Source organism: Brienomyrus brachyistius, chromosome 1 (genome assembly GCF_023856365.1).
Source record: "Brienomyrus brachyistius isolate T26 chromosome 1, BBRACH_0.4, whole genome shotgun sequence".
Lineage (NCBI taxonomy): Eukaryota > Metazoa > Chordata > Actinopteri > Osteoglossiformes > Mormyridae > Brienomyrus > Brienomyrus brachyistius.
The window spans coordinates 45,445,710-45,515,928 of NC_064533.1; the positions used below are offsets into that span (position 1 = coordinate 45,445,710).

At 42.8% G+C, this 70,219-nt stretch overlaps 1 protein-coding gene and 1 long non-coding RNA gene across 3 annotated transcripts; both read right to left on the reverse strand.

The window, feature by feature from the left end:
* Positions 1 to 1,545: 1,545 nt before the first annotated feature.
* Positions 1,546 to 55,650, reverse strand: clybl (citrate lyase beta like). Of its 2 annotated transcripts, XM_049015124.1 has the most exons (9): positions 55,572 to 55,618; positions 40,117 to 40,194; positions 27,198 to 27,411; positions 16,118 to 16,306; positions 10,097 to 10,198; positions 8,982 to 9,075; positions 8,345 to 8,512; positions 3,373 to 3,497; positions 1,546 to 2,506 (listed from the first exon to the last, which is right to left on the reverse strand). In XM_049015124.1, exons 1-9 carry the CDS (start codon positions 55,604 to 55,606, stop codon positions 2,411 to 2,413), a joined length of 1,101 nt encoding a protein of 366 aa, XP_048871081.1. In that variant the 5' UTR covers positions 55,607 to 55,618; the 3' UTR covers positions 1,546 to 2,410. The 2 variants fall into 2 exon arrangements, with proteins under 2 accessions (XP_048871081.1, XP_048871090.1); XM_049015133.1 differs by lacking the exon at positions 40,117 to 40,194 and having other exon boundaries at positions 55,572 to 55,650.
* An 8,382-nt stretch (positions 55,651 to 64,032) lies between these two features.
* LOC125705081 (uncharacterized) lies at positions 64,033 to 70,035 on the reverse strand. The gene is made up of 3 exons (XR_007381344.1): positions 69,834 to 70,035; positions 67,276 to 67,338; positions 64,033 to 67,191 (listed from the first exon to the last, which is right to left on the reverse strand). It is a non-coding gene; the product is annotated as an uncharacterized LOC125705081 (long non-coding RNA).
* Between the last annotated feature and the right edge of the window lie 184 nt (positions 70,036 to 70,219).

Sequence of the window (70,219 nt, forward strand, 5' to 3'; positions counted from 1 at the left end):
CCCGATAATTTATTATAGCTATCTCGAGACACAACGACTAAGGGAATGGTGTCCGTCACGTAATTGAATCCCGTGAAGATTTTGTAAGGTTATAATCGTGTTAATTGTAATTTACCCTCTTTGGGACTGCACCTAAATTGTATTTAAACCAGTCTACTGTGCTATTTGAGAAGATTATGTCAAGTTTGTAACAACATTGAAATACATGTAACCGTGCGTACAATTAAATGTAATCAATCGCACTCAACCAATGAAGCTATTGAACTGTAACAGTTAAACAAACTAAATTCACTATTGTGTTGCTGTAAGGTTTAGTGATATTTTCGGCCACCGTCAATGTAACGGATGACACATTTACCTCCAAATGTAAGGATGGGAATCATGTACCTTCGGTGACACCTGCAAATCATTTATCTATGCATTACCGAGCTTGCCAACGTAAATATACTTGGACATTATTTTAAACTAAATAGTTCTGATCTTTAAATATTTGAAATAACATTTAACGACCAAACCGCTCAACCCAAAGCATGACAACCAGTAGAGTAAGGTCACGTACTTAGAGATACCATCTTCAGGTAAATTGTAGATGAGATTGACCTCCGTGTGGTGTACACTATTGAGATTGTGCCTCATCCACTGAATGAACACCTGTTCTACATTATTTACACTGCAAGGTGACAGGGAGCGGTGCGCGCTCTTCCTAGCACCTCGTGATAGACACGCTTGGATTATGTGCCGTCACAGGCTATGCGGCGCGCGCTCGGAGCCCCCGATTCGGCTTCTGCGCGTTAACATACTGCACGCTCGATCAGAAACGCACTTACATATTCAGAGGCGGCTCTGTGGCAACTTTGGAGGGCGTTTTCTCCCTCGTGTGAAAACGGTACCTGGCGCAAAGACCATTTTCCAGTTTGCCCATTGGAAGCCATGGCAGCAGATAGAGTGGGATTGGCCGACCCAGTAACAAATTAAAAATAAATGACAGCAAAAGGCAAAAACTGGGAGGAAAAACAATTTCTCTGGCTCAATGCCAAAAAGCCATCTTATTGTTAGGCTGCTGGGCGCAGCAGTTGGTGTGATCTTTCTGCCTGGCATTTGCCTGATGCAGACCAGCCTTCAGTGCATTTCACAGGCAAAAATTGATCATGAAATACCCACTCTGACTTATTTAGTGCTTCTCATTGCTGCCGCCAACTCTTTTATTAAAAATTCATTATCCACCTAGTCATCTTACGTCTCGACAGTCAGATTTATGAGGACAGAAGTAATGAATGATTCACTAATTAGCCGACAACAACAATACTAATATTCATAATAATAAAGATGAACATACTAAGCATATATATATAGACGTAAATTCAACTCTTTACTTGGAAGGGAAGGTCTGCTTTCAGCCAAATCATATGTTACCTAATATTAAAAATTGTTTCGTTTTACATTAGAGACCAATCAGAAGTCAATCTTCTAGCACAGACTTTCCTACAATCAGATGTCAGTTGTGGACAGGAAGATGAAGCAGGAAAAAGACAGAAAAGCAACAACAAATGTGGAAGTGGGCTTTATTGAGAGAGAGAGAGAGAGAGAGAGAGAGAGAGAGAGAGCGCGCACGCCAGCCGCTTATCCTGTGGTGTGTGTGTGTGTGTGTGTGTGTGCGCGAGAGTGCAGCAGCCTCGCTGCTGGGCAGGTCTGCCCGGGGTGAGTGCCCAGTTTAAAGGAATTCATTTCCCTCTTCATCAAGAACACTGGCTCACAGTCCGCACACAAAGGCCCATGATTTAGTGAGGGGGCCGAAACAAAATCTCAGATTGTTGGTTTTGGAAAATTCATTGAGGCTCTTTGGCAGGTGGAACTTTGACCTGTTGCCGCTCGGCGAAGCCCTGGGCCTTTTGGCGGCGGAGCACGGTTGAATGGCGGAACAAGTGCGGCCTGTTCTGTTTGTTTACCCTTTTGCCGAGCGACCCGAGCCCTGGCCATGGGAGACCGATCCCACACCCACACCAGCCCTCAAATTTTGGGGAGGGCAGGAGACAGAGGCTTCCACGGTGCTTGGTTTATCGACCCATACACCTCCAGCACTACCACGGTCCCCTTCCCAGCAACCCCCGCAATACCCCACACTGCTGAACCAGCCCCAGTGGCTGCATGAGAACGAGGAAGACAGGCTGATTGGTTTCTAAATACAGGGGGTGTCGTGTGTGTGTGTGTGTATGTGTGGGGGGGGGGGGGAAATGACGACGACTAAACCTCCAAATGTATTCTCCTCTCTTCTGTCGTTCATTGATACAACACAAACTAAGAGACTATTATTTTCATCAGGTGAAAATCTCTGCATTTTTTATGTACACAGAATTTTTTTTTTTTTTTTTGAGAAAAAACACACATCTTCAAGTATTCCATGCTGCCACGTTCACTTGTTTAGGACCGCAGTCGCCAACGTGACGATGTTTTGCGCCTGCTTCAGTAACGGCATGTCAATCATGCTGCCTCGGAAAGTAAAGGCACCCTGGGGGGGGGGGGGGGGGGGGGGGGGGGGGGGGAAATAGGTGACAGAGACTTTGCGTGAATTAGCAAAATTTGCAGCAATACAAATATTTCAGGAAACAAAGGTCTTTTCGTTGAGGTTAAACAGAAAACAGAAATGCCAAAATAGCATTCTGATTCGTGAGTGAAAAAAGGGAAGTTGATGATTTTAATGAGAAACTTTTCGTCAGCTGATGAATAAAATACTTCACTGAGCCAAATAATTTTGATCAATGAGCCAAGCCCGTAATGCTTTTCGAGCCCCCAGTGGAGCTTCCGTACCATCTGCGGTAAGAATCGGGGAAATTAGCTTGAGAAGTAAAACGAAATGCTTACGAGTCCTGATCCAGAACATCCCAGTGTCTATTTTTCATGGCATACAAATAACTTACTTGTAGTGTGGATGATACAAGCGTTAGAATTCGAATGATACACAACGGGGGAAGGAAACAAAACAAAACAAAGGAGGATGGCTTCACTTCAACCTTTCCGTTAATGAAACGACCGAGTGGCAGCTACTGTCTCTCCTTCAGGCTATTGTTAGTGTAAAAATTACTGGCAGCAAGGTATAAACAGATTGTGTATTACCAGCGTACTATCTAAATAGCAATAGCCCACAGAGCAGAAAACACAAGATGCAATGATGCACTAAATTAGGAACAATAATATTGGACACTTAATTTTCTTTTCCCATCTCACACAAAAAAAAAAAACCTCAAAGCTTTGGGCTGCTGATTATTTGCAAGAGAATATTACATTTTTGGTTATGCATGAGAACGTGGCGCTAAAAATGGTGCCGATGATCTCCTTGGATGAACAGCAAAGTGTGATGAAAAGGATCGGAGATACCTTTCCTAATTTCTGGTGCTCTTCAAAAGCAGCTATGAGGTCTTCGGCCCACTTGACTCGTTCAGCGCTTGGGGAAAATTCTTGTTGAACAATCTGGACCTGGTTGGGATGGATGACTTGTTTGCCTTAAGAAAAGAACAACATAAACATGTAAGATGTCAGATGTGTTGCTTCAATATCACCAAAATCACCATCTCTCCAATAAACAGAAAAGAATATGGTGATTAAACCACGGTATGGACTACATCTAATGAGTTTAACCTAACGTCTGCTTTTGCAGTACTTTGATTGTTGGTTATGCTGCACACAGCAATATAATTTACTTGTACAGACTGTACCTAAATGGTCGGTGTTCAAGCCAAAATTCCACTTTGAATGCTGCTGCCCCTCTGTTGCACGCAGGGTCATGTGTTATTCAGACATTTGTTAGACTGTCTTTTCACAGTGTTAAATATGACGGTGTGTCATGTACTGCCTGCCCCAGTGGCTGGTGACCTCTCCCCCAGTGCGTTTCAGAGGTACTCGCTCTCTGACAGTCTGGATGAATCAGCTGTGGTGACGGACACCATGAATCATGGATTTCATCCCAGATTTCATCCCGGGCCCCAATAAACTATGAAACTGCACTATACGCTCAGTTACACTTCAATCTGCAGTACTGTCTGCGTTGCCTCCAAAGTCTGCTTTTCATTATACTTGTCATGTGTGAAACCCCCACCCCCCCCCCCCCCCCCGGTCTGCCTCATTCCTGTAACTCAGACACCAATGTTACGGTAAAACACAGCAAATATTAAACAGCTGAACTGCATGTATTAATGAAGAGTCGAAAGTGAAGATTGACAAACTGTCATAATGTATGCCTGTGAAATCCTGGCCTGTTCAGGACACAACATGCAGCCAAGTCTACGCCCTGGTCCACTGGGAAATGTGAGGAGGCTCCAAATGCTTCTCTCTTAAGGGAGATGAAACATGAGCTTTAAATATGTCTTTCCTGCAACCAGATAGAATCCAGTGGTGGAAGGATTAAGTACATTTCACTGTACAGCTGATCACAAAACAAGTTAGTGTTTTTCATTAAAAAAAAAAACAGCCCAAAATCACAAATGCATTAAACGCAGAATAAACTGAGACATAAAAATGAGCAAAAAGGAATCATCCATGTCTATAGCAATCGAAAGCTATTTCTGAAACGTCTAAATTAAGCATAGAAGTTGTTACGCTAATACATATTAACTTTTATTTATATTTTTATGGCAATATACATTTTTACACAATGTGCTGGAAATGGTTACATTATTTGCTAAAAATGGATGATAATATTTTGACAAAACATTTAATATTAGGTGGCCTTATCATCCATACAAAATTCCACGTTTTAATTAATGAGTAATGTTGTTAGGTGATTTCCATAGCCAACAGAGCTAAAACATTTAATCAACAACATAATTCACAGCTGCTCTCTGCTTGTATAGACGAATCCATGATATCGCTGCTCAGTTTTAAGTTTATTTTCTCTGGAAATGCATAGTTATTCTTCATTTCTATTTGTACAAAGTCGCTAATTGTGTCTTTCCTTAATGTTTCAAATATGGTGTACAGTCCTGCTATGTTACTGTCCTGTGTAGCATGTCATTAACGATGCAACAATGCACAGCATTTGCCATTCGATTTTCTAATCATATCTTATGCCGATAACTGCAGACCATAGTTTCATTCTGCTTATTATTTACTTCACCGACTTGTCCCAAAAAATTCTGTCACATCTAGGTCGATTCTCGATGTAACTCTTGTGCTACTGGGAAAAGAAGCTTAAAGGAATATCAGAATTAATCAGATTACCAGAATTATGCTTAGTAGAATCTGAAGGTTACAAACTGTTCAGGAAGTACATGCTGGAGCTCTGAAGCTCTCAGGCTTATGGTTGTCTCAGAAAAACAACTCCGTGTAGATATAAGATCAGAACAAGGCATGTGAGACAAGCATGGGCTCCATTTACATCGAGTTAATCTCTAAAATTCCTCTGCCGATTTTATTTCTTCTTTTTCATCATTTCCTGGTTTGATTATAATTGATTAAATATACAAGTAAAAACACTTGTAGCTAAAAAGTTTTAATAAAACATACTTTGAAAGGTATGGACTACTGTAAACGTAACACTTAAAAAAATTGACGCTATAATAATATCACAAAACTGAGTTTGGAAAAATGATGAATTAGGTTAGAATTAAAAGGAGCAATATTTAATATATAATGCTGACGGAGGAATCTAAAGAGAATGGAATAAATGATTGTTTGAAAACAACAGCTTGAGGTGGTGCAATGTGGCATAAGTAAAGTTTATTGCCTCATAGAGCGGCTGGCCACAAGGCTGGCCACAGAACTGGAAAGAATAGATTCCCAAAAGCCCACTGTGAGATTTCCTATGTTCCCCCTCCGGATAAAGCCTATTGGGTCAACAGCCTAAAGAGGAGGCCCCCCGGCCCTGTCTGTCACAGCCATTCCACAACAGCCACAAAGGTGGGGGGGCCTGTTTCCTCCCAGCAAAATGTACCCTCTTCCCATTGCTACCACCTGTGCTGGAGCTGTCCAAGCTCGGCTCAGAGAGTGATGGAGCTGGCAGTCTTGGCTCTTCAGTCCTACCTACTGAGCCACCATTGGCTTTCCAGACTGCATCATTCAGTCTGCTTCCATTCTCCCAGCCAATCGTAGCCTGCCATCTGGTGTGGGGCGTCTCATTGGAGCTTCTTCTATTTAGTTAAGTGCGGACTGTCAAATTACATGTAGAGCTCTTAGAAGCAAAATACAAGAAGGCAGCGGCTCGTCCGTAATTATTACGGATGTTGATTTTCTGGTTTAAGTTTTCATAGTTAAGCATAACATTAAAAGGACACAGAATTAACAGAGGTAATGACTGCTTCAAAAATTCTTGCTGCAACAATAATTGCAGAAGTTCGCTACATGGAATAAAGGACCACATGGAGAAAATACATAATCTTTCAGATTGGACAGAGTTTTCAGATCCAATACTTTGTAACCATGAAGTAGCGAAGGGGAATGAGACAACAAAACCGGAGGGTATTACTGCTCTAGCAGATTCTGGACAATGAAAATCACTAAGCTAATACAACGAGGTGGTGGTATTAATCTCTTAATCCAAAGGCTTTTGCATATTTTGTGCGCTACTTAATTAGAATCGTAAATGACTACCGTGTCAGGTTAGATGCTATTTATGAGGTTAAAACTTTAACATTTAAGTAAATCAACAACAAAAAAAAAGATTAAATATCACAGACTTCAGTTTTCACTGCAATTGTGTGTTCAGTGCCAATTCACTTTTACTCAAACCGAGAGATACGTTTGGCATTAAGAATAACGTTTTCGGCACCCCATTCGTGAAAGCATTTTTTTAACCTTGCTGGTGTATGATCTGCTGATGCGTCCCCACATATTAAATGAAGTAGCAGTGCAGTAACTCTATTGTCATCACTGTGGGGTAAGACTTGTTCCTGGCAAAAAAAAAAAAGTTACCTTTAACTGCTGAAGGACAGAGCAAACATGTGACCAGTTTCCACTGCACAACTAGACTGACAGTGCTGTGATTCTTCCCCTGCACCCAGACGTAGACGCTTCGTATACTGCAACCCGACAACAGAACAATGCTCGTGGCCGGAACTTAAGTGTCACAGACGAGCATCCGTGGCAAAATAAATAAATAAACAGATAAAAAAGACAAAGCCTGCGGGCGAATCAGCTTCCGCCAAATTCGGAGCTGACACCGCAATGGTTAAGAATCATTTCCACCATTTATAGTATGGGGTGGGGGAAAAAAAAATGTAATTAAAATGAGCTCTGCCTGAACCAAATGGCCTACTGCTGAACAGAATCACACACGCTGAGCCCGATAAGCAAGTATCGACGTAGCTGATATAAAATATCTCGGTTTGCTCCCTAAAATCCAGCTTCATTTTCAAATTCAGTGAACATCAGAAGAACGTTTTATTGTATAATCCAATGAATAAACTAAAGGTTTCGAAAAAGGGCACAGAACACATAAAATAAACACAAAAGGTTTCAAAAGGGCACAACAGATGAAGCAAAAACAAATATCTTTCACGGATATTAAGTTCCTAGTAGAATACTGAACATTATAAAGGTATATTACGACACTTGGAATTAACAACAACTACTCATTGCACTTGTATTATGTGGAAGACTTGTAACGAACCATGGCGATTTCAAAAACAAGTAAGACTGAATTCAGAGAGTAATGTCAGAGCCTATGAGGAATGAACAGGGGTAATGTTATGTATTCTGTAAACAGCAATTAGGTATTCATTAACAGATCTCCACAGATCAGGATTTCTAGCCTCTCGTCACCCGTTCCCCACTCACTGGGGCTCCACTCGCGTTGCCTGGCTACAACCCTATACCAGCTATCAGAGAGACGATGCCTCTGTCTCTGTACGGCAGGCGCCGTCTCATTAAACCCATGTTTTAAATTAATTTCCTCTGCACTTGATGAGCTGTGTCAAAAACAGCCCAGTAATAATGTATTTCACTGGGCCTTCAAAAACTGGCAAATTAAAGATCAAATGAAAATATGGCGCATGCAAATTATAAATACATCGGTTATTAAGTTACAAAATGGATATATATCATTATTCATGCCGTGGGAATTTAAACAGTTTCTATAAATCGGAATTAACTGTTATGTCACAGCCAAGGAGAAGAGTGTAGCAGCGGCTAAACCGTAAAAAGGTGAGTTACTGGTTAATGTTAAAAAAAAAATATATAATAAAAATTCAGCAGCGTTTTAATAAGCAATCAGTGTAGTGAAACCACAGGTAGCAGCGTGAAGCTGTCACGGTGAGTTTGTAGGGTCTAAGGCGAGCATGCGTGATGGATAGCAGGGAGTGGATGAGGTGTAATAGGCAGATTGCAGGGCTGGGCTGGACGGGGCAGAAAGCCATACCGGTGAAACCCATGAGCGCGCCCTCTCTCGCCTGCGCTCGTAGGCCCTCCTCGTCCTGGTAGTCGATGTAAACAAGGTCAATCGCCTGCAAGCCAAAGGCTTTCGTCGTCACCACGACTTTCTGCCGTGCGTACAGGAGCTCTACAGCATTCTTCGATCGCGTAGCACCTACAATACGTAAGAATGTATACCAACAAAAACGATCAAAACGCATAAGCAAAATTAGCATCCGATGCGCAACGGCACCCCCGCTACAAAATCTATGACGTGATCCTTGGTGATGCAACACTCATTAATAACAGATTTACGAGTAAGAGTTAATATTTTTTTTAGGTGTAGCTATATTAACGGTAACCAGGTAGTAAAAGTAATGAAAAATAATTATTTTTTAAGCACAAACACAGTTGGAGAAGCATTATTTACATTTTAAATTGAATGAAAATTATACATATATAGCAATCTTATCATACATATAAGAAAAAAAAAGATGTAGCTATATCTAAAATATTGTATATATACCAATATTATATTATTTACATTATATGGGCTTACATGTGCATATATAAATTTATTTAAAAATAAATCATAAATATACCAAAACCCATAACAATACTTCAGGAACAGAGGAATCAAGAACCTATGCTGGCACAGAAGTCATCGGAACCGAAGACCACGCCGTCGTGGTGCAGGCCGACCTCGGGGCCAAGGCGGAGGAATTCCTCGCAAACAGCCTGTGAGAAAGAGTGGAGAAAAACAAAGGACTGGATGAGTGTGCAGCCAGAGGAAGGCTGTACGCTGGCATCCTGACAACTCTCCCGAATCAAGCGTCTCGTGTTACCGGCACTATTCCCACACTTGCAGCCCCCTCTCCGACACGCCGCGGCTCAACTCCCGAAGAATACAGTTTTAGGATCATATCGGACCAGCAGAAACGAAACTCCACTTTGTGGTAAAGAAAAACCGGCCAGCTGTCAACTAAAGCCAACTGATATCTCTGTCATATCCTTCGCTGCTGAATTTTTTTCCCCTTCCCTCCAGTTGAAATCAAGTGAACCTGCTGAAGTATGTCCATTACACTGACTACTGCAAAACAAGCCTCTTGGGGGGGGGGGGGGGGGGGTGTGTGTGTGTGAGGGAGGGGGGGCTGGAATCTGATACGCAATTGTGTCAGCGATGGAGCAGTTGGAATTTGTCTGATGCTTTTGTTGGGTTCCAAATTAATTTCACTTCTCGCTGTGACACAGCGATATTTCGCTGTCATGGCTCTGGGATTCAGCCGGGCTAAAGCACGAGCAGAAGTACCCAGAACAACCAAACAAAGCGCAGGAGAAAAAAATAAAAAAAAATCAAAAGAGAGAGGACTGCATGTTTCCTCACAAAGACCCCAAAGGTGCCCTTTCCCCTGCTTTTGTGAAGGTCACAGAGGGAAGAAAAAAACCTTCTGAATGATCAAGTTTCTTTACATATGGTAGAGTAAGACGGTGATTCCCATTCTTTTTAAGGCTGCCAATTATTTCATGTAAAACTGATTCAGTAAGTTATAGAAAGTTAGATAAAGGACCACGGTGGCCTGGTATGCCTTATTCATGTCTCGAAAACAGGAAATAAAGACAAAACAAAAAAACTCTTCAGAAGCTATCGTTACGTGAATATCTTTGAAGGGAATAACATGTTTCTCAGGAAGATATTTCCCCTCGTTCAGAGGTGAGATGTCTACAGAATGCTTGGGGTTAATGGATGCTGTTAACTGACCTTAAAATTGAGCAGGCCGACTGCACTCTCCACAAATGTCACCAGGCGAATGGGCTCGGTCAGAGTTCTCCCTTTCATATGGTGCTGAAATCTGTCCATGAACTGAAACCAAACACACACACACACACACACAAACACTGGTCATATCTCAATATCGTAAAAGAACGTTCATAGTAAAAAAGGAAGTCGAGACCCCAAGATTTATATCCACGTTGCATAATGCTGCAACAGATTTCAGGTAAAAATAAAAAAATAAATAAAAATCCAAAATAACAGGTCAGGGAAGACAGTTCTTAAGCCGCAGCTTGTAACATTCTTTTACAAACAAACAGGTAGGATAAGTTCTTTCAGGTTTTGGGCACATTTTCACAGAATGTTGTTAAATGGTTCAAAACATAATGCGTGTAGGAAAACTACCACACAGGCATGCGAGAGATGGACCTGCATCTCCAATTTTTTCCATCATTATCGTTTTCCACAGAAGCCCTTCAAGAAAATAATACATGCTCAAGTTTGTACTAAAAGATGAATGTGACACCTCCCCCGTCTGTCTTATTTTTATTTAACTAGTTCTCATCCAGCTCCGAATCCCCTAAACAGAGTGACTTAGGCGACAACCTGAGTTTGATATGACTCTTAATGATTCAGACCAATGTTTTAGTTTTCATTTAAAAAGGCATTAAAATGAAGTGGAGTTCTTTGAAGACCAAAGCATTCCAATTTTTTCCAACAGACCAGTTCACAGCGAGCTCTGGGCTACCAGTAGGGTAGCCCAAATTCCAAAATCTATCATCTGGAAAGACACAAAAGCTCCCTCAGTTAGACTGTTCCTTTCAAAGCAAGTTTAAAAAAAAAAAAGGAAGGAGAGAAATCCCTAAAGTGGAAATCTGTTATTCCTTTTGCTGTCTCTCTTCCATCCATTGCTACACGGATGGAAATGGGATGAAAATATCCTCAGGTAAGTGAAAATTTTTCCTTTTCACTTTGCAAAATAATGGCAAAAATACTGCGACCGCACATTTGTTTTTTAACTCGCATATCCCTTCATTGAATGATTTTTAAGGGGAATTTTAATCATCTCTCCATTCAATCTCAGTTGGATAAATCATATCTGAGAGATTTGCATAAATATAAACCATCAAAGACTTTCATCTTCAAAGGGGTTTTCAAGACCCAATGAGCTTTGTACTGTAATCAGAGGTCACAACCCCCGCAGGAGTAAGGCTGCTATGGCAACATAAAAACTAACTCTGAGGGCTTAGCATAATATTGTCCCTCGCAGAAAGAAAATTGTGTTCCCAAACAGGGACACTTGTTTGGCAGCAGCTAAATTTCCTGATATTTTTGGGAATTATTTTTAAGACCAAAAAAATAAATCAATAAAAGAACTCTTTTTCCCCATGCACTAACTGCCTGAATCGCTACTGCACAATGCGCCGCTCTCCAGCCGAAATAAAGGGCCACAAGGTGAAATTATACACAAGCCCTTAACAGCGCTACGATGGAGAGGGCTATTAGGGTCTTTGAGTGATAAAGTACAGGTACATCCTTACACGGAAAACTCTTCATGTAAATATTTATTTCCTCTGGTGCGACAGCAGAGCCAGTGAAGTGTTTAGGTTTGTTTTTTCGTGCGAAGACACCCTTGATGTTGTTCAAGGAGAATCACTTACCGGTCTCTATTGTGGCATTATTAGATGGTGCTCTGGTTCCAAGAGCCACAGTCATTTTAGCTGTCAATTAGCCAGTGTGCTCAGGTCCCTTCAGTACTTATCCAGCATTAAGTAGAACCCCCCCCCCCCCCCCCCCCACCTTGATTTAAGGCCAGATACACCATTTTCGGCGTTAAAGTGCAGACCCCGGGACAGAACATTTTTCGTTAAAGCCATCGAAAGATGCGAGCGAGCGGAGAACTGCAAAGGCGGAAAGCGGGCAAGTTTCAATTAATTTCCTTCATAAGGGGGCTGGGGGAGGGGGCAGTGGGCAAGGGAGGGGGGGTAAGATTAAATGTTTCCGGCTTGCTGAAGTGTTCATTTCACAGAAGGGATAAAGAAACCAAGGAGGGGATGAGGGGGACCAGGCCCAAGTGATTCTTTCAGTTTCAGTGCACACCAAACAGGGCACTGGCTAGAATGCGCACTGCTCAGAAACTGTGGAAGAATTGTCCTCGGACAAAGAAGGGAGTTACGCTTGTTATAGTCCAATAAGCCTTGTCAGTCAAACAAGCACAGAGCAAGAGGACAATAGCCAAGCAAGAGATTCTCACACAAAAGGAAACAAGTAAGCCCATCTTTTAGCAACAAATCAGTCTTGAGCTTCCCGTCCTAATATAAATAAAAAAGGCAAGAAAATAAACAGGAGAAGGATTTACAGCGCAGCGTACAAGGGAGGGAATAATGAGCAACGTATTCAGACCGCGCCTCACCGAGGACGGGCCCGCGAGTGTCTGAGGGGCTGCGGGAAACAAAGCGAGCGATTACCCAGCAGCACTTCATATCGCACACCCAAAAGGCAAGGCCAATACAGACACAATACACAATGGCACTGAAGTTAAGTGCTTTAAATATTAACTGCTGGAATGGGTAGAGAATTTCAATTGTGTTCAGAAAAAGCAGGTCTTATTAACTCCCCCGGGGCTTATTTTTGTACTGTTTACTTTTATCGGTAAAGTGGAAGAATCAGATAAGAGATGGTGAAGCAGGTAAGGCACCGGAGATCAGGGTTAAAGTCCCATAAAGCAGGTGCTACAGGTAAAGTTATTAAATAGTGAAAGAAAATGAGTAAAGTGCTGATGAGACGTCTGCAGGTGATTTGCCGGCAGAATTCTTGCAAAATACTTTAGTCACCATGACTATTGTTTCGCTACTATAACCTCTTGAAGAGAGCTGACTGACACGACTGGACGGATCGTCCCACAACATCCAAACGCGTATGGAAGCCATTAAGCATCTCTTGCTCCTAGGGCGACACCCGACCGAAAAATGAAGGTTAGCTCTTATAAATTAGTAGGGCCGAACAATATAAGAAATGTCATGAAAACAGATCCATGCATTTTGAATAGTTCATTCCATAAAAGAATCGCCCCCCCCCCCCCCAAAAAGAGAGAAAAACTATATGAAAACAAAAATAAATGAAAAAGTATAAATGAGAAGCTTGTGGATGGGGGCTGTCAAGGACAGCAGCTGGTGTGTTGAGCCAGTAGTTTCGCATCTCCTGGCCGCCCCCCCCCCCCCCCCCCCCCCCAAGCAGCTGCCTCTGTTAGGTCACTGTAGCATGACTTCCATGCTGTTCCCAGTCTTCTCTGCCTCGCCGATGGCTAGTGCTCCACCATGTGTGAAGCATGAAGAAAGCGTGTTATCCTCTCTCACACATGCACACGTGTTAACATGTCGATGGGAATCAGTGCGATACCAAAATGAAAGTATATCGACAACACGCAACGACAAGCAATAACATCGAAAACTTTCATAAAGACTAATTAAACCAAACTGAGGTATAATATAATTATTTTGAAAACATTCTTACAATGTGTTGCGTTTACATTGCACTAATTTAGTTATGCATTGTTTACATTGCACTACATGCTAGTGCACAATGTTTATATATTTATTGTTATAACTGCATTAGTATTTACTGTATACACTTTAATTGATCTGTGTTTTTCTGTTTACCGGAAGGACATACAGAGTAAGAGTGTCGCATAGTGGAAACTTGTTCTGTGCCTTATGACAAATAAACTCCCAAATCATGAATCTACAGGGAATCTATTACCCAAATGTGTTTTTTTCTTATTTATTGTTTTATTTAGTTTTCTAATTTATGATTTTTTTTTCGTTGGCCTACTAAGTAAAAAATACGCTTTTCACTTTACTTGTTTGTCACTCTGGACAAAAGCACCTGCTAAATAAATAAATGTAAATGTCCTGCACATTTAAGTGCAGCTGTATACCGATGCATCTGTACTTAACAAGGCGAAATGTGAGAATGCACAGACTTGCCGCTATAAGGCAGAAAGCTGCAGATTACGGTACAACCCGTTCTGAGATTGTCAACGTAGGTCTGAGGTGCAGACTGATTTACAGTGTGAGAATACACACGCTCATTCTGGCAAGCTTGACACTGCCTGCCTCATCGCGCTCATTCATAAACGCAGTAAATAAAAATCAGCCGGCTGAAATGCGAAAAATGCAAAGTGCATTCCAAACGCACACGACCTATTTTTCTATTCAGAGTACGTCAAGCAAGTAAACACAATTAAATGATCAGAGAGACAAACACTGACTCTGCTGGGCTCGTTTTCACGGATTAATTGATCTCTCAATTTGCTGCTTGTGCTAAAATGACTTTTCTAAACATGGAAAAAAAAACAAAAAAACAAAAACATTTACAAAACTGCTTGGGAATATTTTTAAACACCTGTCAGCAATTAAAAAAGGAAAAAAGAACAGTGGCCCGGAAATATGTTGGCACTAATTAAAAAGACTAGTTAAAAACTTCCTGCTCCTTGCCTGAAGTTACCGTAAGAGCCAGACTGACCCCCCCTCACGGCCCCCGTACCTAGTAAAGGGCCTGGGATTATTTTCAGGCCCTTTCATAATGACTATGGAGCTACAGGGAATGTCCACATTTTGTGCTGAATGTTGTAGCCTGTACAACGCACTGTGAATCAGGCAGGGTGAGGTGGGGGGGGGGGGGGGGGGGGGTGCGAGGCAGGGGGTGTGTGTGTCCGCAACGACAAATACACACAAGAGTGACCCATATGGAGGCGATCAGGAAGCAAGCTGTTTCATGATGTCACCGTCTCCTGACCTGTGAGTAACTGACATCCGCGCAGCAAACTTTTATAAGAAGCCGCGGGAATAATTTGCCTTGAAGTGAAGCCTGTCGCCGATGTCTCTGCCTGTCTTAGCGGAACAGACACTGTGGCATCCGGTCAACAGCCCGGCGAGGGCGTCATGTCAGCAGAGTTCCATTTCCGAGGTAAAATCACCAAAGCCCTCGGGCGCGGATTAAGACATAAGCCTTCCACAAGGCTGCGGCATGTATTTATGTCTTAAAACCTTCCCATTAAATATCACAATTACCCCCCCTCCCCCCCCCCAAGTGAAATAAAAATTCCATGCGCTTCAATAATGGGTTTTATGATGTCTATGTTTCCCGTTGTTTTCCAATCGCTGCCAAGCACATGTCAAGGTTTTTTTTTAAGGGTTGGCTTTCCTGGAGTACCACAGTGGGTAGAGTTTGGAATTGTTCTCATTTCTAGACATCTCCGACCTCCAAGTCAGATTTCAAAATGTCATCTGCTCCTTGAGCGCATGCCAAGAAAAACAGAGCTTACCCCCTCTGCCCAGCTACCAGGATCAATTCCCATTTTACAGAGAAAAGGAAAAGTTTGTTATTTTTCCTTTGAAGGGACCTGTGGTTTCCTCTTACTTCATGAGTTTATATACGAGAACCACTGTGTTCTTTATACCGCGTATGTGGTTGGGGGGCTTAAAATGTCATGGATATTTTTAGTGTTTCTCACTCTTCTTGTTTGGCCGAGTTTAGAACTTCCTACCTCACCCCAGAGCCCTCTGAGAAAACTTTCTGCATCACCAGCATTTGACTTCAATATATTTTGTGGGCTGTGGATATTTTAAAATCGATGCATCTGTAACACGAATCGTTGCACCAAAAGACTGCTTCGTATCCGCCAATACTTGCCATACTCATACATATGACAGATTAAAGAGGGCAGCACTCAACTGATTTTTAGTTCCTCTTTGGGCTTTGCTGCCTCTAGTGCCCGCCCTTGCCACCAAAGCCCCTCCATAGGGCCTGTTTTTGCATCGCTGTACCATTGCCGGCCGCCCATGTTACAGCACTAGTCGCACTCAAGGTCTGGGCATCTTCACAATCACAATCATTCCCCTTCCCCAAAAGGCCGGTTGTCTGGGCAATCGCGCGATCAAAATTCCGGAATTCTAGAGAACAAGAACACAGAAAACAGAGATGCTATATATCGAGGAGCCCACTCACCCACTGCACTTCCGCTGTGTCCTCCACCTTGGGCAGCATCAGAGCCGGAGGTAGGAGCTCTGATTGGAGGATAACTGACAGGTCGAGGTCGGCCAGGCCGCTGGACACGGAGTTGACCCGGACGCACTTTTCTGTGCGGCCCAAGTTCAGCTCTGGAAGCATCCTTCGGATGGTCTCCCGTGCTTCTTCCTGCAAGGGCAGAAATGAAGCATGTTGTTAACTACACAAATTGAAGGCCAACGTTTAGCTGTAAAAACGTTTAACTGTTTTTCCACCGGGTTTCTCTCATCCCAGTAGACAATTCTCTCAGGGTGTCCACATGGCACCAAACACAGCTCAGTCACTTTTCCAGCTGATAGAAGCAGCCTGATATTGAAAAGCATATCTGGCCATAAATGCGTCAACATCAGCACAAAAACACCCACGTGTAGACTACATTTTTGGACTGACAAAGAAGGGGTTAAGGGTTTTTGAAGGATGAAGAAACCATAAAATATTCTTAAAATGAACAATTCAGTGAACTCATAAAACATTTTCTGAAGCAAATTAATGTTTTATTTTTTTCTCAGCTTTCCAAACAATTTATGTACTGCATTGGTCCTGAAAAGAAATTATGCAATACACAAACCATTTGAACGTTCAATTGACAACAAGCGTGTAGGACAGCGAACACAAGAGAAAATGTTTCGAGAAAATTGCATTTTGGTATGTCCGTCATATGGAACAATTTTAAAGCAAAAGGGAGACACTATACATGAAATAGATAAATTCAGAAACAATTTTAGTGTTGACAAACACAGCTTGACACAAACGATTTTAAATAAAAGATTCTGTTATCTTAAGACATTAAAATTGCACAACAGGAAAAAAAAAAGTAATGCATCATGTCAGTAACTTCGGAGGGAATCAATTTGTTTAATTTAAGAGTTGCTGTGACGAGGCTGAAGCTGCTTTCTAGGAATAAGGTATAAATCAAGACATATAAAGGATGTTCTTTACTGGCATGTGCATGCGCCACGAAGGCAGGACTCTGCTCCATCACTGAGTCCCTCATCAGCTTATCTAGTTTACTTACTCGCAACACAGGGTGACTTACAAACGAAGGCATTGAAACAAGAGGACAGGAAGAGAAGCAAGGCAGGAGATGGGGATGGAAGGGCAAAGGAAAAAAAAAATCAAAGTCAGTCCTCACTCCTGCGCCTATCAGTGTCACAACAGCACACGCCTGGAGATTCAAAACAGATGTCTGTGTTTGGGAGGGGATTTTTTTTTTTTTTTGGGGGGGAGGGGGGTTACTTTGGCTGAAATGTGGCGGTTCTGTGGAAAAAAATGTGGTGCTAGTTAAGCGCGGTGAGGAAACGGTAGCTTAGGAGTTGTCGGGTCAGATCAGAGGCGAGGCCAGCCGGTGTGGGACGGGGGGCTGGAGGTAATTAGCAAGGCTCCTCGGACAGAAGGGGACAGAGAAGCAGGGAGGCTTGAAAGGGAACCGGAATAATGAAGCGCAAAGGCTAATGAAACCTGAATGAGAGGAGCTTTGGGTTCGGTCATCCTCGCACCATTCACAAATAAGCCTCCGCACAAAAAGCACCCCCAGACTGCTCTCCTCTGAGCCTTTCTCACACAGAATAGTGTGAGGAAAATGTGTGTGTGGATGGGGGGGGGGAGGGGGGGGGGGCGTATGAAGGACAGGACAGGGCTGTGCAGTCTTAGCAGTCACGCTTCTCGCTTTGGCGGTAATATGTTGTCTCCCGGTTAAAGAGCCGTGGTTTGGACAAGCGATAAAGTACTGAGGTGATCCTTCAGCACCTTGTCGCAAGGTGTAGCACTCAGCATCACATGTCCGTGTCGCACGGTCACAGAGAGGCGGGCGTGAACCCAGCACTTGACGGCATCCGAAGTGTGCAGCCGATAAGAACTCTGTAAGGCAAACGTCTGCTGCTCATAATCCCATATACGAGATCGGCCATTTTTTTTTGGCTGCCAGCACTAAGTGCGTACAAAACCAAGCTCCCACATCAGGTGTGCAATGTTATTAAGCCTGGATAAAAGGCATTCTATTCTTCAGAGTTCAATCCTCTGTACAGCCAACCGATACATTTTCTTCGAAATTTATGCTAAGTATCCCAAGTCTTTTGGCTCTCAGCGTAATGAATAAGAAACAGTATATCTCAATAGGCAATTCTTCAATACTTGTCGGAGTCGACAGATAAGGTTCTCTGTTAATTTGTGGTTTACGACTCGTAAGGAGTGCAGTTCCTGTGGACCGAGACCGAGTCGGAGCTCCAGTAAAATGTAAGGTTTTACATTAATGAGTCACCTTCTGACAAACAACTTCAAAGCTCCCTTCACAACAACCTGCATCCCACAGTCTCTCTGAAATACAAAGTTTTAGCCGTCTTTCATACCCTCCATCAATTCCGGCGCTATATCTTGACATATGAAAGAGCGACGCCATGCACGCGAGATGCTTAAGAAACGCGCGAGATGTTCTTTTAACTCTGGTAATCCAGAATGCCTCAAAGAGGTCCACTACAATAAAAAGTACCGGGAACCTCATATTTAAGCTTCCAGCAGAGTCCAAAGACCAGAAAAAGAAAAAAAAAAAGAAAAACTGAACATTATTCTTGCAGATTACACAGACAGAGTAACTATGCAAGACAGGGCGATATTCACACGGCAGATCGATGTAAACACCGGTTCGTGCATGCCGTTGTCATGTGTGCACGGGAGCGCCGTAGGTGGCGACAGCTCATGCAGGAGGAGAAATCCAGGGGACCTTTTCACTTCCCTCATCCAGAAAAAGAAAGGGAGCGTGACTGTGTGCTGAAAAAGTGGACCCTGTCACTCGGCGAACTGTCTCTGGAACGCCAGAGGAGCCAGCGTACACACACATAAATACACACGCGCACACGGGCGTGTGGCGAGCGGCTGCCACATTTCTGGGGCCTCTCCGCTGATAATTACATCTAAACCACAAAACAACGGATTATTAACAAAATAAGATGAATGCAAATCTGGCACTTCTAGTTTCATAAATCTGACGTTCCCTCAGCTGAATTCTGGACGTGAAAACACGTAGAGATGTACGCAATTCTTAACGTTGAAATCCGATGCATTTCAGCCCATGCTTGCTGTCACAGAGGGCTGCAGCTGTTTTTTTTTTTTTTTTTAAATGAAAAACTATGAGTCATCGTTGGGTTCTAGTCACCAATTTCTGTATATTGTGCTGTTCCATTAGGTACGAGGCATAGCACACAGGTAGGACGCGCCATCTTGTTGGCTAGGTGATCATTTGATCACTGGGAAAAGTGCTTTCCCAAAAAAAAAAAAAAAAAAATAAAAAATCACATACGGAATTAGCTATTCTACTATGACATACGGTGCTATTTCTTATTTCCTCAAAAGGAAAGAACATATCCTGTTGTGCTCTGCTTTTGAGACACGCAAAACTTGGGGGTCCCAGCACAGGGTCACCCATTATCATTCATTCAAAGTGACTTACAGTAGAGGGACTGGTTACAATTTAAGCACGCTCCCGGGGATTTGAACCCATGACCTTGGTGTTGTTAGTGCAAGGCTCTACTTGTTGAAGTACAGGAGCTGTGATGTATCTAATGCCCCCGGAGCATTTTTCAGGGGGCTAAGGGCTTTGCCGAAGAGCCCCACAGTGATGCAACTACTCTGCAAAGCATGGGATTCGAACCCGCGACCTTCCGATCACAGGCACAGAGAGCTAACCTGCTGAGCTGCTGAGCAACAAGGCATGCGGAGCATTTAAAAGTTCACCAAATAGAGACATTTTCAACTTCCAGCTGCTTTGTTATAGGTGAGGACTCCGACTCTCGCTTTTTTCCTTCTTCTTTTTCTTTCCTTACCCTGACGGCAGAGGTAAAAGTCTGTGAAATCTGATTTCCCACCGCCAAGGACAACATTATTCTCAGGCGGGCTTTGTGAGAGCCCTACGGAACGGCGTCTCTGGCCTGCAGTGGGCCACTCCCCGCTTTACTGTACGCTTTCATGCTACTCTTACCGCCACTGTCATTTTACGGCAGGACTTTGCCCCCATCTCCCCATGAAAACATTCCAGCACCATTATACGGTCTGAAACATCCCCCCCCTCAAGTGCCAAGGAAAATAAGGACTTGTAATTTGATAATGAGAGCTGCAGAAGGCTCGCTCTCTTCTCTATGCCTCAGCGTTTTGAGATACGCCGGCCCGTCGCGATCTTCCGATGCTTCGGAGAAGCCCCTGTGAACCGCTTGAGGGACTCGGGCCCATGCTGAGGGCGAGGCGGAGCCACCTCTAGTGAGCACCTGTGGGGCGGGTCAAGGGGTGGCAGAGGGGCAAGGGATACCCTGACAGATTCAGGGGGCCCAGCGCCTTGAAGTGGCCATGGAACACGAAAAGGATTGCTGCTCGGCAAATTATACCAGGGGGCACCAGTCTTTCTTCAGAGTGAAAGTGGCGACCTTAGAGGGGGGGGGGCAAGGTGACAATTTGTCAGGGGCTCAGAATTTGTAGCCATGCCTCTGGGTGCACAGGTGGATCATGGTAGCATTCTACACCAATAAGTTGTGTGCCCACAAAGATATGGCTGAGCCTCTGATAAATACTGCTGAACACCCCCCCCCCCTCCTTCTCCAAACCAAGACAATATCCACCCACACAATATTTATGTACTGAGTGGCTGCTTTTGTCCAAGGTGACATTACAACTGAAACCAGGGTCAGATGGTCCCTGGAGCAACTTAGGGTTAAGGACCTTGCTCAAGGGCCCAACGGCTACATTTGAACTGACAACCTTCTGATGACAGGCACAGCATCCAAACCCACTGAGCTGCACACCGCCCCTAGTGCTTGTGGACCTCTGAAAGCCTTCCACTTCCTCCCCTGTATGGACAGCCCTGTATATAGACACTTAGGAAAAAGGAATTTCCCCAGTGGGCCTGCAGCGTGAAGTGACTGGCCAAAATCACTCCCCAGTTCCCCCCTTCAGGGATGGAAGGCCTGAGGACTGGGCCAGCAGCGGGGTGAGATGAGTCACCGAAAATGGCTGGCCGCCATTCTCCGCGACGCGGCACAAACGCGGCCGCCGACCTCCACTGGTACCTGAAAGCCACCACCTGAACACGAGTAGCAGCCATTACTGCCGCCAGATCAGTCATTATTTGTAAAACACACGTGAGAACTGGTCTACCCTTTAAAAGGACATTAGTCTGGGGTGGGTGCAGACCCCCCTTCCCAGATCCCAGCTATTAAGGTTGCTGCACCTGCTCCCAGAGCCCGAAATCAAACAACACAAGCTGCTTTAATTGTTGAAAATGACTTGGAGGTTTTCACATTTCAATAAACGGACTTGAAAAGCTGGTAAAAATTGCCGGGTGGCCAGATACCATCCAGAGCTTGGCATTTCCCCAGGAATTAAATAGATGACACTCACGCGATGCTTGTGCGCTCATATCCCCTGGTTGCCTGTATCATCCCACCATGGGTGATGACGGCAAAGCCTTCTCCTAAACAGTATGGAGATGTGCTCCTGTTCACCTCCATGATGTTCTATCAGTTTGCTGGTTTTTGGGTGAAGTGTAAGCACTAAGCTACACAAATGATGACACTCAACATCACCTGCCACTACAAGAGACTAGCATCAAGATGGGAAACTTCTTCTTTTCCTTTTCAAGAATGCCAGCATGTTGCATTAAATTAAAATCACACTCCAGCAAAGCTGACTTATCCAGAAAGAATACGCCTTTTTGCTAGGTGATAAATGTCCAGGTTTACCGTGTAAGACATGTCGGAAAATCTGTCACGTTTGTGCACGTCTTGCGTAGTACAGTGTCTCAAGGGAGGCACGGGATTTTTGTCAAAGGCAACAAGAAAAACATGGGGACTAACGGGCAGGTCGCGATGTTTGAAGCGGCTAATGGATGGCTCTGATGTGGAGAACGCAGAGTCGCGGCCCGGGGAAAGACACGGAACACGGTAAACATCAGGCCAGCCGCTGTGCTAAACGATACCGGGGTGAAACTCACCCGAAAATGGCCATTCATTTTCTCAGACTTATTGAGCGAAACTTCACAGAGCTGAACCCTACGCACCATTTCCCTGAGGCACATCTTACTGACTCCTGCGTGGAGAAATTGCCATCCTCTAGCCAAAGATCCATAATCTCACCAAAAGAGGGGGCACCTCCCAGGTCAGTCCACAGCACTGTCAGGGTCTCCGTCACGTGGTCTCAGAAATTCGAATAAAATCCTCATCACTAAGCTGGATTTGTAGACTCCAGTCGCCATTATTCTAACACGCATTTTCACAAATCATCACGCAATTTGCAAAATCAAACAGTTGTTTTTTTTTTTTTTATCAGCGGGGAGAAAAAAAATGCACTTAAGAAATCGTGTTCATTCGTGGCCGCTATCGATTCTGACAGATGACAGAATATCGGCAGCCACAAAAGCCTCTGTCACTTCTTAGAAGTTTCCTCATCTCGAGCGAATGTGACACGTTAACTACGATGGGGAATGAGTAATGTAAAGTTAGAGGTCTACGCGGAAGGTCTCAACCCGGCTGCTATGGAGATGCTGCTGTGAAGTCCCACATCTTCCCTGTCAGCAGGAATACCAACGGTGACAACCGTCTGCTTGGGATTTGTGTAGGAAGGCAAACCTGCACGGATCAGCCCGAATCCACATGATATCCAGTTACCATGCGAGCCATTTACATACAGTAGACGGCTCATATTTGGAGGTGCAAAGGCATGCGCTTGAACTTAAATACCTGTTTTCTTAAAATTGGTGTTAGCGTAGCAACAAAAATGTTGCTAAGCCAAAACTACGCATATGTATATATATAATATATATATATATATATATATATATATATATATATATATATATATATATATATATATAATACCACGATCCTCCCAGCAAAGGCACAAAATGCGGAGCATATGAACATACTTATCGCTAGACTCTATAAGTAGCTTAACTAAGGTGGGTAAAACAAAGAAAATGGCTTAAAAAATTAAAAAGGCGTACACCCCAGGTTATTACCGTCGTCAACCAAAACAATCATCTAAAGGCAAAGCGAGGCAAACTATACGATATCAATGTAAGAGTGAGGCAGGGAAACGAGCCAGTAATACAGAGGAGCAAGGGAGAAAGCTGGAAAACGCAGAATGAGAGAGTTTCGCGTGGAACCATGTGTTATCTAGGCTGGGTAGCAGCTCCATTAGTAGTGTGTTACTACCAGGGTTCTACACCTGAGTTCTGCTATTGGCTTGGTGTATTAGTGCGACATTTGACAGGCCGCGTCGGGGGGAAAAAAAAACAACAAAAACACTGTAAATGATCTTGGTAAAGAAATTTTAAAGCAGTCGACATAAATGTGTGCACAATGGTATTTTGCTTGCACGCCTCAGCACCTGCGGTTATATAATGCTTTGCCACCTTAATACCGAACGCCGAGCCTTCTAGTCTCCATCCCGTACACATCCGGCATCGTCTGGGCAGAGGATCAGCCGAATGTTCCCCTGTAGCTCCCCATCCGCTCTTTTCTGGTTATTTCCACATGCCTGTTCAGCAACTCAAGTGTGCATGTACTTCTTGTTTATGACATATTGAGAGCAACACGGCTGCTGATCAAGCAAACATGCGCATATATATTTGACTTCCTCACACATACCTCATTGTTATGTAATGAGAATTTGTAAAATACTTCGTACCTATAATTGCACGGCACGGCTTGCCTTGTGAAATGGCACAGGCAGCTGGGCAGTGAGTCAAAAGATGTGTTTTCTTTCATTATTTGCACTATCTGCTTTTGTCCTTGGCTACATACATCTGCTGCCACCATCAGGGCAGAAGAGAACTGAGGAACTACACTACTCACCCAAAGCCCAGGTTCATGTCATATATAGATACACCACAATAAAAAAGGAAACTAGTCCACTTTTATTTGCTATTTTGAATAGTAAACAAAACGTCAGGGAAATAATGGTGATGGTTGGCACAAAACAGTGTGACTCAGACCTATGTAGTCATATTTTATTTAAAAAAAAAAACATTTATTTATTATATTTGTAACCTAAAATTAGCACTAACGTGTGAAGCAAGCCAACACACAAATACATAAATAGACTGATGAATAAACAAACAAATAAATGAATAAACAGCATGTATAAGCTTCCTGACACATGTGCAAACAAAATTGCATCTATGTTATGTTGCAAACCTCCTAGGAACTGTCACGGTTTTGTACAACATGGTTCATAAGGGGGTGCCAGGAATGCTGGGAAATTCAATTTCAGCTGCTTCCTCAGGATCATCACCGCGCCACCGGACCTGTTGCTAATAAACTTGTTATTGCGTCGCCGCCCATGGTCTATGGGCCAGGGAACTGGGTGCCAAGTCACACCTTCAGCTGTAATCAACTGTCACCCCTCCTCCCCCCAGCACAGTGCATCGGTGTACACAAATAAGCACTGTATACACTAAAGAGAGAAAAAGAAACGTAGAATAATAATAATAATATTAATCATCGTCGTCGTCATCCTGTCCAGGGTATACCCCAGCCTCGTGCCCTATGCTGCCTGACAGAAGATCCAGGCCTCGCTTTTGCAAAAATAACCAGGATAACCAGTAGATAATATTAATAATAATAAATAAATAATATAATAATAATAATAATAAAAGAAACTAAAAAAAAAAAAAAAAAAAAGGATTGTGCTTTTCACCCTGCCACCGTCGCAATTAGACTCAGTTAATGCTGATCATTCTAGCTGGTTTGGGAGCCTGAAATGATCAAATCTGCAAAGAAAACAACATCCGTCCACTTTCACACTCCAGTGGAAGAGGTGGTCCCTCACGGCAGGACTACCTAGTCCTGCCATCTGGAGAATAAATCGAGTGTGAAGTACAGTATAGTTTGGGACCAAGCTCCGTAGCGGCGGCTCAGCAGTTAGTTCATTAGTTCCAAACTTCCAGGGATTAGGAGCACATTCATTCTGTGGTTGGGGGGGGGGGGGGGGAGAGAGGAGGGCTTCGAGGGGGAACGGGACGACCAATCTGCTGAGCACAGGGCATGCTTATGCGCAATGTACATAAACAGACTCTTCCCCTAGAGAACAGGGTTAGGCAGGTGGAGAATGTATCAGTGTCGTTCCCCCTCCCTCGCTCCTCAAACCCTCCCCGCCCGATATCTCTGATCCCACTCGTGCGGGGCGAGGGCGTCAGCGTGGTCATCCCTGGCGTCCCCAGCCCGGCCGGGTGATGGCTAGCGGTTTCTGGAAGGCCCTCGTACCGTCTGTCACGCGGCACCCGGCGAGCAGGGCAGGGCAGGGTGGGAGCTGGCAAGGGCCAGCCGGGGGGGAAGGGGGGGGGGGGGGACTGAGTCACCGAGCGGCTGTCACCACAAACGCAATCGCAGACGAGGCCAAGACGCTGCAACCTGGGAAACACTGTGGAGACCTTGATCCGTTTCACGTTAGCAACATACACTACGCGGTGTTTTTAATACCTATACCATAAAACTGTGTTACACAGCCAGTACACACATATTTGTCATTTCCAACCATTCAAAGCACATACGTCTGAGAGCCTTGCAACTTGGGAATACAACACACTGCCAGTCTATTGCCTGCTTTTAATCAAAACTGACCGGAAGGTTCCGGTTAACTTATCGCATGTGCCATGTATGTAAAATCTCTGCCGCAGTTTCGCAACCAAAATGTAGAAAACCCATCCAACAAAAACAGCACACGAAATCAAACACTGGCGAACATTAATAGCCGACAAATTCCCTCCACAAGCTCACATTTAAAGGCACACTTCTAAAATGTTGTCCATATACTCGCTCATTTATGGTTCTTTGATTAACGCCGATGCTTTATAAAATGATCATCCTTTGGGGCTGATATTTTTTTTTTATGCAACGGAAAGCTAAAAAGATTATTTCTGAGCATGAAAAAAAAAAATAGCAGCGCTTATTGGATGACAATGTTATTTTCCAGGGATGGCAATTAGCATTTTTATCGCAAAGCTAATTCCATCAGCATGGACAGGAACACGGGCAATGCACAGAGAGGCTGCTCTGCCTATTGAGCAAATGAAGTCCCCTCTCTAATGCCATTTTCTCCTCCTTCAGATCACCAACGCTTAATATTCACCAGCAAGATAATCCTATATAGGCAGAACCTAGCTGCTGCAATGATTGATATAAAAAAGAAAACATTAAAATGGTATTACCAGCATATAAAATGGGATACATTAATACTACAGGGATCACAGGAAGGTTATCTGTTAACTATTTATTTAGTTGTTAACATTAAAATATATATTTTTAAATAATGGCAAAACAATTTTACTAAAAAAAAAATCGAAAGTTGATTTGGAGGATTTTTTTTTTTTAAGGATGTGATGTTTATAAATAATAGAGAAATGGAGGAGATGTTATTTTGTGTTCAATCACCTCTCCATACCTGAGGGCTTAAGTTGTCTTTCAAACCCCGCTTTTAATTCGCCAGGAATTGCCTGGAGCAACCTGGCCAATCCTTATTATCAAGCTTCCGTTAGATGACTTTCTAGCCAAGTCCTCCCCTGTAGCCCTCTCTCCAATCAGCATTTCACAGGGAGCCAGCCGGCCTCTATGGCAATGCGATGTGGGGGGGCCGGGAACACTTTTAACCTGCTGCATCTGCCCGCGTCCTGCTGTTTGCCCAGTGTGGCGTGGTCACCTTGTTTCAAGTCAATGCGGAAAAGGGGCTATTCTTTCCTTTCTTGCAGCATAATGGCGAGAAAAAATAAAGTTGTTTTAATTATCTCACTTAGGTAGTTTTCTATTGAGAGATTAAGGACTCACACCTGTTTATTCAGGAGAAGGAAGAAAAAAAAAGGAGTTAAAAGCAAACTTAGCCCTGAGTTCCGGGTGGAGTGCACTGAAAGGCAAAATTACATGGAGCTAAAATGATTTAATGGTAGGCTATGCAGGTTTAATTTTGTGGAGCTAACTGTAAGAAATGTGGAGACAGGTGGGTCATAATTCTGTCGGGCGTGTTGGGGGGGCACCTAAGGGGGCTGTACCTTTTTGCTGGCCGCGACCCCATCCTCGCAGTCCAGCACGGCGCAGTCGGCGTCCAGCGAGGCGAGTTTGCGTAGCTTCCTCTCGTCGTTCCCCGGGACGTAAAGCACGGCTCGGCGCGGCAAGTAGCGCAACGTGTGCTGCGAGCGCCGGTCGCCAAGGCCTGCCGGTGGCGGCGACAGTAGCGGTGTCCATGCCGACCGGCGGGGTAGGCCTCTGTCAGGGTAGGAAGAACAGCATCCCACATGTGACCCGCCACCAAGCACTCTTACTAATGGCAGGATTAAATAAAAATAATAAATCAATATATCAACATTGCAACGTTGGCTCACCACTGTTCAAGGGACCGGCAGAAAAAATTCGGATACCAAATGATGTCATTTCCTGCATCATTGCAAAATGATATTAACAACAAAAACTACATCTGTGCTAGAAAAGTAAATATTACTAACTTTTATTTTATTTTATTGTATGAGAAGCATGTTGTTTTCTCCCCCTTTTGTGGTGAGCATCTTAAAGCTAGTTAACAAATCTACTGATTTGGCAGAATACCCCCCAGAATGCATACAAAAACCAATATGGACAGGAGTCCATAGCCGCAGTACTAATGCTGAGCTTGAGTTTGGCTTTCAAATCTCCATCAGTATTCTGGGTCAGTACGCTGGCTTCAAAATCGACAGGACGCTAAAGCATTGTAGCTTTCCCCGGATCTTTAACTCGGTACAAAAAGTTTGTTTTTCTTTCGGATCCCCATTCAAGTGGGGAAGCGACGCTGACCTGAGCTTTGAAACACTTTATCACAGGCGACATCAGAGGCGATTGTTCTGCTCTCACCCTAACGCACAATGGCTTAGCAGATACAGCTGAATCAATCTATTAAGAGCCAGGCTAAAGTGGGAGACAAAGAGAGAGAGTGACTGATAGGACTGGGGGGGGGGAGATTAGAAGGCCCACAAAATAATTAAAGTTTGACTACACAACAAATTTGCATAATACTTGGTACTAATTACTGGTGGAAACAGGAGTGTAGTTGTTGTAAACAGTGCTAGTATCTGAGCAAACATTAGGGGCTGAGCACAGAGACCAGGGTCCCCATTCATTCAGGGTCCTGCCTGATGAAAGCACTCGCCCAAACACTTTTTATTGGTTCAGCTGCCTCGCACACATTTTATCACCCGTGCTAATAATCCCAGTTACGCTCCTAACATCTTAATTATTTGTTCTGTACGTTCGAGGTTGCTTGAATAATTAGTGCTAATGACCGGGCAAAATAACCGGGATCATATATATCTAATTACAGTCGGGCACAATTCTCGCCTGCCTGTGTTTTTTTTTCCCTATTCTGCTCCAAGGGATAATATTTGTTCATTGCATTTTTTTTGTGTCCTGCCTCAAGAAAAGCAGCAGAATGGGGACAGAAGGAAAGCAGGAAAGGGGGTGAGGTATCCTCCATTCTGTCTTTGTTTTCTAAAGAAGCTAAAGTCAGTTCAATAGGTACTTAATCCCGTCATCCACGCTTACAACTGCCTTCCAGTATCAATCAGACATAATCTGAAGCACGATGATGCTGCTATATTATGCAATTAAAAGCAATTCAGGTGGTTATTGCTTGGAGCCCAAGTACACAGTGTCTCGGCAGGGATCCCAAATGCTATAGTGTTTAAATTTGGTTAGTAACAATATCTCCCACGGGGAAAGGGGAGGAATATGCAGAATCCTCTCCTGGTGTGGACCATGAAACAGAGGAAAGGGGAGGAACTCGCTGTCACTTGAGGGACAAAAACCTACAGCACCCATATTGATGGTGGGGGGGGGGGGGGGAAAGCAAACAGCAAAATTAGAAAGAAAAACAGAGGGTTGGAGGAAGAAGTTGCGGGCTGGGGTGTGGGGGGGTGACCCAAATGAAGTCCTCTACATTCAGCCGCAGACCACTGTGGGGTGAATGTTAAAAAGCTATTTTAAGTGGCCACTTGAAAGGAGAATAATTTACAATACAAGAGAGGGATGCTCACAAGAGGACGGTAACAGTAATTAAAGAATGGATTCTGTTAAAAAGAAAAGCATCAGTGAAGCACTGCCCACCTTCAGTATAAGGCGTGCTGGCTGGGCCTAAAACATGCCAACCGGGCCTAAAACAAAATCAGGACCCTAATAAAGAGCACGTCCGCGATCCCACGGCCGTTTTCCCCCGGCTCCATTTTTTTATTTGCTTTTTCGACTCAGCGGGGTTTCGTTTTGCTGTACCACGGCCCCTCCGGGGAACAGGAGGTGGTTCCCCCCGTCACCGCCAGTTTCCTCCCGCCGCGGCCAGATCCCACGCTTGAGAACGATCCCGCGCGCAGCCACCCGACGCCCCCGGCGCGCTCGCATCGCAGACCCTTTTCAACTGTTCTGCGGTTGCCTGGATTTTTTTTTGTGAATTCACCTATTTGCTTCCCCGCACAGATCTTACAGGGAGGTAAAACGAGCTTTGATGCAAAAAAAGAGAGAAGCGAACACAAGAGAAAAATAATGATAAAGGCACGTGAAAGGGTGGGGGGCGGGGGGGGGGCAACGGTGGCACTTTCAGTTTGACAAAAAAGGTGATCGTTCTCAATTAAAAGAACCAATTGGCTGCAAAGTATAGCCCGAAATCTAAAGCACTCGTTCACGGAATGGGGGAAAAAAATTGTAACAGACAGCTTAGGGCCATTTCAAGCGTACTGTAGTACAGCGGAGTGTGTGTGGTAGGGGAAAGGAACAGCAGTTTGCGGAGGACGGCGTGTAAACGTGGCTCGGTTTCAGCCGCAGACGGCTCCTGTGGCAGCGGGCTCGCGCCGAGTTCTCATGTTCAGCCACAACAAATTGCTTGAAAGTATTTTCTTTTTTTTTGTTGTTTTTATCATTGTCAGCTGTGTCCATGGCTTTAATGGAGACGGGCAGTGACGGCGAGATCCGGCGTCGACTTTCGGTGAAAAAACACACAAAAATACAATACCTGAGAAGCAGTGTCTCTTGGCAAGAAATTGGGCAAAATGCTGAATTTCCGAAACACTAAGACAGACACAAAGAATACGGATCTCTTTTAAACACCCCTTTTCTCCAACATACAGTTCGAAAAAGGTAGAATGCAGTTACATATTAATGCCCAATAATTGTTTCAAATGCAATGTTTTGCTCATCCTTACAATGAAGTGCTTGTGTTTCATTTATTTTGACTTATTATTTTGATTTCTTTAGGGTGTCATTCCACATGAATAAACTGGCTATATCAAAATCACTAATTCAGTAAAAATGTCTTCCAGCAAGATGTTTTACGTGGCAGTTTTAAAAACGAAATAAAACGATAAATATAAATGAATTATCTACAGCTACCCAGAGCCATTTCCTGGCCCCTCGTCTCTCGATCCTCTTCCCCTCTGGGGTGTCCCCTCGACGTCTGACAGCAGATTCTCCTAAATGCTGCAGAAAACAGGTGTGATTTAGGACTTTCGCTGACAATATGCCGCCCGTTTGGGCCCAGCGAGAGAAAGCCACCGCACCTCATGTTCCTCCATTCAGCAACATCGCCGAACGTTTACACTGCTAGATATGCACTTCCAGGACATTTTATTCTATTTGGGCGACATCTATATCCAGAATGACAGACCCATTGTGATATGATAACAATGTAACACAAGAGCAGTTGTAGCTACATGTAACATCATACGACCGTGTTAAAGTGTTGCAAGTAGCATAAAGTGCTCTATGAATATATCATGAAGACTACATTCTTTGGAAAGAACAAAATCTTGGTATGTCTCGTGAGAAAAGTAGGAGGTTGCAATGGTAGGTCTTCAGCCTGCAGCAGAACAGAGACAGCAGTTCACTTCCGCCACTTAGATAGTCGTAAAGCTTACTGGTAGAAAACAGTAACACTGGCACCAACTGAAATGACCTTTGTGGTGAAACGTACAGTAGCTCGCTTCAGACATGCGAATTTCAATTCTTGTTTTCATACATGCCGACATCTGTTTGACATTTTCCAGCTATTAAATCACAAAATATGACTTTGGGTTTAACAAACCCTGAAGTAAATAATTTTTAGATCGTTAGACAGACACGGACAAATAAACACAGAGACACACACTCACACGCATACACACATTTTTTTTTTTTTTTTAAATCAGGTCAGCTTGCTTGCCTTGAGGCCACTGTGTACATATTTATGGGTCAAACTTCAAGGGACCTCCTGAAGTTTCTGCATGTTAATGGCTTTCAGCGCCTCTCTGGTCCTCATTAAGGCAGCTATGGGCTGGGATCAGGCCTGGCCTTGCAAGCTATAGCACCCCTAGAGGAGGAAGCAGGAAAACTCAACAACCCTCCAGGATTTGCCTTTTCTGTTCACTTCTTTGCCAGGGAGCCGGTCTACTGTTCAGTTAAGTTGATGGATGTGACATCACTATTAATGGACTTATACTAAGCCAAACAAGAATTTTATTATTAAACCATTCAGGATTGCAAGATCAAGTTTCATAAACACCACAAAATGCTTTTTCCATTTTACATATTTTCTAAAATCAGCTGCAGCACTAGCGTTTCATCACCAGATTAACACCTCACGCACCATTTAGTGACAGAGGCACTTCAGATGCATTTCGATTGGCCCATTCGCCCGATGTGCTTGTTCTTGGATTACAGCTATAAAGCACAGAACCTAAAGGAAAGCCACCCACAAGCGCAAGAAGAACCAGCCAAGTCAGCAAAGGCAGAGCAGGGGCTGGATTCATACCCACAATCCTGGAGGTGTGAGGCAAAAATACGACCCGCTGAGACAACGAACCGCTCTATTATAAGAACATCTGTGCTTATATTGAAATTGCTAAAGCTGTGTTAAGTATTCATGAAAGTGCAATAGAGCGCACTCATAAAATATTATATGAATTATGTAGAGTACACTTATGATAAGAAGATTAAATTAGAATCACTTGCAATAAGACTACATAATAAGAAAGTAATAGGTCCTAATATATAATTAATTAAGTTATATTAGTCTCTAATGTAAGAATTAAAAAATATATTCAGACAAAATGCCAGATTGCACAATTATTTCTTTATCATCACAACTGTAAACCCGCGTCCTTCCATAAACCAGAATATCAATATATCTATTGCTTTGCTTATGATTTTTTTTTTAAAAAAACATGCATGCCCACAGAGCCAGGCAAACGGGGAAAAAAAACCAAAACGAAAAGGCAAAAGTCATCAATATTTATCTCACTTTATGTCTTGTCTGGAACGTTCACACCTCTAAAAAAAGCAGTGAAAACAATCCCAACGAAAGCTCGGTCCCAGCGTGGGGCTCTGCTGCCTTTCAAGCCCGAGTTCTGCACACACGGGGCCTGTGTCGAAAAATGTGCCGAAATCAAGCAGGGGGCAAGAAAGAGGGGCAAAGGAGCTAATCATAGTAGGCTTTCTGCTCGGCCTAGGGCCTGGCTGAATGATCTGATCCTCCTCCAAATGGGATCAGCTGGTGGCGGATGACCCTCCCAACAGCATCTGAAGAGCCACACAAGGGCCTGCTTGTTCAACTGTCCTCCGCTTGGCCTCATTAGGGCGGATTTTACGCCTTAATCTTCACAATGAGGGTGAAGTCATAGCAGTTATCTTCAGTAACCAATGAATCTACCTGTAATCCGCCTGAGACGCAGCCCACCCCCCCCCCAACCCTCAGTTTCTCGCAGTACTCAGTAACAATGCGCTCACTAGCAAAAGGCCCCCACTTTAATGCGGTCCTGCTCAAGGCGCCCCATTTGCTGCCATTTGAGCTGTCAAACATTAAACTCTTTTCTCTAGCCTCGCTCTTGTCCGGGATCCTCGGCTGAATGAGAGGTAATGTCTGTATTGGAAGCACTGGAAGCGAAAAAAATAAAAAAATAAATAAATAAAAAAATCCAACGAGGCTAATTTGCCAGAAGTTAAACCCTAATAGCCCTTCAACCGCCAGCTTCTGCCAGGCCTCACAGCTGTGAGGTAATAAAGATGGGCAAAAAAATAAATAAAAAGGACACGCAGCCGACCACTTGACTCCTGTGTTGTTTCCATACGGAATCTCATTGAGGACAGATGGGGGGAAAAAACACTGTATTTAAGGGAAAGAAAGAGAGAGCGAAAGAAAAAAATCTAGGAATGTGGAATACTGGGGGGGGGGGGGGGGAGTTAGCTTTTCACTTAGCATTTTTATTGACTCTTGGAAAACAAAATAAGGAGGCATTTTTTAAGGGTGCGCACTGTGCAGTAGACATTCAGGCCTTTGCGGGCCCATTGTAGCACTTTGAAGGGAATAAAAGGAAACCCCACTGCTTAAAATCCAGTGGAACATCCCTGCAACAGAACACAACTGTTCCCCTTCTGCATGAATGGGAGGGGGATGAAAGCGGAGACGGACTTCTGAGGTGCGCCGAAAGACAAAGGCAACAAAAGTGCTGATCACGAGGGAATGACACGACTCGTAGCGGCAGAGGGACGTGGAGAAAAGGGCCCGGAGAACAATGGGTGCTTCCAGTCAAGTGACACGTAGGAGAATCGAAAAATCCACACAAGAGGTGTCTCCTACTCGGGAGAGAGAAATAAAAAACCTACAAGGGACCCGTCCCTGTCAGCTGGGCGGTGGTAAACAGGGAGCAGAATCTGGAGTCGTCAGGTCACCCCCAGACCCGGGAGGGGCCGGATTCCCATCCCCCGCCCCCCCACCCCACGAGGACGGCCACTGTGACACTGCTCCACACTGACTCCTCTGGCTCCAGTCCTTTTCTGTTTTGTTCCCTCTGTGTACTTTTGAAGTGCTTCTTTGAATACTAACACAATCACCTTTTTATCTTCCGAAAGACAGATTTCTACAAACACGAGTCGCGCCCTTCCGTCTCCTCTGCTATTATCAATATTCGGTATGGATGGGGGGGTTAAAAAAAAAAAAAAAAAAGTTTTATTATTATTATTATTATTATTTTATTATTATTTTTTTTTTAAATTACAGTTCCCCTGAATTTTCAAAACCAGAGGAAGAATGAATAGTGCTTGTTTGTCCATTATCATTATGTAAGCTACCACGTTTCGGAATAATTACCGCCACCTCATTTCCACTATGTTGTTTCAACTGAAACCATCTTTCATAATTTGCAAGAGGTAGCGTGTGCTGCCCATTTTAATGACTGGAAACACCTCATTTACAGTTAAATCATGCCACCTACAAAGAAACAGAATTTAAATGAAGGCCGTGGAGAGACCCACGGGAGGCCAGGCAGTGAGATTTGTTTGACAAGTATTTATCAAATCGTCCCATTAAGTGATACACTGCTCACTCACTCACACACACATACACACACACATACACACACACAGTAGTCTATATCCATACATTTACAAATAGCACATAAAACACATACACAGACACACACAAAACCCTAGTAGATACTTTCATGCGTGTGCACACCACCTTAAACAACCTAATCAAGTTATTTTGATAGACCGGAGAATTCCCCACTGATTAGAGTCAGACACTTAAAACTGATCACCTCTTTGTTCCCCGTGTCGTGGGCTAACAGGCTGACAGGCCGGAATACTGTAACGCTGTCGTTTTGCTGATAAACGCTTGTCTAAGACCTTCACAGTAGCTCGGCGTTAACTAAAGGCCATTATTTAGCTGCCACCGCTGCTGATTAATGGATAAATGTGGTAATTGATTAGCAGAGGAGTGGGAACTAAAACAGAGTTCAGCATCAATAATGACTTCCTGACAAAGGTAGCTGACATAAAATGTAAAATGATAGCCTGCAGCGAAAACGTCATCAAAGAGCGGCAATTCACATAAAGAGGCTGCCCACTCTCCTGCATCCTGCATTTCTTTAGTCCTTTTCTCTTGGTAATTCTGTCAGTTAAACTGACAGGAACCATTATGGATGCCACTCGTCAATTCACCTTCATAAAACAAGCTGTAAAACAGCAAATAAGAGGCTTATACAGCTTCATTATCCGGGGGCGCCCTAAATCATGGCGGAAAGAGGCGTCCGTTCCCGTGGGTTCAGCCTGGCGGGTCAGACAGAAGCGCCAGCAGGCTGACGTCCTGGCTGGGCTCTGGGAGCGGATTAGCCAGCCGAATGCTAACAGAGAGAGAGTGCTAATGGTAGGCCTGCAGTGCGGGCAGGCCTTGGGCTAGTGCGTACCGTCAATAAACCCTGGGAATATGGCGTTCGAAGCTGGCAGTGGAAACTCGCTTCCTAACTTATGCCTGTTTTCTTATGGGAAAAAAATCCATCCATCCATCCATCCATCTTCTGTACCCCCTTGTCCTATGAAGGGTCATAGAGTTCTAGAGCCTACCCCGGACCATCTTATGAAATTTATTGAAATACACGCAAAAATGTCCTTGTTCTAATTACTAGGTTTGGGAGCAAAAGGGGGACACTGGCGAGGACATGGAGTCACCCATTCACAAAAGCACTGTAACACTGCAATTATTTAACAGTTAACTACATGGAACAAGACAGAAATGACGTGCCCAGGCAGACAGATGGGGGCTACATCTGGAGCACTTTCCTTTCCATGGCACAGCAGCTCCTGGAGACCCCCGTTTGATTTATCTCATGCAAATGTATTTAGATATTTCTCAATATCGCCATGGCGCCGCCGCGCATCCAATATCCGCGGGTCACGCGCTCCAGCCGCTTCCCGCTTCCGGGCTGCGGAACAGACCCAGGGCGCCGCAGAATAGCGCGGCTGAAACTTTGCTGAGCCAGTAAAAGCCCGCGGAAGCACACCTCTGTCTCGCAGCCCAATCAGTAATGCATTACACGCTCAGAAGCCCCACCCACACATTCCTTGCCTTAATACGGTCTTCCTATTACCGTCAGTCCATTTAATTAAACAACTAAATAAGCTTCCAGCTGCCAGGAGAGGCCAAAAGATTACACTTATACCGAAAAAATCCTAACAGGCGCCTTTTTTTTTTGTAGGTTACGATTTCTATAAACTATTTAACTTTTGAGGTATACTACAACAACCACACAGTACAATTACAGGTGCACAAACATTTCTTTGCTCGCGACCAGCCACGTACCCAGGTTCGGACCCTCCTCGAAATTTATTTGTGACTGCAGGCCCGTTCTGTTTTCACATATCTGTATATTACATTTAGCACCTTGCAAAATAAAACGGGAAAACGGCAACTAACGGGACAGTGTGTCAAAAAACAGAACCCAAACAATATTAGTAGGCAAAGCCTACGGGCAGTGAGAATAGAGCAGGAGTCGCCTGCTCACGCTTCGTGTGCTATCTGCCTCCGCGAATCTATGTCGCGTCACACTGGGAAGCTCCAGGGGTGTTTAAAGGTCACTCATGATTAACCCTTTCAAGGAGACGCCGACACACACCATTTAATTAAATTCAAAGTAATATAGAGGCAAAGAATTTGAACAAGGAAAAAATTCTTTTCATTTATATCCAATGATTGTTTTTTGACTGACGTTTTTTCTAGCATTTGTAACAAAGCAACAATTTTATATTTCTCTTTGTTTATAGCCTGTAAGAGTGGGATCATGCTTTTTTATTCAGTCATTTATCATAATAAAACGGATTATAAACGGATCATTACAATGAAATCAATTTAAATAATAAACCACCATTATGCCGACAGAGGTTGGGGCTACTGCCTTGAACACAGTGCTGTATTAAATGCATGTTTATTGACACTGACTTGGAGAAGGATAAATGGGCAGCGTGATGAAAGGAAAACGCAGGACAGTCTGCGGGATGAAAGGTGACTCCTGAGCAATCGTAATAATTGCCAGCAAGCGTGGACAGGGCTGGCGCGACACAAAGCGCTTCGACTATTAGCTAATACAGGGCGTCCAGAAGCAACGTGCGCTATAAATGCCCAGTACAGCTTTGCCCGGGAATCTGCCGATCGACATCAGCGTTAGCGCTGCGCTAGGCTGGCACAGGAAGCGATTGCCGGCCGCCCCTCCGCAGAGAGCTCTGAATAGGCCCTTCACAGGACAGAAGACGAGGACAAGGGCCGCCGTGGTTTGGACGGCCAGGGGCGATTGATTATTGTTTGTTTTGGGTCGGTTCTATGGGGGGGGGGAGGAATGGAGAGCAGGAGCGCGGGGAGATGCACTGCATCTACATGTCCCACTCTCAAAGGACTCTCCAATCTGTGGATTTCCCCTCTGTGCTCTATTGAATATCACCTCCGCCCCTCCAATGCACCACCAGGCCTCATTATGCATGCGCACGTGCACACGAACACACACACACACACACACACACACGATTCATACCTCTCATGCCTTCTTTCCAACTCCAAGTCATCTGGATTTTCCGTATCACTACTCCACGTCGCTTGGGCGAGATCTCGCTGCTGCCTACAGACCACGTTTGTCAAAACTCAGCACAAGTTTACGGCAGCAGACAAGCCGCGGTCTTATCACCAGTCCTCTGGCCAGCATCCAGAACAGTCCGTTCCAAACCATATGGGCACATTTGAGCATTTTTTGATGTTTGCATTGCAGAGAACGCATCCCATTAAAACCTAGCTGACTAGACATTTTAAACCTCGCCAGCCTCTGAAAGAGACAAGAATATCTAGGTTGTTGATCGGCCTTTAATTTTGGAAACGCATTCATTAGTTGAATTCCATGTAAAAGGTGTTCATCAAAGCAGCTTACATTTCCCATGTGTTTAAAATGCGGTCTAAACACAGGCAAGGGATTTTCGGCACAGGCAAGCTGTTGTGGTACGAGCCATAAGAGACAGGGAGAGCGGATGACAGTCATTCAGCTCTACAGGTGGGGAAATCCAGTCATTCTGAATGGGGTTAAAATAATGGACAATTAACATAACTGCAATGGGGCTCTGGGGAATGAGACACCCACACCAGAACGAAGGCACAGCATCGCAAGGCAGGTCAGCTCAAGAACGTCTAACAGTGGGGGGAGGCTTAGGGTTAGCAGATGACAGACCGATTCCTCGTTAGCCTGGTTTTCTATCTGTGACGCACTTTTGTACAGAAATGAAACAAACCTGTTCTCTTGGATTGGGTTCCCAATGATTAGAGACCCATTACTCAAGGCACAAGGTTTAAACCTGGTAGGGTTTGCTGTGCCCCCCAGTGGCAGAATTCACAAACTACAGAAACATATTCAAGATCAAGCTCTAAAAAAAAAAAAAAAAACACATTAATATGCATTAATATGCAATAAAAAAAAAATATATATATATATATTCACACACACACACACACACACACACACACACACACACACACACACACTAAAACTTGTAAAAATTTTTATGCATATTTACTATTGCAATTTCATCAGGAAACACAATGTGTTTTTTGTGTTTTTAAGTGTCACAAGTACTGGGACAGGAACATTTCCCAGAATGCACCGAGTCCCAGGTGATCTCATTACAGGTTGCCACACTTGGACACAGACACGCTCCGAGCGTCTCAAAGAACTGCCCGGCAAAGCCCAGACAATCAGACTTGGGGAGTGCAGACCGCCGAGCGCTCAGTTCTCACGATTAGCGATGCGAGTGTCGCTAAGGGGCATGCCCCCCCCCCACACAGAGACAATCGACGCGGCCCGACTATCAAGCCAAAGCTGCCCAAACACAAACAGACAACCACTTCACCAAAGGGGCGAGCAGAGAAGATGTCCCCCAGACATTCAGCCGTCACCGGGCAGGTCATTTCTGTCGGAGACCCCACAAAACGCGGACTATTATTGGTGTCAAAGCCTAGTGCGGCCGGAACCATGGGGATGAGTGTGCGGACCCTAGCCTTGCTGGTGGGAAGGGCCCCATTTCCGGAGGTTGGCACATTGCCCCGGCACTAAGGCCCGCATGGGCAGGCAGAGGGGTCCGAACAGAGCCAGCATCCCAGCGTGCAGGAAGGGGACTGCACTAGGTTTTCCCAATACCATGTTACGTAAAAACACAGCGTGTAGGCATAGGACCCCAGGATGGACTCCAAATACCGAGCACCTTCCCGCTTTAATGCACATGCATCAAGCGTCAGCATTTCGCAAAGCGGCCCACCCTGAAAAACAACAAACTAAATTCGAGCGAGAAAACAGCCACCTAAATGTGCTAAAGAAAGGCCTTTAACCCTTTTCAACTCTCTATTTCACATTTAAATTTTATTTAGCAGACTTCTGTCCAAAGGGATGATGTGAGGCCAGTAGCATGCTGCAAACGTATGCGCAGTCTAGGAGCTCGCTAGATTAGGGGCTGCTAGGCCGAGCATGTAGCGAATGCCCAGGTAGAAGCAGAGTTTAAGCAGGAGCCACACAACAACTTCTAACAAGGCAAGAACCTAATAAGACTAAGACTTTAACAAGATGAGAAGTGTTTCCTCAAGTCCAATATTAATCAGCCATTTCATATGTTTGAGCGAGTGCCCTATAGTGAACCTGATCACATGACCAAACAATGATGAAAGGATTAATTATACGAATAAGTGTGTTTACTATGCCAAGCGTGGCGGCCAGAGGCGCTGACCCTGCACACAACACATGGGGAGTTATGAACAATAAACACCTTCGGAGGTTCGCTGCTTTTGCCAGACTGTTCTAAGCGACAGACAATTATGAGTCTGTTAATTACAAGGATATCTTTGACTTTCATTGTTGGCGTGCTACAGAAACGCTGCAAAATCATGGGCGGTTTATGCGCGAGAGATGATGGAGTATATAGCACTCATACTGACTGTTTCTAAACCCCGCCCCCCCCCGAATGCACAGCCCTGGGGTGCGGCCAGCGGCTTTTGTAATTCCCTTCCAGACCCCCCCCCGTCCTTTTCATAGCCCACGAATCCCTAAACTCTGCAGCTCAGATTCTTTAATTAATACTGACTTAGACCCAATGGTTCCCGACACATCAGGGAGTTTTCGGAGGCTGTACCTGCGATGCCCCCGCCAACGACGCGATGGTGTCAAGGCTGCGAGTCGCTCGCCTGTCCCCCAAGGCTCAGTCGAGATTCTGGGGACAGTAATTAAAAAGTGAACCTTCCTCTGTTCGAACACGTACTTGATTAACAGCATTCACCAAGATCGGTGAAAATACGTAATTTTTTCTTACAATCTCCAGGTCTTACATCCTTCTATCGTGGTTTCTTCCACTATCTGATGGAACATATTTAGCCAGTTGTTCTCAGGTAGTCTCGGATGGGTCATTATGTTTTTGCAGGCCCGTTTTTAATCACCGAGGTTACTGGTCATACATTTAAGGTGAAACGATATAAAAGAAGCATTCAAGTAATGCTTGCGTCCGCTGTTCTTAAACACAAAAAATTAGTGCAGTAAGTAATTGTTTCAATGTGTCGTTCATCCACGTTTGCGCCAGAAACAACCCAAAATTTACGACAATCTGTTACAGATATCGCAGTAACAGGGACTTAACGTAGAGATTTTTTTTTAAAACTATATCTTGCTTTTGTAATACAGGGAGCCTGGTTTAGTACACTGTTTTATAAGGACACTGTGGGTAAAATAGTAGGATACAATATTGACTGTTTCAGTCAGTTCCATAAACTGCTGTTGCCTCCGAAAGAGCATTCCTGGGGAGGAATGCTGGGGAGGTTTAATTAGAGTTCTGTCGAATAAACAAAATAATGAGGACGCCATACTTGTCTTACCATATTGCCTTTCGAATATATTAAAATTCCACATGCAAAAACAAACCTGAAATCAAACATGGTCTGTGAGAAAAGAAAAATCAGGAAAGATCAAAAACCACAGTTTGGGGAGGGGGGGGTGCATTTGTTTTTGTGCCTCTGGCTAATGGATTTAGTAAATTACCAGGTGGATGCAAATCTCAGCACAATCACCCAAAGGCCCGTAACTTCACAGCATCTTATAAATTTGACATTAAAACCTGTAGGCCTGCATCTGCGAAGAACGGTGGGGGTGTTTTAAAGAGCCCCCCAAGCACACTCTCCCAGAGGCCTAGCAAAGCACCAATCTGGCCTTTTCTTATGTCCAGCAAATTAAGAGTAAATAAAGAAGTAAGCCTTCAACAACGGCTGGTGTCTCTCTCTGAAACGCGTGTCGCGACGGCGCCTTCCAGGGCAAAGAGGGCAAAGAGGCCGGCAGCAGCCGGGCCTCCTTCCATCTCCGTCGCGGCTGGCGGAGTCGCACAGGAAGTGCAATGCATCATGGGTAGCCTATGTTCCAGAGGAACACAAATATACATCTGCTTCTCAGAATCAGCGCGGAAAATGAACCACACCAGAAAAACAGACCATAATAAAAATGCAGGGCACAGTTGTCATGACGATGGTGCCAGGCATGCCGGCCTGGACAGAAGAGGAACAAAAAGGGCAAAACTACTCCCACCACGCCGATGGATAATGGAAATGCCTCTTCCCAGTTGGTACTGGCACAGTTGGTGTTTTTCTACGGCAGGTAGAATCCGTTTTGGAAAGGGGCTATTTTACCGTGGAGTTCAGAGGAGGCCATAATGGGCCAAGAAGAGGACTGATTAAGCAAAGGAAGTTGTTAAAAACAGTCCATCCGCATGGTGACAGAGTGCATCCTGTGCAGAGCATGATCAGAGCCAGTCATGAAAGCAGCCGAGAGTCCAGAATTTTGAGCTTTAACACTAAAACCGCTGTTTTCCCTGCCAATGAACGTCAAACTTTAGCCGCCGAGAAAGGCGTATCTCGGCGTGTGCGACCCGTTTGCCTGCACTAATGTGCCGTTAGCGTCAATAGCAGCAGAAAATCTAACACCCTCGACCAAAAAATCCGTAATGTTCATAACACAGTGGCTGTTCTGTTAAGAAATCGTAATGCTAAAAAAGTCGCCGCACACAGTATGCATTTTATAAAATGCTGGATAAACAGACCATACTGTATATATAAATACCACTAATAAAAAATACCATTTTCAGGATGTTGTGAACTGAAAAGACTGTCCACATCAGTATACATACAACATAAATTGCAAAGATACCCATGACCCATTCTTCCAGTTTGACTGCTGAAAGATTAAATTTGTACAACATATTTATATTAACTACAGGAGCATATTTCTGCAAAATGAAAGCAGGAAGCTGCTGTTTCTTTCAAACCCCAGTACTTTTTCGGAGCTGAAGCGTAATAAACTCCAGCTGCAGTAGCTTACAGCCGTTAAAGTGCAGCAAAAGAATGGTTTCAATTTGTAGGGGGAAGATGTTGCAAATATCTAAGAATTCATTACTTCCTCAAATACAGTGCAGTAAAGAAGTAAAGAATGGGCCTGAACCCAATTTAAATGTGCTGTTGTTCACCTCTAACTCCCAGTAGGGACGCTCAACTTGGAGGAACGTCATCAGATATCTCACAAGGCCACCTCACAAGATAGTTTTCACGTGCTCTTTTGCTTCATGTCAAGTTTTTATGCGTCTCCTGATGACAGTCTGGTGGTAGACGTCCTGCTCGAAAAAGATTTTGGGTTGTGCCACTGCATTAGAGAGTGACAATGCATGTAGCAATAGCACATATCCGGTAACTGCAAAAGCAACACTGCATCCTATACAAGGCATCAAATCACATAACTGTTTCGTTAACCTGACAGTGAAGGCTTAAGTTACATCCGTGAAATGGAGCATATTATACATGCATATATTAATGTGCAGAACACGGTTCTCAGTGATCCAGTTTTGAAATGCTCACTTCAGTTTGAAGATTGACTGAACTGTGGCCAGAACCAAAAGCTACGAAAAAAAATAATCTAAATCACAAATTTCAGCTGTACTGGAAAAAGGCAGACAAAATATTTGTCATATTTTATAAAGAAGCCAAACTAGTAAAAAAAACATGTTTTGGGGTTCTACAATCTTCAGAAACCTCGGTTAAAGAACCTTAACCACCACATGTAGGACAAAGAGTTACTCTACTTACAATAATACTAACAATTAAAATAAAATGTATTGAATCATTAGTAGTTACTCAAATAACATGTTTACACAATAAACTGTCTGGATGTTAACTCTGAAGCCAGTCATTGAGAAAATAAATCACTACATTCTGGGAATGAATGACAGACCCAGTGAAATGACATACTGCTATACATGGATTACAATCCTACTCTGCAGTGAGAAAACACAGCTATAAAAAACTGTCAGATTAATAATAAACCCAGTGCCACTGTTTTATGCTTTCAGATACAACTTAACAACAAGGCATGGATCTCTCGCTGTATTATTTTCATGTTTGATTACTAGGAAATAGACCCCCTAATGTCCTCACTATTTATGAGCAATAATCACTGAGTGATGAATCTCTTCAATTTTGCCAGTGAGGAGAAGGGAAATCGTGACCATTTTTGTGATTGGAGATGTTTTTTTTTTCTGAAAAAGCTGAGCGCTAAGTGCTTTCTAATTAATGGGGAGGGGCGATTTGAGCATAATTCACTGTCATTCCAAACTGTCCACCTAATAGCAGCCACCCAAAACATTTCAAAATGACATGTTATAAAGAGATACTGAGTATACGATACCCGAATCAAAGAAAAAAGTCTTAATTTGTTCAGTGTGTTGTCAAAATAAGAAACGGGAAAAAAATTTAAACTGAGCCTCTGTCAGAGTAGGCTTGGTACTGTAATACTAACGCCAGAGGTTTGCTTTGTGTAACAGGAACGTATTCTGACAATCTCCGTATCCTGTTTTTTCCAATTATCGCCTTTTAAAGGCCAGCTGGGTGCATTCCACACCATCGGGGGGGCAGCGCCATTTGCACTGGTCTAAGACAAAGTCATGCTCAACTACTTTCATGGTAAAGTTCATTATAAGTAAGAGGGATTTATCGTCGCTTTCATTATTTTGGTAACAGGTCGTCTCATTTCTCATTCCAGGAATAGGCTATTGATCCAATCATGCCTGCCACTCAACTATGACCCTTCCAGAAAACACTGAGACAAAAGGCATTCATTCCTCGCTACTCCTGGAGCATTTGTATTTTTAAACAGTGTTCTATTGGTTTTCCATTATGAGACAGATCTCTTACTGTATCTGTAACTGCCAGTAAACAAGCACTTCATTATCATCAGGGAAATATGGCTCATGTTCTCTGAAAATTTGTTCTTTGTAAACTGTACACTTTCCACAGGTTCATATACTGTATATAAATCCTTAATCAGGGCTCCTCGTTGGCATTCATTGCTGTTTTCTGATTTTATTATAACCCATAACAGTTGCAGGCTACCAAGACTTCAAAAGGTTTAAGATTCCCAAATTTTTATATTTTTTTCCCCCCTCCATCATCGGTCTTCTGGAGTAAACCTGCCGTTTAATCTCGATATAGTCTCCCTGTGTACTGTGCAAAGCAGCATTCGCAGCGAAATCATTTTCGCGTTCAGGTGGAGCCTGCTGGGGAGAGCTTCTGCAGGAGAACAGTAAAAGACCAGCGGCCCTCTGCATATGGTCTGATTGGCCTGGCGGGGATTGTTTTTTTTTTTTTTTTTAGGGAAAACGGAACTGCGTCACACGTGAGCCTATAGACGGGGGGGGGGGGGGGGGTGTAAGCATAATGGCAAAGTGATTGAGACATGAATACTCAAGAGTGACAAAAAAACCCAGCAAAAACCAGACAGTCGAACATAGCAGCTCTCGCTCACCATTTAAAAAGGGGGTTGGTTCATATTAGCAGGAGGCTCTGTATGTCGGGATGGGGGATGCAAAAGGAGGGGAGATGTCATGTCCTGTATTTATTTTCACACTGTAGTGCCCCTGACCCATCTAGACGTACTCGTGGATAGAAGGTGTGACGATCAGCGAGACAAGCCCCTGGGACTGGTACCCTACACCTACCGCATCACCAGAATTCAATGCGGTGTGTCTAATGTGCCTATTTAGCATTTGGAGTGCAATAGTGCGTGCACATGACTGCCCCCCCCCTCCCTTTCCAGGAGAGCATGGCTATCACCTATCCCAACAGCTGTGGCCTTATAGAATAAACAAAGGCCTTCAGGAAGGAGCGCTTCACTGCACAGAGGCCCGAAAGGCAGACCAAGCTGTCTTTATCTGCTTTAAAGTGGACCGACTTCTGCCTGCACCCCATCACGGCAGCATGCACGACTGGTACCGGTACCAAGACAAGGAGTGGAAAATCTAAATAAATAAAAGCATGAGAAGTTAGAATTCACAATATACGCCTTAGAATTACATTCAAAATTCATAAAGGAAGTAGCAATACATACATTAAAATTCAAAAATTATTTTTTTTCCCCCCAATCAAAACAGGGGAAAATGCTTTTCCCTCAATATTTTCTCAAAAGCACTTCATCCTCTCTCATGCCGCATTTGACGAAGGGCCGACGAGGCCGATGGAGCCCATGCCAACTGGAAGAACCTGGCTGCGCAGCTTCATGCCAGCTCTGAGCGACAGTCTGCAATCCACAGGCTTTCAGGACCATGGTGCCAATCCCAGACCATCACATTCAAACGACCCGGTCAGCTTTCTGGACGTCACTGCAGTGGAGGTCCCTCTATTCTGACTGAACGCAAACCCACTCGGATGTGACATGCTGGAGATAAAGCCTGGCACAGCTTTCCACAACACCACCATCGAAATTAACGAATTCAATGCACTTGGTAAAAGATAAGAGGGTAAACCTGTTAGCAGACATTTTCAGTCTGCCGCCTATTGATGCAATGCAAGCAATATGTTCGTACTCCTGTTCCATAGAACAACTGTAGAAAGCACCTTGATAATCTAAGCAGCAGTTAAGCCCCATTATATTATTCACTAGGGCAAAGGAACATTGACACAGAAAACAACATCACTCTTATAGACAAACAAAAATTCACATTTTTCCAGACGTTCATTTAAGAGAGAGAGAGAAAAAAAAAACATTACGCATCTGGGACTGTTTTCGATAAATGCTGCTCTATTAGAAACACTTGTAAATGTGATAAAATAATTTGCTTTGTGGTCTCAGAGAACCTAAATCAGACTATAATGAGTTGTTTGCTAGTGCAACAGCCAATAGGTGCTAATTAGATTTGAAATAATTTTCTTAAACAGGCTGTTTGATCTAAAGCTTATTTTCCCAGATGGGTAAATGTGCTCCCTGTATTAATTAAATATGACACTTTGGAAGGCTGGGTAGCCATACTTAAAACAATTGGCTCTTAAATATTACAGTGTAAATAATAACTTGATATGAACATCATGAATATTTTAGAGAGACTTGGAGCCATCTGGATTCCAAAATTAAGAAAAACATTATAGTTACAGTACTATGACAGACTAGAAAAAGTTTTATTTTGTGTGCAAAACACTGATTTTCTTCTCACCAGCTGACAAGCTGTCCAGGATGAATCACAAATAGATATTATTTAATGTAGTTTGCTTTATTTATTGCGCTCCACAACGGCAGGCAGATTTAATGATTCCCGGAAACAAAATACCGAAACGTATGATTCTAGTAAACTCTGGCGAATTCTAGTAAATGTCTGTTCATAAAGATGACAAGGCGATGTTTCCTATATCCTCTGCCCTGGCATTTTCTTTCAGATTTTCCCTTTTGATATCAAGGTCAGAGAAAATTCACTTTCATAATCATTGCGTATCACTTCAGGATTAATGGTGAAAAATCGAAGTGCCTTGTCAGGTAACAGTACGCCAGGGTCAGAGTGCCCACGAGTGGACCAAACATGCAACTTCCCAAAGAGAAGAGCAGGAGAGGATGTTTGTGACAGAAATAGACAGTGCTTCTCCCGGTGATGAGGATCACGCGGCTTTTCTATTTGCCCTGCAGTGCGCGGTAACGACAGCATGCCTAATGAGTGTGAGGCTCGGCCAGTTGGTGGGACTCGCGAAAAAACGTGGCATTAAGCTTACATTTGCATTAGGCTTCAAAACGGGAAAAAGGCCATTTTCAATGTGCATTAAAATGATGGGGCAGATTTAAGGCAGATTTGTAAAGCATGGCAGTCACTCAATGGGTCAATTCTGTGTAGCTGAAGTCATTGTTACATGTAACAATATGGGCTGTCCCGGGGGAGGGAAATAAAAAAAGTGAATTATTAATGGTGCAAACCATGTGACACACTTTTCTTACATGTAACACTGTATATTTAATAATTTATCATATATATTATTATTATTCATAGTAACAGCAGTACCAAACAAAATGCTTGCAATACATTGCATCCTTGATTAATGGCATTAAAAGACACATATTCAAAATCACAATTACTTTGGCTCACTGAATATTCCACCTTAGCCAAAATCGGTGTGAAGTTGAAATGTGCAGAATTTTACCATAAACACATAGCAATGTTACATTTTGAACAACAAAATATAATTCCAACCGTTTATGCAGTACAGGGTCATGATATATAATAACGCATGCATCCATACATTTATATGACCACCATCAGCAAAACTGTCAAAGCTAGCATTTAATCTCCTAAATAAGACATATCCTACTTATGCATTTTTATAAACGTAGAGGCACCAAGGAGATTAGCAAGACAACATGTTGCCGAGTAACGTAAACAGCATACGGCAGCGGCCCACCCTGACACCGGGCGTTCAGGTTCACGAGGAGGCCAGACAGCGAGCCGTACAGCCCCTCACCATCTCCCGGCTGCACGTACAGTATGAGCTCTCAGCTCATTGACAACATGGTGCCCCTGCGGGTGCAAATGACGTACACGCAGATGCCTTCGCTAATAGGCCCAGTGCATGGTGTTGTAAAAACAAGACCACAAAGATCTTCATTAAGACCCTCTTCTTTTGTTGATTAAACAAAATGGCAGTCTACTATAATGGAAAGGGCAAAAAAAAAAAAAAAAAAAAAAAAAAACATTCAGTGTTTTCACATCACTCTTTTGGTTAAAGCTTAACAAACTTCACCCAGACGAGGTGATGATTCACCCATTATTGCCCCAGGTCAAGTCACTATTAGGAATGAGATTAACGGAATGGAATTCCCAAGCAATCACTCATTTAGTCACAGTAAAGAGAAGACCCCCTTAAGAACAGGAGGGCTTTGCATAGCTGCAAGCTTCCATTAAGGCCCTACTAAAACCACATCCGATGAGTAAGAGCAGCCGCCCCCTCATTTACCGAAACGTCTGATCCTTCGTATTCCTGTAAAGTGGCGTGTTTATAATATCGCAGTACCTGGATCACAAGAAACACTCCACACTCTCTGCTGTGTACAAAACAACAGCTAAACAACAAGGAAACTGTTTAAAATACAGTATAACAATAAAATAAAATAAAAACCAGCAAAATCAGCAAAGAAATGAAATGTTGAATTTAAATCGGTAAAATTTGAATATTAAATTTTAAAACCAGAAAAACAAATATAATACACAGACACACACACACACACACAAATCTTTGCTGCATTTAACACGTTAAAGACGTTTCCAATTTTCTGCCAAAACTGCTTTCGCTAAAAGCAAGGTATAGGAAACAGGATAAGCATTTGAGCAAAGGCTGTAAAAAAGCTTTCTGGGAACTTGAAAGCCTCACAACAAAAGTTTTTTCCCCTCCTTGCCATCTGGAAGTACTAAACAAATGAAACCTACTAAACAAACAGAGCTTTGAAAAAGGATGCAGTGGAAGGAACCGCGACGCTGAAAGCACAAACAATGGGAATATAAATACGAATTATCGGATGGCTTCGTTTGGGCGGCAAAAGGCCGACGCTGAAGGCGGAATGAAAGTGATTTTGGTAAAGGGGCAACTACCAAGGCATTGCGAGACCTGGGAGCTTGTGGTGGTAGCAGGGCCTGTATCTAATGAAGAGCAGTAATACGGGGGCCCTCGTGGGTGTGGGGTTGGAGAAAAAGGGAGGGGGCGGTGGTGTATTGGGGTGGTGGGGGGGTACAGCTTACAATCTTTGCGCCCAGGAATGTGAAGATGAAGAGGGAGCCATCAAACACTTCATTAAAGGAACAGAGTAAACAGCTCAGCCAGCCAGCTGGGCTAGCAGAGTAAATGGAAGGACATATCTGACACGCAACCTTGTTGTTCCCGGACGTGTTTGTGACATCTCGCACGAGGTGATGATATAATGAACAGCGGAGTGGGATTCGTCAAGGTGATGAAGGAGTGTGGCGGAGGCGGGGGTTACACTTTGTGATTGAATAATTCTGACCTTAATCATGACAGACAGTTATAGCACCAGGTAGCTTTGTCTGAATTGCGTATCTGCAGGAAGACTTACATTACAGTACCAAATAAATAAATCATAAAATTTCTACAGGTTTAGCGGAACTGAAATGACAGGATCATTTAAGGCAAAACATTCACAAAACAATGCACCGACTTTTTGGTTCGGGAGTTTACAGGCCTATGTGACTACAGTTTTATTTGACTGGTTAAAATAAACAGAAATCTGGGTTTCAAAATTCAAGAGCTGTTTACGAATCATCGGCATCTGCCAGTGCCAGAAGTTACAATGTTGTGAGGGTTTTAAAATTTATGACACGCAAAGATGCCTGGAAAGTAACAGCTCATTTTTAACGTTAAATAACCAGCTGACATCCACCAATTATGATTGGAAGCAAAAGCCTGCAAGCAATTAATCTTCCTTAAGTGATTTTTCAACCATATGCAAACAAATTTCATTTGATTTAATCATTATTTGCATATAACGACTCAGAAATTTCAATTAGCCAACAGGCGAACCACTTTTCTTACTAGTAAATCTTCCGAGTTTAGTATTGTTTGCTCAGACGAAGCAAACTTATTTCTTAACAGTATTGTTTTAAAATCAGATCTCACAGCAGAGCAGTTAAGTGACCTTGCTCACCAAATGAGACCATGAACCTGAACCACACTGCTCTATACATTTCCAGTTTTCACCATACTAGTATAGTACAGTAGTATGGCTGTTACAAATTGTGTAAACCCAATTCTAAAAACATCATAGTTTATCCAGTTTATTTAAAAGTAATAATATGAAATCAAGTTAAAGCATTACACTAATATTAAGCACTAAAGCATATAGTACTATTATAACTACAAAAATTGCTTATGCTGCGAATAGTATCCTGTCATAAAGTTCTTACAGTTGGAAATAAAGTACATTTTGGTGTTACGCTGCTACACGCAAACGCTCAGGGAACCATCAATAAAACTGCTAATAATTTAAGTTCTCGGAGAATCCAGCTGGTAACAAGATACCCCACGGCCACACTTTTACAAATGCCATCGTGGAAAGATCATTGCTGATATATTCAGAGCAATGCTAACATTTTCATTTCCTCTTTGACAGAAACGTATGGCATTTTTTTAAAATAATCCCGCGCAGCAGGAGAAAACGTAAACCAATACATAAATGGAAATGCCATTTTATGTGGGATGCCCCTGACCACGTAGTATCGGAATAGATCAGGCGGTGCCCAGAGTGCTCACTGGCGATAGGCAGCGCCATCTATCGGTCATTTGCTGACATATCTAGCTTCTTTCCACAGCTAATGAGCGCGCCGGAAGAGACCCGGCTTCCCTGATACCTCGCAGGCAGGGACACGCACGGAGACCCGGCACACTGAACCTCAGGGGCATCGCTGCGCATCTACACCCCCGTACCGGGGGGAAATCATCCAGCATTTATTGCGAGTGCTATTATTGCGTATGCTCATTTTAATATTTTATTTTCATCAAGCATTTCAAAGGCCTGAGATATTGGTTGATCGCATGTCACAAAGACGAGATTCAGCGTTAATATTTCCTCTAATTGACAACCTGGATAAATTTATATAGATCTGATTCTCTTTTCTATCTTAAGTCACATCATTTTTATACGTTCATCGATTCTCACTTTATTTTGAAGGTAGTCTACGCGAAATCTAAATACATATGGCCTTAAAATAACAGAGAAACTGCTGTATTTTAATCTCATTTGCCTGTTCCTTTATTGGAAGTATCTGTAATATATATCCATTCATACATCCATCCGCTTATCCGGAACAGGATCGCAGTGAGCTTGAAACCTGTCCCAGGCAGCATAGGGTATAAAGAGACACCCTGGACGGGATGCCAGTGTCAGTAATATTTAAATATATATAACTTACCTCCAGGTAAAACCGGATGAAGTGCAAAAGTAGTTTTTATTTTTTCCTTTCGCTAGTCACCTTCCGTCTAACATCCTTTAAATACACACAAGCTTAATAAAAATGCTATTAACAACACGTTGTTGGCAAGCGATTGGAAGAATTAACCGAACTCTGCCTTATTATGAAAGTCCAGCAAATAAACTTAAGTGATCCATATCTGTAGGTCGCTTTCCGTAGATGGGACCAGTTCTGCAAACTCAGCAACTCGCAGTGAACAGTGCAAACACTGACACCCTGAGGTAGAACAAGGAACTGCAAGTCCATGTTAAACATACTGCTTGTTCTTTGAACATCATCATTCCAATCAAGCTGCCGGTATCACAAGAATCACACAGTAAAACAAACGCCAAAATCTATGCATTTAGCAAAGACTAAAGTATATACAATAGTGAGCAAAAGTCTTAAGTTGATAAAGAAATAATGTTTAAAGGTATTTGTGTATACAGTAAGAATATATCTGGTCAGAAAAAATATTACTTGACATTAACTGACCAATAATCTTTATTGATTAGGTATTGATTAGCCAAACAAGGTCTAGTTCAAGAACATTCTGGATGGTAACTGCAAATACTTTACTAGACGACTTGACACACAAAAAAAATCATGTTAAACACCAACAAAAACATAATTTAAGCATAATATTCTTTGGCAACCTACGACTTTTGCAAAGTACTCTATTACACCAGCCTTGGCAAGGGGCGCACTGCGTCCAGATGTTAAGTCAGCTGCCTGTCTCTGGCACTGTGGATTAAGTCCATACCTGAACCTAGCACTGCCCCACAAATCAGACTCGGACTAATTATAGCATTTTCACGTGCTTCAGTTCAGGTTTCATTTTATGTTAGACCAACTTGTATATTTGCGGAGCTAAATTAATAGACACTGACGTTCAGGAGACTTAATGTACAACAATGACAGGGAGTCACAGAGCTAACGACTTTTTCAAATTTGATCCTTCGAAAAGAAGCCATGTTTCCACTGTGCCAGTATTATTTGTAAAACAACAATGATTCTCTGAGCATCCACTAAGTTAGAGCATTCTGAGTTCTATCTACAAATCACAGAACGAGAACAAAGAGCTTCTGTGGTATTGTTCATGAATTCCTCAAAGCAATGTTTATACAGATGCAATTTCACGTGCCACTGAGAGAACCAGCCTTTGCCCCAGATTTTGTGTTGATCAAAAGGTTTAAATGCTAGAGAAGAGGCACTTGTTTGGATCATATTCTGTCTACTGGGACTTAGGACATGTATTTCCATCTGTTGGCCGTATGAATCTTCTCCATTATCTCCGGGACAAGTGAAGGCCTCTATATTAGAAGCGATTCCTCTATATTAGTCTACTCAGCTGGGCCCCAATCCTGGTATCACAGCTTTCTTTTCCTCCAAAAACATGTGTTAAGTTAACGCCCTGTAAAAAATTTCAAAGACAAGCTCGGTAAGATCAATAACATAACAGGTAACAGACCAGTGTATTAATGTGCTATTATAAAAAAAATATTTTTTTTTTCTGGAATCACCGTCTTCTCAGCGCTGTTTTCTTAAGTTCTTAAATTTGGCAGAAAACACAAAATTCAGCTTTGCTGCAAATCAGATCAGGAGACAGAATAAACGTTTTGCCAGTAAAACACATAGTGAAACTAAAATGTATACCACTGCGTAAACGAACACGGAAAACCTAAACATAGGATAAAAGATGTGTGATTGTTGCTCGGAAACCACCTCGAAAACTGTCCAGCAACCAAAAACGTTTTGAAATACAAAAGTTACACAACTGCTTTTACAGATGTTACCTAATATTTGAAGTTCTGTTTGTTTGCCACTGATGAGTGTCCTGCTTGTCTTTAACGGCGTTTTGCTGCAGCATAGGTTCTGTTGTTTTCCTTTGTAATTAGATTAGGACCACACACCTCTGCTCTGGCCACCCACAACAATCAATGAGGAAATGAGCTGTCAACAAAAGGCATTTACTTACAGATATTTGTTGGGCACAAATGCCCTTACGCCCTGAGACCGGCCCAAATGTTAATTTGTAAATAATATATAAAAATGTAACTGTGGGAAAAGTCATTGTGATAAAAAAAAAAATCCACAAGAACCTGACACTGGAGAAAAAGCTTCTAACAATGATACTGCAAAGAACAATAATATGAGAGTAAATCCTAAAGGACTGAATGTGTTTTGAATACAGTTTGGCCTGAAATTTTGGCCATAAGTAGAAGATTAAAATGAGGAAATGTAGCACAAATGTAACTATTACTCAATAAAGAATGGAAAGTGAATGGAATGCAAACAGGTGATGCATGGATCAGCCCGTTAGGATACTGGGCCTGTGATCAGAATGTCACTGGTTCAAATCCCAGTTGGTGCAGGGATTTTCTGACCCTGCTTTAACAAAACATTGTATGCTGCTTCTGCTAAATTAATAATTTAGTTTGTGTTGATCATACAAATCTGTCTGCAATGGGAAAGGAAGTAAAACTGATAAAAAAAACATGGATAATTTAACAATTGAAACATGCTCTAGCACAGGAGCTCCTAACCTTTTGATGTTCATGGACCAGTCCGAGTCAAACACAAACTGCACACACCTGAGGGGTATTAATGAAGTGATCAGCGGTTCTATAAGATGCGAACAGAATGTGCAAATGAGAGGGCTTGAAATATATTGCTGATGTATTTTGTGTGGGGCTCCCCAGACTGGGGATGGGAACCGCCACTGTAGTACAAGAACAACTCAATTCATTTCAAATTATAATGGGTCTGATACCTTATCTCAAAATCAAAATAATTCTCCTTTGGCGCGAAACCATAAATTGAAAACGTTTTGCGAGCATGCTGCAATGGTGTATGTATACACATTTCCCAGTTAGGGAAATTGTAAAGGGCACATTACACCCAGTTCTCTAATGCTTTTGAAAAGCAAAAGGGAGAGTGTGCCCATTAACTTCTCAAATTGAGACTTTGGCACAGTATCTGACACACTCTAGGCTACTTTCTTCCTAGCTGACTTTATAGCAGCAACCAATTTCAACATCCAGACACTGTTGCGTCTCTGACATTAGGGCGTTTCTGTCAGGTTGCAGTTATCTACAACTGCATGACTCAAAGCTCTCCATAAAACATGTAACGTCTCATCCCCCAGATTCCATGGGAGTTCCAGTGAACCACACCTTCAGCTACATATTGACGAAATCATCTCTGCACATACGATGGACCGAAGTGTAGCAATGACTGCACACAGTAGCTTAGCAAAATTCTCACTACTGTGCCTGAGGAAATTCATCTGCCTCAAATTAAAGCCACCTGGCATGATTTCGATGGCCAATATAGACAGATTACTAGAACTTTAAAACCCTGCTTTCTTTGTAATTGACATTTTAAACCGTTTGAAGTTTCTCATTAATTTCCTTAAACAAATTAGCTACAGATGTATAAAACTACCAAAGTACAGTACAGGCAAACTACAAGGAAAGAATACCTTACACTTAATGTTGAATTTAAGTTTTAAGTTTGCACAAATATATGGGGGTAATTAAGGCTATACATTTTGCATTTCCTTATCATGCATTTAACAAAAATGACAATTAAAAAAACAAAATATTAATTACATAACATAGGTAAAACCACGTAACACTGCTGTACATGACTACAGGCAAGACGACCACAGAAAACTACGCCAATCAATGCAAGGTCAAGCAGCGGATGGTAATTAATTGTAGTTCAAGTGACAGTGACACAATGAAATACGACGCAATTAAGAGGCAGCAGGCCTAAGGTTTATTTAACCTTGGACTGGAGGCCGGGTCAAAGTTTGCCATAAAAGCAGAGGCCAAGCCTACACGCCATTTAAGTTTGATATTGGCGATACGGATAATATGAAGATGAAAGCAGGCAATGCAAGGCAGCAGTTACCGATACGGGAATTACATAATGAGCTTCAAATTAACTGGCAGCCGTTGCTACATAAACTGTTTTATTCACTACCTGCAGTCTGACTAGCAGGGACTGCTTACTACGCGTTTTGCTAGTTTGAGTTTCCTGCAGATACCACACATGTGCATTGCTAACTAGCAAGACATATATTATCAATTTTACGGATACATACGTAACTTAACCCAACAAAAGTGTAGCTATCGACAGAAACAGCTAGCTAATGTGCGAAGCTCTTAAGTTAATCATATACATTTTAATGTTTTTTTTTTTTTTTACAAACTGCTACATATGTTATAAGACGAAACTATGCTCGGCTGCTCCTTAGCTTAACGAAAAAGCGTGAAAGGACACCAACTTACAGCGCTCCCACTCGTCTTATGACAGCACCCGCCATCTTTCCGTAACCGAGGGAGAGGCGCTATTGGCCAACAAAAGCAGTTTGACAGACAACAGACAACCCCGATTGGTCCGTATAAAGGGGCGCGGTTTAAAGGCGCGTGTATTTTAAAGACGTAGCACAAATGCGCTACTCTACTATTGTACAGGTGATACTGATTCATTGGAGTACAGTTATTTTTGTGTACACTTTTCTGCATAACATTTAGAATATGTAATTCGATTAACACATAGATATGCGTTTAATTAATTTTCATCGCAAACATTATAAACGTTTTTTGGAATATCGAATCTTGACAATAGCTTAGCTTTTTTTTTTTTTTACCGCATCTGACATTCATAAATGTGTATGTTTAAGAAACTGATTGGTATAGGTAACTTAAGCGGCCGTAACCTGGTACTGCGGGAAATATCAAAGCCTGGTGAGATACCAATGTTTGCTCGTGTTGGAACACGGCGTTTTTCACGTGGTCCTCTCCCAGTGAAAGCTGCCCAGGCACCAGGCTAATGACACACGCTGAACTCACTACTTAATAGGACGTGAATGCCTTGTCCTGCCACTAAACACGAGGATAGATTTTACCTCCCCCCCTCCCCCAGTCGTATTATAAACTGATGTACCACAATCGATGTTAGATTTCAGTGCTTCCAACACAATAAAACTCAACAAAATCTACAAAAGACATTACTAATTGAGTTTTTGGGTTAGTACATTAAGGAAAGCACTGCTAATGAAGTTTCAAGTGTACGTCTCTAAACCATTTATGTGCGTTAAAAAATGTAACACGGTTTGAAAATTCCACTCACGAGTTACTTGGAGACTACCTTCATTTTTCCTCCCTTTAATCCAACACAAATGGCGTCTCCTAATCCAGTTTTGATAGCATTTGGCACGTTTTCTTTGGATCACAGCAAGATGTTCACTTCTTTTTCTGGTTTCCCTGAGGAACCACTGAGCCCACGAAAGAAGCCAGGGCTCGGTGAAGCCAAAGCAACGGAGCTGTGCCGCAAATGGGGAACAATGACTTTCTAATTCAAACCCAAGCTGCCCATTGTGGATCAAGTTTCAGCACTTCTATTTGTCTTCTAAAATCCAAATCCACCAGCACAGCATTACTTATTTTTTGTAGAGGATCACAGACATTTCAGTAATTCAATGTCCCACTTTGGGTGTCTGATTATTAAATGTAATATTCAAATATATATTCACAGTTTCACCCCATTGTCCTCCATTAATATTCACTGGTACAAGTGGACAATGAATCACATTCACCAGGGGTTGATGTCTTTGATGTCTGGGTTCATTAAAAATCCTGAAATGCTGCCAGGACTGGCACTGGAGATGAAAGGAATATAAAAGGATGACAAAAATTTATGGATGGAAAGTCACCACCTAACTGTGGAATTTATTATAAACAAAATAATTTATTTTGTTGCTATTGTCTCATGTCTCACAGTTTGCCTTCAATTTCAACAATTAGTTCGTTATAACGCTAAGCATCACCACATAAAACCACCCCTAATATTGGCTGCATCTTGTGTTTTTCCTTATCTCCGACATACACAAGCACACACATCTTTATATATTTATGAAGATAAACCAGTTTAGGTCTTGGAATAACCAGTGTAGAATGGACCCCACTATCTGATCTCTTTATGCTCACAGCCCTGAGCAGTGCCGTGTGTCACTACTGGCTGCCTTATTCCATTGGCAAGTCCAACTTCACAAATGTCAGTATATCCATTATGAAAACGTGACATTTAGACCGGGGTCCCCATTAACAGTAATTTTAGTGAGCTGATGTGACTCCATTCTTAATTCGCCGACACGCACCCTTTGCCATGCAAGCAGTGTGCACCCCTGAGATTATTACTATGCATTTATGAAAGAAAACTCAACTGCAAGCAAAAAGATTTTCAACCCACATATCTGAAATCAAACTGAAACAGTCGACACCTTTTTCAATAATCATTTTGAATCTGATATGCGAGAGTTTCAGTCTTTGATTTTTGTTCCCCGAAACCGAGAAGTTTTGTCATCAAAAAAATTATTAAATCTTTACAGATTTTGTCTTTACTTCAAAAAATGTCATAGTGTACTGAGTCACAGCCAAGGCGTTTGGAAAATTGTATGTTAGTCATAGCAAAGAGCTGCACATTACAGCTGCTGCAGCATCTTCAGTCCACTTTCACAACACCGTAGATCCTGGTGACAAACCAAAAACAGGCAAAGAATCCAATTGTTCCTGACAGAAACACATAAAAGAAAATGAAGCTTTATCAGTGTTAGACACAGTTACGGGAAAACACAGCTATACCAGCCACTGCCATAAAAAGAACTCATTTTAAATATATACTTATAAATAAAAAGTATACTTTTTAGAACTCATGTTTAGATTCATTTAAGCAACTATTACTAGTGGGAAATATATTTCAGCTGTAATATTAAACCTACCTCAATCCTTAACAACCCAATACTATTGAAATTATTAAAAAATAACCATACGGTTCAGAATTTTGTTTGACTGAAACATACAAATGATTTAAATACTGTTTCTTGGGGGTTTCTTGACCATTAAAAACACCAAATTGAATTACCTTGAAAAGCTCACAGAACATTTGATCCATACATTCACAGCATTAAAATAAAGCAATTTATCTTCAGCCTGAAAACTTCCAGGATGGATCCATTTTCAAAACAAAGCACATTACTGTGGAATTTGACACTATTGAAAACTGGCAACAGAAGTAATCCCCGTCACCCCCCCCCCCCCCCCCCACCCCCAGTCCCAGGACAACGGATATGAGACATAATTGTTTGTGAGTAATGAAGAGTAAATCTAAAATGTAAAACAGGACAACGTGTCAGAAAGATCTTACATCAAGGCCACAACACCTACAACATGGAAACTGTGAAGCCAAGAGCACGTAATTGTTGCCGTCTTGCATTAGCCAGAATCTCAGTCTTTGGGCGCTGGAAGTGCACCAGGGAGTTGTGGGGAAAAAAAAGAAACCCTTCATTACCAGACCGTGTTCACCGGCAATCCAGATCAGGAATTACAAATGATATCATGACAATTTTTCACGCTCTTCAACCCAGTGATATTTTACCGACTCATTTACTATGATACCTTCTTACAGATCCAGCTGTGAATCGGGGACTTGTCATGAGGTGCACAGCGCTGCCCCCTGCTGGGGCTGACCAATGACCTGGAAGGCAATAGAGGATGCCAGTGTCTTCAGCATGTGCTGCGCTGACAGAGCAGCAGGGCACCGTCAAAAAGCTTCCCATGCAAACTTTCCCGATCACTCCGTTGTTCACAGATGAGTAAGCACACGGCCAGGTCCTTTTCTCTCTCTTTTTTTGATGCGTGAGTGCTGGGTTTCCCCCTTTTTTTTTTTCGTTCGGCTGCCCCTCCATGACACGCAGCGCACCTCGCATGCCTTCCAGGGCCTTGTGCAATGGAGGATCCGGCCAGTGGGACAGAGATTGCATGTGGCAGGGTCACTGGTTAGGTTAAGCAACAATTCAGATATGTGCCTTTGCGATGAAAAGCACAGCTGAGATATAGCTGCTGGGTTTGTTAGGGAGGACCTGACAGCTCCCTTAAAAGAGGAAAAAAACCTACTTTCTCAGGTTTCAGAAGTTTCACAATAATAATTCATTATTATTAATTTATTTTAGTTATTGAAAAAAAAATATACATAGCATCTTCTAATTTAATATCAAATCAGACAAACCAATGAAGTAGAACAATATTTGTGCAATCATGTTGTGCATGAATTTGGAGATATTGGAGTACATGAACTGTGCTGTGCCTTTTCTGAAGGTGAACATACTGCTCATACAGCAAGATACAATTAAAGGCTTTGTAAATACGACTACGGTTAAATGTTTAGGAAACAAAAATCCAGGTTTGCCAACCCTTTCTAAAGATTCCATCCGGAAATATCCCAGACTAAAATTAATGAAGAACTGAATGTTTAGCCAATCACAGACCAGTGACTGACCCAGGGATAGCCAGCCGTTTGCGCACCACACCAGTCTGCCCATTATCCCCATCACAGCAAATGGGTTTAATCCCTCTTTCCCACTCTGTCTAGTTCACTTCATTTCCACATTCTCACTTCATTTAACTTTATTAATGAGCAGCTTCCTAGCAGACTTCGAGTAATGGTTCCTAAAGTACAGACTGCCTGGGCTGAGGGGACTTGGCATCGGAGGGATAACAGGAAAAAACATCACCAGAGTCAGCGTGCCTGCGAATAGGAAGAGGATCAGAGACATGATCATGGTGCAGCCAAAGCACAGGATTGTGCTGGCGAGTCTGGTGATTTGGAGTTTGGAGTAGCAGTACCGTATGGAGTAGCAAAAATGTGGACGGTCTGGCATGGAGCTGGGAGGGAGCAAAAATGTGGATTGTCTGGCAGAGAGCTGGGAGGGAGCAGAAATGTGGATTATCTGGCAGAGAGCTGAGAGGGAGCAAAAATGTGGATTGTCTGGCAGGGAACTGGGAGGGAGCAAAAATGTGGACTGTCTGGCAGAGAGCTGAGAGGGAGCAAAAATGTGGACTGTCTGGCAGGGAACTGGGAGGGAGCAAAAATCTGTGGGTCCCCATGGACCGGGTTGGTAAACACCGCTTTTCTAGCACTAACTTCCAATTGTCAGACATCAAAACTGAAATCCATCTCGAAGCTGATGGATTAAACAGTTGTATGAACAAAACAGAGAATGGATATTGTGACAAAATATGGCAGTCCCAGAGGCAGTTTGGTACTCACTTCTGCACGGGGCTGAAAGTAGCAGAGAAGGATTGTGACCTCTGCACATGTAATCACTAGTATGATCAACACCAGGAACAGAATCTGGACATATAGCACATCTGGTGTGATACATTAGACAGACATTTAAAGAGCAGGAAAAGCTTGTGAGCCTTTTAGATTGCATACACAACGATTCCCCCCTTCCCACAAAAGAAAAGAAGTCTAATTTACATTTATATATTGCATTTATGCATTAAAATCAATATTTCATAGATAATTCAAAACTAGCATCTTCCATGATCTCCTATCCAGTACAGAGCTGCAGTGAATTTGTAGAATATCACAGGCAGCTGAACATATAAGACAGGGATCACCCACACACACACACACACACACACACACACACACACACACACACACACACACACACACACACACACACACACACACAGATACGCACTCAGAAAACCACATACCTGGAAATTTTCAGACTGTCGCAGGAAACCAGAATACGCAGAGAGAGCCCACACAGATACAGGATGACAAACAGACACAAGCCCTCGAGAGCACAAGCCCTAAGATATCAGCCCACAGGTCTGTTACCCACATACATCAGCCTCTCTACTATACTGAGAATTACAAGGTGATAATCAATGCATTTTCATTAGGGAAACAGACAAAATTACAAAGCCATATGAATAATAAAAAAAACCATTAACTTAAACAAAGGAATGAAATGCGTCTGGGGGAAATTGCATTGACACAGCAAATAATTTCAGCATTAATTGACCAGATGCTGTTTAGGATGAAGAAGATCTGGATGGACATGCAGCGGAAGGGAAGACCCCTCCTCCCCCGCTACAACAATCCCAGGAAGTGGTTTTGTGTAGAAAGACTGTTCCGGAATTTGGCAAGGGATCTGCTTGGTGTAGACAGGGACGGATAATGTTGTTTGGGCCCCTGGGCAAAATGTTCGCGAGGGCCCCCCAACCCCCCACCACCACCACCACCAGCACCACCACCACAACTACCACAATTCAAGGGCCCTTGGCAGCCAAACGCCCTCCCTATAGGGTCAGGGGCCCTTGTAGGCAGAGAATCAAAGAATGTAGGCCCTCTAAAATAGACAAACGACATTGTTGATAAGCGTTGCAAAGTGTTTTGGGCTAGGGGCCCCACGGGCCCCCTGCACCCCAAGAGCCCCTGGGCAGCGGCCCCGCTGGCCCGGTCCGTAATCCGTCCCTGGGTGCAGACCGGGGTGCTCAATCCCCTATGGAAAAACGATCGCACATTCTAATCCTGCTCGAACCCATGTCCCATCCACACAGCACAAAGCTTACCTAGAAGGGAACTCTTCTCTTTTTCAGAATTTTGCCCACTCAAGGGCTTCGTGAGGCCGACACGGGCTCCGAGGAACGTGAGGGAGATGCAGAGCCACAGATCCAGGATGGTCACCAGCATCCTGAAGGTTATGTCAGCAGAAGGGCTGTTTCCCCACAGAATTACGCTAATCGCTAAGTGAGGAAATGCTACCCTGAAGGAGGCATGAAATAATAAAGCAAAAGAAAGCAGCCAGTGTGTGAGCTGAGCCAAACCAAACATGGGAATGGTACCATACAATCAGGACAAACGCGGGACCCATATTATTTACTGTTTTAATTTCTTCTTGTTCATCTCATGCTGTGCTACACATTTGGATTTTTAATAGGCAAATCAAATAAGTCTTATGTTTTGGTTTTAAAACTGGATGATTAACACGTACACACTCAAAGGATTTATCAACAGGCCTAAAGCCCTGCCATACGTTTGTGCCAGACATCTGGAACTAAGCAGGATTAATTTTGGGTAGGACTAACACAGAAGACTCTTAGGACAAAACAGGTGCTGTTGGAGCTGCCAGTTTCTGTCAGTAGGGGGGGTACTTCCATCTAGGCCACATGAAATACCAGTTTTCACAGCGGTACAGAGGGAGCCACCCATCAAACAATGTGCTAAACTACGTCCAAAATTAAATGAGGTCCCATTACTTGTTAAAAGAGTAGAAATGTTAATGGTAAGAAAAAATTAATGTTAGAAGTGTTTGAAATGTTAGAAGTGCTTTAAGAAGTGGTGCTTCAACCAGAACTATTATTTTACCAGAACACATATCAGTGAATACAAAATCCTGATATAAAGCATGTAAAATATCACACTTCAGGGGCTGAAATTATGGAAAGCGTTATTTTGGTCAATGCGAGTACAGGAACACACAAAGTATAAAAACAATGTGATATAATTGTATTTACTGTACTGGGAACTTCTGCATGACACATTCATCTGAAACCGGGTTTTTCTGAATGTATGTAGCTGCATCAGTGACCACAGTTTGGCTAACAGAACAGAGTCCTGGCTACCTGTAGCCTGGCATATCCTGGTTATATCCTACTCTGATGCCGTGACATTGGAATTTGGGCTTTCTCTTGTACTCCTATTAATTCTTTTAAGTGGCTTTCATTCCAGCAGAAAAAGTGGCAATTCATACCACAGAAGATGAGAGGAGATATTCAGCCTGAAGTAGATATGAGAAAAAAACCTTCAGTTGTTATCCTCACAATATAAAAGAAATCTATGGAATTTCTTTGTACATTAATTCAGTATAAATCATCAAGGAGCACACGATGTTTCACAGTCTACTGTAAAACACTGGCCTTGAACAGCTAAAAATGTTGGAAAAAGTTGCGGGGTGATATGTGGGAAGGAACTCCTCAAATATGCTGTAAAATTAATCAAAGCGCCGCGTGTAAGTGAAAATCAAAATGGCTCTAAGCTCCACACTTGGATGCTAAATGTTGTGGACACCAGAGAATGGGAAAACATACGAGTGTGGTGGGAAGACAACTAATTGCTGAATTATTCATTCTCTAGCGTCACCGCACTTGCTGTCAGATCTGTGGGTGGACTGAAATAGATATCACTGGGTGCTCAGACAGTCAAGCTGGACAGGAGCGGCCCCTGGGCCCCAGAAGCCTCAGCTCGTCCAGGTTGTCATGCGCTGACGCTGATGTGACCTAATGAGCAGGTTCCCCCGTCAGGACGTATCTCCGCCTCTTACACTTGTAGAATCTGGCGCCACATAACCTGCTGGAGACTCCACAGCCCCACAGCGGACGTCACAAGGGCCCCCGCGTTTGGCTGGGGACAGAGAACTGAGGCAGCCGAAGACTGTCAACCACGCAGGCGAACATGCATCAATCCTCACATCAGGATGGGAGTCATCACACCATCATAGATTTATAAACATACTCAGAAATCTGAGTTGGTGGCAGTCAGGCAAGACAAGGTTTGCCACATGAGGCCAAGCCCATTAGCACACTTTTAATCTATCAAATTAAAGCTATTAATTCTACACATATTATCTACTTCCTGGTATTAGTGGGTGTTAATGGCTCTGCTTCAAGAAGTACGTACATATTGATATGTCTAGCATCACATTAAATCAGATTAGATTTGCTGACAAAGATGTGGAAATCTATTCTGGAAAAAACCCCACTGCAGATCAAACTTTTTTTTTTTTTTTTTTAGAATTTTACGAGGACAACAGAGGTCAACCTACTTCAATTTATAGACAAATTGTTTCAGGTAAAGCATAATTTAAACTTGTAAAGCTCAAAATCAGTTATTACTAAGAATACTTAAAATAGCGAAGAAATAATAATCAAATGCTAAAACATTCAATGCAATTTAACGACTGTTATGGATTATATTTATGTTTCCACACATTCATTTTTCTTCGGTCCATAGCAATGTGTGAGGCATATAATGCATAACAGGCATTATATATTACTGCGTACTTTAGAACGGCCTAAATAATTGTTACACGATTCTACATCTAATAGATGTATAAACATACATAGATATACACCATGTGTAGAATTATTAGACAGCTGTGTGTTTTGGTTGTATCTTCTCTTCCGACCAATAGTTCAGCCCAAATTAATCTCCAATTAAGAATGGACTGTTTAAAACAGAGCGTGCTCAGTATTTTGTCTGAGTACCTTCTATCTGGACTAAAACAGGAAACCATAGATACTTTGCAAAATTATTAAGCAAGTTATTATTACTATTAAAACTGTCCAAAACAGGAGAGCAGGAAAAAATTCTATAGTAAAATATCAAGGATGCAAAACAATTACAACTGGCAAACTTTTAAAGCGTGATCACTATACAATCAATTGTTTTGTAGCCAACAGTCACATATGATGCTAGAAGCATGTAGAGAGACACAAATTAACTACCAGATTTCTGTCAAATTAATGTAGAGACTTCCATAAACTCTTTAGCATCAAATGTCACTATTTTTCAATACTGTAATCTGAACGCTGTCCCTGGCAGTACTAGGTGCGGTCTGCTGCGTGACATTACTGAGTTCACAAAGGTTGAAACACAAGCTGCACTCAATAAGACACACAAGCTAAAACATTAACAATGGACACGGACACATCTCCTCTTGTAGGGGCAGATGGACGGGCCGGTGGATGGACACCCTCTTCAAGCACCAACGAGGTGGTGCAGGAGCAGTGTTGTAGGCTGCAATTATCAGCGATGAACTTTTAAGACCTTCCTTACTTGCAGATGGTGAAAGACCAAGCCCAAAGATCTACTGCCAAGATCTAGAAGATACCTTCTTCAAACACTGGCACAAGAAAAAGTCACCAGCATTCAAAAATGCTATGATGTTCACGCAAGACAATGTCCCTTTCCATGCATCAAAGCATTCCATGGATTGGCCAAGAAAGGCTTGAAAGGTGATTGAATTATGACCTGGAATCCTTCATCGCCTGATTCAACCCCCATTGAGAAGTACTGGGCCTCACTAAAGAATGAGATTTACCAACGTGGCAAGTAGTACACTTATAAGGAGAGCATCTTGGAAGGGGTCCTACCTGCCTCAACTAATACAGGACATAATCGAATCAAAGACTTCAACGGTTCAATGGATAACAGGCTCATGATGGTTACTGAGAAGAGGTCTATAGAGAACATTAAACGATGACTGAGGTTTGTCATTCCTTTTATAGAATGAATAACTAAACCTTTTTTTATTTCTGTTGATGGTGAAGAGAGAAAAATCCACTGTTTCTGATTGCCTAATAAATTTGTACACTGATAATCACGTGTTTTATTTTCGTTTGTGACAGACTAATGTAACATTTTATCTCTACATAAATTTACTTGGAGCAAAGGAAAACTTCTGAATTCACCTATATATGTTTGCCTAAGTTACATATATATATATATATATATACACACACACACACACACACACACACACACATATATATAACTACACATTTGGATAATGATTGGATGAGCTATTTTTTATCACAACAAGAGGATTAATAAATCTTTTCCTTTTTTAAGTAAACACTTGACTTAACCATGATTTAACCATGCAAAATTCATGAGCTACACTACATTCAGAAATGAATAATCATTGGTGAAATGCAAATTTAGGAAACACCAAGCCCCAGTTTGGTTATGAATTCTGAGCTACATTTTTCAATCACAGCTTCAATCCACACGGCAGCACACCGCTCTGTAGTCTATCACTTAGTCATACAAGGAGTTTCTCCCCTTACACTGCTTTCATATTGTATAATACAAAATTCATTATCTTTATTTTCTATAAAAGTATATCTTATATCTATATCTATAAAGAGTATATCTTATAATACAAACACTGTAGGCAGGGCATTTGTTATTTTTTTGTCTCCAGTTTCTTACTGTTTGCCAAATACTACTAGGCACATATAATTTGTAGAGCAGTTTGCTAATCAGTTACTTAGTCAACATATTCTGGATACAAATCTGCAGGACCCTCGGGTGTAGTTAGATCTGATCACTCGGGGCAATAGTAGCTAGAAACTCCCCTGACAGAACCCCGTTTAAATATCATCTTCTGGATCATGAGATGCTGGGTTCACGCTGATGAAGATCTGTGTACCAGACCCCAGAAAGACTGAAAGGAGTGTTCCCATCCTCGGTGGCTGAAACACATCTCCGTGCGCCAGCTTCAAACCAGATTCCTCCTGGGCATCCTCTTGGAAGAATGGCACAAAGGATCATGAAACAGCAACATAACTGGCGCACCAATTACAGTTAATATGCTTCAAACAGCTTGTACTGGGGTCACCAGTTCTGCTGATCACTTTAAGAACTCCAACCGTCAGTCTGTCTAGAGTGCAAGAGCTGCAGGAACAATTAATCACCTCTCTCTATGATAAAACAGGTTAACACGCAATTCTTAACATGAGTGTGGCCCGAAAACCCCTTCTGTTATGGGTGAGAGAGCAAAATAGCACTAAAATGCTAAGGTGCGCTAAAACACCCAGAATTAAGCAGGCGGCCTTTGTTTGCCATACATAGATACTAAGGTAAAATCAACCCGTCTGACCAGCCACCCAAAACAGTTGTTACAGCCACGCTTATTAAATCCTTGGATGCTGAATATGAACCTGACCTTCCCACCTGCTCCACGCAAACAGGAACAACAAACTCAGCCTGCCAGCACACCACCATAGAGCATTAACGCGGGAGCAGAGCATCGACCATCTCCACCTGCATGCTGTTATTTTAAAAGCATTCTGTCAGTGCATTTATTACAGAAAGGAAGGAAGACCTTGTCACTCGGTGCTCTTTTATGTTAAGTTTATGTAAAAGCAATCGCTCACGACAGAGTCCATCTGGCTGTAGCGGGCGATGTCTTTGAGCAGCGTCCTCGGCGTATTCATGGCCACCATGCTCGAGAGGAACAGCACAATGACCAGGGAGTTCATGATACTGCAGGTCAGGGAACAGCAAGATTGTCCATATGCCCACAGATGACAGTGGGGTAGCAGCTAAGAGCGAGACAGACAAACTCACCTAGCCACTGGATACTGGTGTGCTGCACTGATTCCAAAGTCTAATCCTGATTATCCCATCCCCCTACAGAAAAAGTAAGGGAATATCATAGATTTTTTTAGATGTGTGTTTGTATTAATTCAGCTTAATTAGGGCTTTATGTGATTCATAAAAAAAACAGTTTATTTTTTTTAAACAATTTTGAATACATCTTTTAATACTTTGCCTATAAAATGTCAGACTACATAAAAAGTCAACTTTTTAAAGTACAACACTTTCAGATATATTCAATTATGTATGAATACACTCTCAGAAAAAAAGGATAAAAATGTGTACCTTTGCTTGTCACTGAAGCTGTACCCTTTTAACAAAAGGCTGTAGCCTTTTAAGGTACGGAAATGGACTCTGACTAGCATCCTTAAGGTACAAACAGCATTAACGTACCATCAGTGGTGCAGAAATGTTCCACAGAGTCCTTTTCTGTACCTTAAAAGGTATATACAATTACCTACAGCTAAGGGTACAGTTGGCAGACCCTTGAGGGTAGAGCCCCAGTGACAAGCAAAGGTAAAAAAAATTTTACCCTTTTTTGCAGAGACAAAACTAACATTTATGACACAAGCATCTTTGGGCTGCCCAGTGTTAGTCATATGACATCCAATGGGAAAACCACCCTGAATTCTGGGCATTTTCCGCATGGTAGCGCCAGGTAACTGGCATATCACCCACAGTCCCGCAGAGGTGGTCTGTTCGCACTGTGGCGTAATGGGAATCACCGTAAAAACGCACATACTTTAGGTAATAAGGAGAGTATCCTGATGAGTAGGATCCTCAGTAAGTACTTTACTCCTGTAGATTTACAACACACTACATAATACAGCCTTATTTGTACAATGCAACATGTAAATAATACAATTAAAACACTCTACTGTGGGGAAGCAGAAATTGAAGCTTGATAAAGCATTTATCCTGGGCCTTCGGTTTCTTCTACTCTCTGGCGCGCGCACACACACACACACACACACGCACGCAGTGCGATCGCTGCCGCTACAGACAGCCGGGGCGTGGCTCATCGGCGAGGAGCCAGCTGGCTGAGGCATCCCCGGGAGACCAGCACTCATCTCCCGCTGGGCGCAATTGAGAGCTCCAGACCTGCTCCGGCTCACGGCACAGTCAAGATCTGCTCCTGACAGACAGTGTCGATCTGCGCCTGCGCGCCCGCGTCCTCCGCCGCGGGCTCGGGGCTGCCCACACGCGAGCGTGCAGCCAGCCCCCCGGAAAGTGCTTACAGCTACAATAAATGCAGGAATACGCTTCCCGGGCAGCAGAATGCAAATAGGACGCCTTCAGAGAGATACATACAGTGCATGGATTCTCACAGTATACACATGATTGGTAATATTAGGAAAGACTCAAAGCCACATTTAAAAGCTTGCAAAAGACTTAGAACTATTTGGCACCGTATCGTGTTACAGAAGCCTTCCTGTACTGCGCTGCTGAAAGGTAAACTAAGGAACTGCGACTCAGCCATGAGCAGGCACTTTGCTACAAATGCACCCCCTGTGGGTTTCGGGTGCTGTCACCTCACCCTGGCAGAAGCCCCCCGGGGTTTGCACTCTCTCTGACTCACTAACACAGATTACGTGACACAAATGCGGCTTCTTCCAACAATAACAATACCGTGCACGGGCTCAACATTTCTACATTCTCAGCAAAAGACATTAAGCATCCGCAGTTTCCGCCACCGTTGTACCTGCATATATTCTTATATTTCCGATGTTTCCAGGTTCAGCTCTATCAAAATAAGATTTTTATTCCCTAATTATTGCATGCCCTCTAGCGGTGCAGACTACTTAAAGCAGCCTAAAACAGGATAATCTGAAGAAGGAAAAATCGCATTTTATAACTCCCAAAAACAGGAAAACAAAAAACAGGTCTATCTGGTAGACAGAAAATTCACAAGTTTATTATGAAAATCACAAGTGAAATCAAACATGCATAATTTATATCCGGTTCCTATATCTTTTGTTATATATTTAATTAAGATATTGTAAAATGGATCCTGTGGCAACTGATTCAACCACAGCTTGAGGAATAAGACTTCTATAAAAATGGACAAATATTTATAAAATGAAAGCAATCTTTTGACCTGCTTCCAAATTTCATGCAAAAATTATGGCTACATCAGTACAACTCAGCAACGGTGCCGATAGTTCAGCGTCATTCCTCATTAACAAAAAATCCTGCATGGTCTTGTCTCCTTGCTTATATGTTTTTGTAACACCCGTCCTTAACTTTGAACTTGAACAAAATATTTTTTAAAATATTTAAAAATATTAAAATATTTTTAATTTGGCTTAAGTTGGGCTTATGTGATTTACAAAAAAACAGCTCTATATTAATTTATAAAGACATATGCTCATAACAGGTTAACAGTTTAGCATCATTAAAATTGCAAAAATAAATTATACCACATAATTAGATAAAAAAAGATCAACAGACACATAAATATACAAAATACAGCATAACACACAACTTATATGAAGAAGGATCAATCATTTAATCAAATAAAACTTCACCCAATTTTTGAGAGTCCCATCTCTGACTCTTCAGAGCAAAAATCAAGCCTGAAAAAAAAATACAGATTCTCAAAAAATGTATCGTGTCATAAACGCTACCGCTAACATTTTTATACTTTCAGATCCCAGGAAGGTCATTGGTGAACAGGTGTCACTCCCAGTTAAACTCAAGAGCACAAACACACAAACAGTCACATTTTGTTCAATGATCATGCCTTGAACCTGATATGCCTTCTGGGGGCGTCTTCTTTCACTTGGGTTGTTATCTCACAATTTAATATGTATGTTCCATCCAAACCCCTCCCCACTTCCCCTTTTTAACAAACAGAAAAAGGTCACATTTCTGAGAAGTGACTTACACGCATGTTTCACGCTGGGTCGTCACA

What these genes read in the sequence shown, in the direction of transcription:
- clybl (XM_049015124.1), bottom strand. Translation starts at nt 55,606, where the DNA reads ATGGCGGGTGCTGTCATAAGACGAGTGGGAGCGCT. An exon ending in TGACTTCTGTGCCAGCATAG is followed by an intron (nt 8,513 to 8,981) that starts GTTCTTGATTCC and finishes TACGTATTGTAG; the next exon opens with GTGCTACGCGATCGAAGAAT. An exon ending in CGCGCTCATGGGTTTCACCG is followed by an intron (nt 3,498 to 8,344) that starts GTATGGCTTTCT and finishes TCTTTTCTTAAG; the next exon opens with GCAAACAAGTCATCCATCCC.